The sequence below is a fragment of the Camarhynchus parvulus genome, chromosome 4, assembly GCF_901933205.1.
Source record: "Camarhynchus parvulus chromosome 4, STF_HiC, whole genome shotgun sequence".
Lineage (NCBI taxonomy): Eukaryota > Metazoa > Chordata > Aves > Passeriformes > Thraupidae > Camarhynchus > Camarhynchus parvulus.
In genome coordinates this window covers 55904561-55962898 of record NC_044574.1, presented here as the reverse complement: position 1 = coordinate 55962898, position 58338 = coordinate 55904561, and the positions used below count along the sequence as shown (strand labels likewise).

At 47.4% G+C, this 58338-nt stretch overlaps 3 protein-coding genes across 9 annotated transcripts in view; 2 read left to right on the top strand and 1 right to left on the bottom strand.

Annotated features, from left to right (window-relative positions):
* Positions 1-857: 857 nt before the first annotated feature.
* Positions 858-6997, bottom strand: THAP9 (THAP domain containing 9). The gene is given in 6 exon segments (XM_030947336.1): positions 858-4861; positions 4863-5516; positions 5839-5989; positions 6249-6534; positions 6620-6815; positions 6904-6997. Coding segments are annotated over 6 exon segments (2625 nt in total). The 5' UTR covers positions 6984-6997; the 3' UTR covers positions 858-3603.
* Positions 6998-7800: 803 nt separating this feature from the next.
* Positions 7801-48279, top strand: SEC31A (SEC31 homolog A, COPII coat complex component). 7 transcript variants are annotated; one of them, XM_030947258.1, is made up of 28 exons: positions 7801-7903; positions 8466-8548; positions 9088-9211; positions 11327-11525; positions 12580-12675; positions 14264-14404; positions 15892-16034; positions 17012-17111; positions 18303-18464; positions 18635-18787; positions 20517-20753; positions 21315-21389; positions 23432-23482; positions 24185-24262; positions 26446-26521; positions 27122-27300; positions 28809-28935; positions 29082-29227; positions 30848-31021; positions 32063-32233; positions 34770-34862; positions 35471-35600; positions 36605-36913; positions 41691-41749; positions 43714-43986; positions 44380-44499; positions 46565-46636; positions 47539-48279. In XM_030947258.1, exons 2-28 carry the CDS (start codon positions 8470-8472, stop codon positions 47716-47718), a joined length of 3747 nt encoding a protein of 1248 aa, XP_030803118.1. In that variant the 5' UTR covers positions 7801-7903; positions 8466-8469; the 3' UTR covers positions 47719-48279. The 7 variants fall into 7 exon arrangements, with proteins under 7 accessions (XP_030803118.1, XP_030803116.1, XP_030803119.1 ...); XM_030947256.1 differs by having other exon boundaries at positions 36605-36958; XM_030947257.1 differs by having other exon boundaries at positions 7851-7924; positions 36605-36958.
* A 7259-nt stretch (positions 48280-55538) lies between these two features.
* The window catches only part of SCD5 (stearoyl-CoA desaturase 5), a 26833-nt gene continuing 24033 nt past the window's right edge, over positions 55539-58338 (top strand). Inside the window, exon 1 of the mRNA XM_030947745.1 lies at positions 55539-55862. Coding sequence (XP_030803605.1) covers positions 55676-55862 — 187 coding nt within the window. The 5' untranslated portion in view covers positions 55539-55675. The remainder of the gene's footprint in view (positions 55863-58338) is intronic.

Genomic DNA, 58338 nt, shown 5'->3' with positions numbered 1-58338 from the left:
ACTGAGCAAGTGGTGGAGAATGTTTCTGGAGCAGGGCCCAAGGAGTATAGAGGTGAATGGCATTACAGGGAATTTTTGATAGGAATGAGGCAGAGTGCTCAGGTGTTTCTTAAGCTGGAACTTGAAGGCTAAGAGAGTGGCCTGTCCTCAGCAGTGAGGAAGAGCAGGCACGCCACAATGCCAGGCTGTCTGCCCAGCGTAGTGTTACCTAAGTGTGTAGCAGATTGATGCTGTTGTTTGGATGAAGCTTGGTTTTTCAGAGGTCTGCAGCAGCCTGATCCCTCACTGGAAGTAGGGCTGTGCAGTCCCCTGTGTTTTCTAGGATCAAGCTGTAACCTTGGGAAAGTGTTTAGGCCTGAGAAGCTGAAGTCACTGGAGATGACAATGTGCATCTGAATCGACTTGCAAATGTAGGTAGGGATCATGTTCAGCCTGCTGTGGGTATTCAGGATGCTGCTTCTCTCCATGTTGGCAATGAACTTAGCATAAGGGCTCTTTTAGTGTTGTTTAGAATAATTGTGAGAGCTGTGATCAGAGAAAAGTATTAGCACAGAATCAGGATTGCTACAAAAACAGACACAAATCCTTTTACACTAAATGGGGGGCAATCAGCTACAGCTGGGCACAGACTAAAGCAGGGGATTTTTTTCAGTATTTGTTACAGGCAATATCAGATCACATTTTTGATAGTGGAACACATTTGCAGAATTAACCTGGTGGGTTACCTACCTATCATGAACATCCATTAACCATGTTTAATCACAGGCATTTTTATTACCTGTCTCACTGCAGCCTGAACTAGCTGTTTTTTCCAAAAGGGATTTTGCATTCCTTCTATAAAACTGTAAATACAGAGAAATGCAGGGCCAGGCTGGGGAGAGGTAGGGGCTAGGCACACCAGCAGAAAGAGATTTGTGCCTCTGTGTGTGAAGGCAGTAGGGTGGGAGGATGCTTGACCTCCCAGCCCTGTGCACTGCACAGAAGGCCCTTGACCCTTCTCTGGTGCCTCCTTGAAATTCCTGGGAGGCATGAAGGGCTTGGGAGGCAGTCAGCAGCAGTGGTGGGCTCACAGACTAGGTCTGACCTGCCTGAAGGGCTCTGTCTGCTAAGGACATCTCCCTGAGCACAAATAGCAATGTTTGTGCAAATCTCTGAAAAGGGAATCCACCTCTGCTGTAAGTAAATGCCACATTTTTTCACTATTAGGACTTGGATTTACTAAAAAATCAGTGCAGTAACTTTACCTGTAGATAGTGCAGATATTCCGTTCCCTTCTAGTGACCTAATATAGTCTGTCCAGTAAGATTTGTATAAATGTAAATTAGTGTAAGTGAATAAAGTAATACCTACTTACGTTATTTTTCAAACAGATTACAATATGCCTTTTGTTTAGACTTCAATCTGTGTTAATTTTGTATATATTCAGTGTCTTACTCTAAATTGCACCTTTTGTGATGTGTATTTATATACAGTGTGCAAAAGCACTTGTGAAATTTAGATTACAGTTGTAATTATGTATGATGGCATTGCTGGAGAATATTTTGCTTGTAAAGACTTTGAAGGTGCAATCAAATGCTTAGTTCTTCTATTTTGTTTTGAACAAGCTTTCTCAAATATTAAGCTTGGACTCCTCTCTCCCTTCTCCCTGGTGTAGAGTGTATGAATTGGTTTTTGTACTTCCTTAGCCATTTGCATCAAACTGCTGGACAAGATTAACAGTCAAGTTCATCCAGTTACATTAAAAATAATTGGGAATGGGGCAAGGATTCATTTTATAGTTCTGTTTACATCCAAAAGTAGAAAAATTAAATTTATATTTACAAGACCTATTCAAAGAATACACTTTTCTATATTGTACAAATAAAACAGTCAGATAAATCACAAAAAATAAACATTTATACTATTCTGTAAATATGATTTTTTTTGCACTCCTTTGCTTCAGCACTGACAAATATACACAGAAGGTTTGCCACTGAAATATCAAAATAATTTGTTAACACTAGGTCCACTTCTGATGCAAGTATTGACTTGGATTTTCAGTGTGAGACCAAATGCTACCAGAGATAAATAAATATCCCTTGGTTATTGGTGTGCTGTCATGCACAGCAATCCATGGCGCAGTTCAAACCACTCGTCTTAGAGCTGGAGGTGGAGGCAGTGCAAGTGTTCCAACATTACATGATTGCAACCAATCTGTCACTGAGATTTCAGCAGCATTTTGCCAAATGTTGTCCCAAAAATCACATACAGAGGGAAGGGAATAGTTTCCTGCAAAGTCTCTTGTAGCTGGAATGGCTCTGTGACTCTGATGGCTTCAACATGGTTTTTTGCATAGATATTTGGATTGGAGAAAGAAAAGCCCAGAGGTTCTGGTTTGTTCCTTCCAGCAGTGATTGAATGAATTTCTGTGGTGCTGCTGCTTCTCTCAAAGCAGAGCTTGAGGGGCTGGGTGTAGCAGAACTAAGGGAAGGAGGAGAAACCCAAACCAACCAGGGACAGTTTTGTCAAGTCACTGGTAGGCAGAATGATACCTTTCATATTATTACTGCCCTAGGATGTGGCAGATCACCAGTTTTCATGCCAGCTCCATCATGGATCTTGAAAGTGACTGAACAGCAGGTTTTGTGGGAATTAGTTGCCTTCCATCTCTATGGGTGCAACTCCAATTCTGCATGGCAGAGGGAAACCCCTTAGCAGCAGTTCTGCCAAACTTTGCTATTCCAGGCAAAGCACTGGAGGCAGCTTCCTTGCCATGGAAATGAACTACCTGAAGAAGCATGTCCTACTTGGTGGCATCAAAGCTATGGTTCAAGTGATCAGTGGAAACATTGAAAGGAGGGTGCCATGTGCCCCGGGGTGCAGGACACAGGCCAGCCCTGGGAGGATGGGGCCATGAACTGGGAACTGAAATGCTTGCCCTGCTGCAGCACACCCATGTATTCCTGCCCCTGGAGGAGGGTGTTGGTGCTCCTGGATGTCACTGGACACAACAATCTGGTCACAGGCTCAGCACTGATCCAGAGGATCTAGACCAGACCAGCATCTTTAGCTATTTGATGAGACACTGGAAAGGAGATTAGAGCTTGTGTACAACTTGAGTGCCACTTGCTTCTCACATCTTTATTTTCCTATTTAAGTAGAAGCTCTGCAAGCTTTCCTGCCCCCAGCTTTTATAAAGCACATCTTTTGGTCAAATCAAAGTGCCAGTGCATGTGATTTCCTGCAACCCCATCAACTATCAGTTTTCTTCTGGCAAGAGCACTTGCAGCACTAAAACCACCCAGCACTTCCAGGGACACTGCAGTCTCCTACCCCTGCCCCAGGCACCTGAAGCAACCCTGGCTCATCCTGACCTGCCATGTGAGTTTCATGAAATACTGCAGGACTGCTAGAAAGGACAGGGTATCAGATAAACTTCTTTGCTTTGCTCAGTTAAACTCTGGTTAGGGGGTTTGCAGTGGCCCAGTACATCAGTGCTTATCAACACTAGTTTTGCCAGCATTGTTTGCTCATGTGTGTTGCCTTAATCTGTCCAGCACTGAGCCTCAGCAAGGAACAGCCATCCTTGGAACCACACAGTACTCAGTAAGACCATGTGTGGGTTTAGTGTGACTGACAGCTACCCAGTGATGGAAACAGATGTCTTCCCTTCAGTCTCTTCAATCTGTGCCTTCCACAAGGGTATTTCAAACTCAGGTGTTGGGCGGAGTGTGTTCTTACGTTTAAGTAACACCGTGTTATTTCCTTTACTAAGACTGTGTAGTGGTTGTTGATGCTCAGCTCCCCCTCAAATAAATGCTTTGTGAGGGTGGGAAAGAGGGGGCTTTCTCCCAGAAGCTCCTGGAAGACTTTCTGTTCTAGACACAAATGCCACAGCTTGGTATTGTTGTTGGCACCTCCTACTTTGCCATACCGGTTTAGGACTTGTTCTGAAATGCTTGTTATGTGGTGCACACTGGCCGAGGGCAGGCTCAGGCCACCTAACTTTTTTATGTAGAGCACTGACCTGCATCTTAGCCTGCTCTCATCTGCCTCAAACAGAGAGGCAAGACAAGGCTCACACTGCAAGTCCAAGGCCAGCTGCTCGGCCACCCAGCCGGCCGTGCAGGTGAGGCTGTGTGTGTACAGTGACAGATCTGTCAGTGCATTGCTTAGGGCACAGCTGGGCAAAAGCAGGCCTGCACTGTAGGGGTACTCTGGGGCCAGAATCCTCCCAGGAGCTGGGTGATACTGGGCACGAATGCTGCCCAGAGTCAGAGCTCTCCTCTGAGATGGGGATACATCCCAGGGGCTGGCATTGGCACTGCTGGATGGTGGGCCGGGGGCCAGGCTGCAGCTGGCCAGCAGTTTGTGGTAAGCAGCCTGGAACACAGCGCAGGTGGGGCTGCCACTGCTGCCATAGGCTTGCTGGAGAGCCCTGAGAAACTGCTCCAGAGGGTCCAGGCTGAAGGCATGTGTGTGGAGGTGTTGGGAAGGAGTGCCTTTTAGACATGCGTGGTTGGAGGAAAGCCACTTGAGGCTTTCAGCATTGAGCAACAAGCTCAGAAATCCCAGTTTGCGTTTGCTCTTAATAATGTATCTCCCCACAGAGTCTGTTAAGTTGACAAAGCAGCTCCTGGCCTCATCAAAGAGGTTGCTTATTTTGGTGTAATTCCCAGCTAGCAAAGGCTCCCTTCCATAGGGACCTCTGCCATAAAATACATCGCACAGAGAGGTCATCAGACGCACAAATTTGGCAGTCCCACAGCAGCTCTGAAACGAGGCGAGGCCCAGCTTCTGGAGGTGCTCCAGTGCCTCAGCAACACCCTCGCTGAACAGCAGGGTGCCAAGGTTGACCTTCAGGTGGTAACTCCCTTTACTCCCAGCCCTTGCACGGCTCCAACACCTTCTGCTCGCCCAAAGCTGCCAGCTCTACCACATGCTGCCACCACATGGTGTCACCGAGCCACTCGACCTTGTGGAAGCACTGCAGAGCATTCCTTATCAGCAGGAGGGCATGTGGAACATCAAAGAAGAATGCAATGCTGTGAGCCGAACCAGGTGGATGCTGGAAAGTGCACCGAGTCCTTTTGGGATCTATCCTGATGCCCAAAGCTCTGGCAGTCTCAGCACCGCGAGCAGAGGCCCCTGATGTCACAGCCAGCACCACGATCCCAATGCTGTTCAGTTTATGGATGGCCTGACGGAGGAGCTGAGCAAGGAAGGGGCCAGATGTGCTGTTCACCAAGAAATAGCCCAAGGGAGCCGTCCAAGGGCTGGAGATGCCAACTGCCATGAGGACTATCGCTTCTGATGCCAGCGGAGCTTCATCAGCATCAAGGATGCCTGCTCCCAAATCAACAAAGCCCAAGAGCTGCTTGGTCCGTGGGTCCCACTCCTGCTGCTTCTGCAGGGACACGTCCTGTACCAGCACGGTGCAGCAGCGGCAGGCCTGGTCCCCTCTCTCCACCTTTTCCTGGAGCCGGAGAAAAATGTCACTGCTGAAGCCTGCAGCAGCCTCGTTACTAGACAGCCAGCTGGAAAAAAAAAGGCAGGATGTGATTAGGAGATGTGATTCTGGAAAAGTTGAAGCAACAGGCAGTACTTTTTACCACTGAGGACATGGTGAGCCATGCCCAGAGCTGCAGAGCAGGCTGACACATGCAGGGCAAAGAAGGCAGCCCTGCTTTCCTTCATGCATAGTCCGAGTTTCTTTCCTCTCACCCCAGTGGTGGGAAGCCAAGGAAAGCACTGACCACGCAGGGAAGTAACAAAGCAGCTTCAGGACAGATCTGTTACACCTATTTCTGCATAAGTACTGGAAATATATTCTGAATGAATGAATAACTAAAAACTTGCTTTGTCAGGCTGTAAGGATGAGGGAGGGCAAGAATCTTCCGGAGGTAATCATAGGCCTTAATGTGGTAGAGATGGAGAAGACAAGCAAATTGCCTCATTTCTGGTGAGTAGTCTGCCATCTGCCTCCAGCTGTGCAACTCTCGAGGCAAATCTGCTTAAGAAATCACAAAAGGGCAACTTTAGTGAAAGAAATAAATGGCTGTAAACAGAGGGATGCATGACACAAATGCACTGCAGAATACAAGGCAACAGCACGGCCTCTGGAACAACTCGGTCCTGAAGTCCGGCGTGAAGTGCAGGGCTCAGGCACAGTACGACTATGCCTCGCCTTTTCCTTGGCACGGGATAAGCAAAGACGCCAACCCGGGGCGAGGGAGTGCACTCTGCCTCAGCGAGCGTGCCGGCAGTACCTGAAAACTGCGCCTGCAGCAAACTCACGATTTCCTCAGACAGCTGCCGCTTTTCCGCCAGCTCCCTGAGGATGCTCGGCACGCTCCTGCGCCGGGGCGCGGGGCCGCATCTCCCGGCGGCCGCCGGCGGCTGCTGCTGGTGCGGCGGGGCGTCCGGCGGCGGCGGCTCGGCGGCCGGCTGTCCCTGCAGGCTGTAGTTGTGGTCCCCGGCGGGCGGGCTGGGCAGCGGCTGCTTCAGCGCTCGCCCGGGGGTCCCGCTCCTCCTGCGGCCGGCGCCCGGCGGCTCCTGGCGGGGGAAGGAGAGGGGAAGTCACGGCACACGGCGGAAGCCCCGGGGGGGAGCGGGGAGCGCGCCCGGTACCCGCCCGCACCGAGGCGAGGAAGCGGGAGGGCACGGCCCCGCGCCGCAGCTTCCGCCGCAGCCCGTAGCGCTCGAAGTCCCCTTCGACGAAGTGTCGGGAGCAGAGGATGGCGCCGGGGCCGGGCCGCCACGCCCGGCGGCTCCGCGGGTCCACGCGGTTCACGGCGCGGATCCACTCGCGGCGCTGCGCGGCGTCCACCGGGAACCTGCGGCAGAGGGATGCGGCCGGATGAAGGCACGGAGGGCCGGCAGGCGGGATGCGGGGCGGGCGCGATGCGGGGCGGGCGCACTCACTGGTGGAAGGAGATGCCGCGCTCGCGGCTCCGCCCGGTGTCGCGCGCGGTGCAGCCCAGTGCGGAGCAGCTCCGCGTCATGGCCGCCGCCGCCGCGCCCGACGCCGCGCGCGCGCCACGGCCCGCCCGCCCATTGGCCGCCGCCACCGCCCGCGCGCCCGGCCGCCGTCTCGCCATTGGCCGGCGGGCCCGACGGACCGCGGCCCCATTGGGCGCGGCGGCGCAGCCGCGTCACCGCGGCGGCGGCGGCGGGAGCGGCGCGGCCCGAGCCAACCGGGAGCAGCGGTGGCGGCGGGCGCAGCCAGTGGCGAGGGGCGATCCTCAGCGCCAATGGGAGCCGCGCCTCCCGCCCCTATTTATAGAGGGGCCGGCAGCGCCCGCCGCGTCTCCCGCTGAGCCGCGCCGTGCGGTCCCGGCAGCGCCCGCCCTGCGCGCGGCGTCTGCCTGCCGAGCGGCCGCGGAGCCCGGCGGGAGGCGGCAGCGGAGCTGTGCCCCAGCTGCCGTGAGGAGGTGGGTCTGGGGCTGTTGCCCCCGGCTGTGGAAGCCGGCCGAGCTCCCTTGGGCCGTTCCCCCGTCCTGCGGCGGCCCCTGTCCCGTGATGAGCCTCACTGCTGTTCACATCATGAGCACGCCATGATTACTGCCCTTGAGCTGAGGACAGGCGGCACCGCGGCCCCCGCGCTGCCGGCGCTGCGCCCCGGCTCCCCCCGCTCCCGCCGCCCCTAACCCGTCTCCCTCTTCCCCAGGGCCGATGGCTGCTCCCGCCCCGAGGGACACGGAGGACACTCGTGGAAGGAGGCGGCTGCATATCCCCACACACACCCTTCCGCCACCACCACCACCACCACCATCCCCAGTGCCCGCGGCTGCCCGCCGCTCCCTGCCCGTGCCGGGAAGGCGCGGCCCCGCCGCCGCCGCCCGGAAGCCGCGGGGCGCGCCCGGAAGGCGGTGGCGGCCGGGAGGCGGTGCCGGGGCTGCCACGTTGGAGCAGTCCGGGGACGGTGAGCGCCGGGGACGCCGAGGTGGGGGCAGGCACGGCGAAATCCTCTGGTCTGCAGCTGTTCTCCTCGGGTTCCTGTTGGAAACGAGGCGAAGGTGGCGGTCCCGCCGGCCGGGCGGGGCGCACCCGGGGCCGGGGAGCCATCGCGGCTGGAACGGGACCCAGAAGGAGTCGCTGAGGGTGTTGGGCTGCACGGTCCGGGCAGGGTCCTCCCGAGGCTGGGTCTCTTTCGTGGGTTAGGGCAGAGAGCTGCTGTAGGGTGCCCGATGGCTCAGTGCTGTGGGAACAGGGTTTGCACAGCTGCTGAAGCTTTGCCCACGTTTTCCTGTGTTATGTTCCGCAGCCGTCAGTTTCCTCTACGTGTCAGTGTTATTCTGCTAGTGGAGAGTTGTTCCTCCCCTCCCCCCGGGTGTCCTCTGGAGAGGGTGGCCTGGGTGTCTGTCTGAGGGATATCTTTGGGAATATGGTCCCTCTGCCGAGCCCTAATGCGGCTCCTGAACCCGTGGCAGTGCAGCCTCACCATGCACCATGTAAGCATCACCTCTCTTGGTCTTACTTTCCAGCACAATGAAGCTGAAGGAAGTAGACCGTACTGCCATGCAGGCATGGAGCCCTGCCCAGCAGCACCCTATTTACCTGGCCACAGGTGAGTTTTTGGGAAGCACGTGCTGGCAGACCTGGGGCTGTGTGCGGTGGCTGTACACCATGAATAAAGGGGTACACCACTATTGAAAGCTGTAGGAGTTACTCTGTGTCCTGGGGGCTGGAGTGGGGTATATGTTGTGGGGTTTTTGGTGGAGTTCTTGCATTGTGCTGATAAAAGCATGCTTTGCATTCTGCAAGTGACAGTGAGCATCCTCCTCTTTCTGCCAGGGAAAGGTGACACCAATCCTAAGCACTAGTCACTTGTGGCTCCTTTGTAACTTTAATCATGTTCTGTACATCATCAGGGAGAGGTACTTGCCTAAAGCTTTTCCTGCTGGTAGTCATTAAGAAACACCCAAACAAAGAGCCATGGAGAGGAGAGTTGTGTGGAACAACATCTAAGTAACAGAAACAGAAGCCTGACCCCATCTCAGGATCCTTTTTGAAAGGATGATGTTTTTGTTCCACTTCTTCTGCTGCATTTGCAGTTACTGCTGTGTGTATCATGGCTTTCTCACTGTCAGGCTTGCTTCCTCACAGGTACCTCAGCTCAGCAGCTGGATGCAACCTTCAGTACAAGTGCTTCTCTAGAAATATTTGAGTTGGACTTAGCAGACCCTTCCCTGGATATGAAGAGCTGTGCCACATTCTCCTCCTCGCACAGGTAGGCAGTGTTGTAAGAGAAAAGTACAGTGTGTGGAACTGTTATGTGTGATATGCATAGAAATGTCACTTCATGTGGTTTGGCTGCTCTTGTTGAGGAAAGATGTGCAGCACTGAAAGATGAGGGGAAGTGTGTGCCATTGATATTGTGGGGCAGCAAGCTTGGACTCTAAGAGGGCAGCTCATGCTGTGACATAAACAGAAAATTTCTGAATATATGTGTGAACCCTTTATCTCAGGAATCCTCTGGGATTCACAAGAAAATGTAAGAAAATGTGAAATTGTGAAAATATGGTGGCAACTTTTCATATTGCACCATCCTATTTGTGTTTAAGCATTTCAGGGGGACTCCTGTAACATGACTAACTTGGGTTGTGTTGTGTGTGTTCCTACAGCTGGGAAACCAAATTCCTGTCTGCACAGCTCCACTTAGCCATTAGTGCCTTACTGTGTGCTTATCCAGACAAGTATTGTTAGCATCAGAGTGTCCAGTTTCCATCTCAGCAGCACTCATAGCAGCTCTCTGGCAGAGCTGATGTCAGTATGTTCTACTGACCTGCTCAGAGCAGGAGGCACTGTTGGATGCCTGCTCTTGAGTTTTGTTGTTCTACCTTGTTTTAACTGTGACTGAGATTCTTCAAGGCTTGCCATTTGCTTTCTGAATTTCTAGAAGCACTCCTTATAGCCAGGATGCAGTGCTCCTCGCAAAGTACCTCCCTTGACCAGCAACACAAGAATTTGACTTTGCCCCAGAGAATGCCTTTATAATGAGGTTGAGGGTTGCTTGTTTGTTTCTAATTAAAGATTAGATAGCAATGTATACGTCAGGCTGTATTTTGGTTTTCAGCAAATCATGTCCAGGTGATTAGACCCACAAAAGATAGATCCTTAATTGCCCTCCAAGCAAAGTTTTGCACTGCTTTTATAGAACCATGCTTTATCTTGGAAAGAGTAAAGGGCAAAAGGGAAGTAATTGCATTGTTAATTTTTGGGTTTTGTTCCTCATTGTTTCCTGCCTTCATTTTGGGCTGTTTTAAGTCCTGTTCAGTCTTGCTGGTGATGCCTGGACAGCCCTGTCAGTTACTTCATTTCTTGTAAACTTGCATAGTTAGGTGCAGAAGCTTAAAAGTCATAGCAGGAATAGGTCTGTGTGATATCACAGATCAGTTTCCATTTGTAGCATCGTTCTTTGGTGAACCCCTGCTGTAATCAGCACTGGGAGCCTGAACACTTGGCTGTTAGGCTATTTCTCACCCAGCATATGCTCTTTGGGTAGCTTTCTGCAGTCTCTATTTTACCATGCTGAAGTTGCTGTGATTTAAAGAAGTTACTTGAAGATTGCCTGGAGGTAACAAGTAGATGAGCAATATTACAGTGAATGCTGAGGTATTTTGTTGCCACCTTCCAGTCAATGTGGGTTTGCTTTCTGCTTGCATTTGAGCTGATAAGTGGCTGTGTCATTTTATGTAGAACATACTGATTCTTTGCATGGTTAAACAGCAGGAATGCTCTTTTGCTTATGCAGGAAGTTAATTGAGTTGAGGGGAATTTGGGTATGGACAGATGGACACAATAGCGTTCTTAATTTCTGGAAGTATGTTTGATTCCTCTTCAGTTAGCCTGAAAATAGGCTGTGGTCCAAGAGATGTGTCTGTGATGTTGGCTAAACTTGCTGAGTCCCTGGCATGGCAGACAAAACACTTGCACATCCAAAAGCACAGATATGGAAAAGCATATGGAATTTTTCTAGTTTCACCTGTTTCTTCTGTATGAAGCTGCTTGCAGATAGCAGAGGCTTTTCTCAGGCTGTGGCTGGATGGGCTGACAGGTCTTACTTTGATGCCTGCTGTTGTGGTTGAGAGCACTTACCTGATTTTGCAGCCAGGAGATTGGAGATGTTGTCAGTTTGTGGGTCATTGGTTGTGCCTCTTGTTAATGAGCAGAATTGGGGCATGCCTTCCTGATGGAAAGGGTTGTGCTGAGATTCATCCTTAGGGAGAAAAGCAGGCAGTCCTTTTCTCTCACTTTAGCTGGGGTGAGCAAAAATGGGATGTATCAACCTATGGGGAGCTGGTGGTGGATGGTTCTGAGACTGTGGGCCCTCTGTGTCTTGCAGGTACCACAAGCTGATCTGGGGCCCTCACAGCATGACCTCAGGGGACAGAGTGTCTGGAGTCCTGATTGCTGGGGGTGAAAATGGCAACGTCATCTTGTATGACTCAGCCAAAATCATAGATGGAGAGGCTGAGGTAATAATAGCCCAGAAGGACAAGCACACGGGACCAGTGAGAGCACTTGATGTCAACATGTTCCAGGTTGGTTTTTGTGCCGTTTCTCTTAACATACCATCAATAGAGGAGTGGCCTATCTTAACTCATAACCTCAGATGTTTCTGCTGCTTCCCCTCCCCTGAAAAGCATGAACGATATTTGGTGTTTGAGTGCCTGCTTGTATTTAGTAGGAAAAACCTGTTCCATTACTGGCATTTCATATGGGGAATGAAAGTTCTTTCGTTTGTTCTTTCCCCTCATCAGTTTACCATGTCGATTTAGTTGATCTGTTTAGCTCTGCTTATATGTGAAGCAGAGGTGCTCTTCAGGGTGTTCTTAGTCAGTCTCTTGTCTTATCTTCTGTGCATTGTGCCAGTCACACAGGAAGGAATTATGTGCTCTCGTTCATGTTTCTGGTGAGATCAGTTTTCAGGTCTCTCCTGTGGGGATTGGGTAGGATCCACCTTCAAGGCCCCCTTCCTAAGAGGAGACAGCAAGGAAACACAACCATGGGGCCTCTTGAGCAGAAGGGCTCTCAAAACCAACAATCCTTCCCACACCACCAATGAGCATTTACTTCCTTCTAGACGCAGTGTGTTGGTTTTTCCTTGTTGCCACCTTATGTGTGGGAATTCAGTTGGATTGGTTTCCTAAATAACACTTCTGTCCCTGCACACTTGCCTCCAGCAAGGGTGCACTGTGTTCATTGTGTCCTCTCTGAATTGCTTCCTGTCCCTTTCTGCCTGTTGTGATCTCAGGACTTGCATGTTATCAGCCACAAAATGTGACCAAAGGGCACTTAGTGACCTTGGCTTATGTTGCCCTGCCTGGACTTTTGCATCCCAGGTGCAGGAGTGCTTTGGATGGCTGCACTCACTGGGCAGGGCAGGAATGCCACTGTCCAGAGCAAAGCTCTGTGGTGGCCATAACTGCAGCACTGCTCCCTCCTCTGCCCTGTCACTCTTTTCCCTTATCTTTTCCTGTATCCTGAGCAGATAGGGGAAATTTGCATAGTCCTGCAGGTCTGATGCCTCCCAGCAGCTAAGACCGGGAAAGCTGATGCTGAAATACTCTTAATGTCTATTAATATTTCCTACAGACTAATCTGGTGGCCTCTGGTGCTAATGAGTCTGAAATCTATATCTGGGACTTGAACAACTTTGCTACACCAATGACACCAGGAGTGAAGACACAGGTACCAGATTTGTGTTTATTAAATTCTCCAGAGCAGACTCGTCAGAAAGATGCATGGCAGTTAGGTGACAGCTGATTGAAATTTGCAGTTTTAAAGCAGTTTCAGGAGCATGGTGAAGGGGAAGCCTCTTGAAGTCAGTCTTGGGGAGTAGCTGCATACAAAGGTGACTGGATGCTGCTGCTTTTGTAGCCCCTGGGGAGCAGTGTCCTGGCTGTGCCTGTAAGTGCAAGTGTGCACGGATCCATGCAGTGAGTGGTGTGCTCAGCTTCCCCTGCAGCAACCCTGGATGTGCTGTGTTCTTTATCCACAACAGACCTGCATTTTTGGCTTGCTGCACAAGCCAGCTGTGTCTTCCTGTGGCAATTTTTTGTTAAGAAATTTTATTTGGCCAGGGAAAACTGTAGTGTCCCCTTAATCTTTGGGAAATGTTGCATTTTATCAAGCAGCAAGCAGAGTCTCTCAGGCTGCACTCCTTTTCAAATACCATAACCATTACTTGTCTTTTAGTCTTCCTCTGCATGTTTCACTGCATGCACAAATCTGAAGATGGTGAAGGTACACTGCATGCACAAATCTGAAGATGGTGAAGGTACACAGAGAAAAATAGGAGAAAGATAAAACGCAGCTACTGAGAAGGCAGATGATGAGGCAGTAGGTTTTGCAGTTACCTTGGTGGGTTTCAGGGAGTGGTTTAATTGCTATGCTCAAGGTCCAGTATTTAGCCTGTGTCTCTTAAAGATGATCTGTGGGGAAAAACAATAGTCTTTTGTACTTTTTGCCTTGTGAAGGAAATGGAAGAATAGGAGGAAGTTGTTGCGATGCAAGTACACTTCTGTTGCTGTTACAAAATTCCACAGAAGTTCGTGGTTACTGGAAAATGGGTTTATTACTGCATGATAATTTGGATACCAAAAAGTGTGCAAATGGGATGAGAAGTAATCTTCAATTTAAAGATTTTTAGTTTAAGCTCTGTGGGATTTGATTACTTGGTTTAGTTCAAGTAATTTATTAACATGTAGACATTTGAGAGGATGTTCACTTTAGAGATTCCTGTGAAAGACTTTTTATGTCCAATAGTGATTTTTTTAGGCTGGGATATCTTTTAGTCCATATGCATAATGACAAATAGAAATAATAGGCCAACAAGAGCTGGGTTAATACTGCTTTCAATTTTTGGTCTAAAAGTAAGAATTGGAGGGAATGAAAAGAAAACCATGGAATTTCTCCAAGCAAATGTTTTTTGGTTTTTTTTTTTTTTTGCTAAATAAAAACCTAATAGTCCAAGACAAAAGAGCAGTTCCTATGTCTGGATATACTTTCATGGAGTAATTTTCTGTTCTTGAAGATAGTTTTGCTTAGTCTTGTTTTGATAACTAATGTGTAGTACTGTAAGGCAGAAAATAACTAAACAGAGAAATTCTAAACATCAGTGTTTTCAGGTGTTGTACACTACAGCACGTGTAGAAAGGAACCAGAGCACACGCAGTACATGGGGCACTCTCCTTGCAGATTTCCCACTTAGCAAGTGCTGAAAAGAGCAGGGTTTGAGCCTGCGGGGTTGTGACAGGCTGTTGTGTGTGTGCCGCAGCCTCTGGAGGACATCAGCTGCATTGCATGGAACAGGCAAGTGCAGCACATCCTGGCATCCGCCAGCCCCAGCGGCAGGGCCACCGTCTGGGACCTCAGGAAGAACGAGCCCATCATCAAAGTCAGCGACCACAACAACAGGGTGAGTTCTCTCCTAGTTAGTTCTCTCTAGTTCTCTCCTGCAGCTGCTGGGTGCTTGCACAGAGCTGCAGGGATGGGTCATGGCACCTCTTTTTATGTGAGAGATGTGGCATTCACATTCTCTGTAAAAATCCCTTCACCCAGGATTTCTCTCCTGGGAAGCTGAGAAGCCTCTGAGAAAAGGAAAACAATTCTTATCTCATTTGCTTCTCCTGTGTTGTGCTCACATGTGGAATGTGTTTGGAGATTGTTTTCCCACAGGTGATTGTTTCATTGGATTCTGGTGTGAGTTGTTTGGACTCTTTGGCCAATTGGGGCCAAGCTGTGTTGGGACTCTGGAAAGAGTCATGAGTTTTCATTATTGGCTTTTTAGCATTCAGTAATGTAGTCAATATGTTTATTCAATATATTTATTCATTCAATAATTCATATATTTTCTGTATTCTTTAGTTTAGTGTAGTATTCTTTAATATAATATAGTATAATAAAGTAATAAATTAGCCTTCTGAGAACATGGAGTCAGATTCATCATTCCTGCCTTCATTGGGGGTGCCTGGCAAATACAGTAGACAGAGATACTGGTGCCTGGCCCAGTTTGCTCTTGGGAGTGTATTTATGCAAGAGGGGTTGTCAGCATTATCAATTAAAATAGCCAGATGCAGACTGAAGCAAGGCAAGGCACTCAGGTGTCCTATCAGAGTGATGATTGAATTTTGAGAAAGCACTTGCTGATCTGTTTGTTGCTACCACAGAAAGATTTTATTGATTTTGCCACAGGGAAGTGTGGCATTGAGCAGGTGACAGGGGCACTGCCTCCTATAGTTATAACCACCATGCCACCCCTTTAGGCACTGTAAGTGCAAAAAAGAGTTCAACTTGTGGAAAGTGACATATTTGTATAATTTTGTATTGTTTTAAATAGAATATCGATACAAGAAACTCCAAAGATACAGCAAGAGTTAAAAATGAACCTTAGAAGTGAGTGCTGGGAAGTAGCTCTTTCTTCACTGTATTATTATTTTGGTAAACTGTTTAACTTTTAGTGTTTTCTGTGTTTGTTGTCTGACATAACAGCAGCACAGTAGGCTGTCTTCATCATGTGATGGTAGTCCTGTGATACAATGTTCTCATGACAATAACCTCTGCCTAATGATGGCTTTTATTAAAATAGCAATAAAAATAATAGAGGAAAAGGTTTATATGGTGAGCTTCAGTGTTTTCTCACATTAAAACCTAGGACTGTGAAAAAGTCAGCGCAGTGTAATCTCTCTGAAAGGACCTTGGGAAAACTAAGTGCAAATCTCCTCATTCCCAGGAATAAGGAGAATTTCCCAGTCTGAATGCAGCCACAAATAATGCCTGGAAACACAGCTGCAAATTCCCTTGCAGTGGTGTTTTACCATACACATAGACATATTTGGGTTAGTTTTCTTCCTTCCTTTAGTGCTGCTCAGCTATGTGATGCTCTGGCCCCATGTCTCCCCTCAGATGCACTGCTCAGGCTTGGCATGGCACCCTGAAGTTGCCACTCAGATGGTTTTGGCCTCGGAGGATGACAGGCTGCCTGTTATTCAGATGTGGGACCTGAGATTTGCCTCCTCACCACTTCGTGTTCTAGAAAGTCACACGAGGTATGAGTCTTACATAGCAGGGTGTGCTCCATGGTATTTGCACTGTTGGTGACTGTCCTGGTTTATACACCTTACTTCCTGCTGTTCCCGAGGGAGGAAGGCTCCCTTGGTGCTGGCAATTTCAGCAGCAGCCAGTGCTGTATGCTGGCTTGCTGACCAGCCAGCCCTGTGCCATGAAAGTCTTGTGGTTTTGGAGCTTTGTACTCTGAAGGAAACTGGCCCTAAAATGAAATAAATAAAATGAATTAAATATTGATTAAATAAATAAACTCACCAGGCTGCTGAAACAGCGAAGCTATTTCTTTAAGTATTTCTAAGTATTTTAAGAAGAGGGAGCTAAGGGAAAAAGAGTTAGTAGTAGTTGATTTTGGCTGAATAACATACTAAAGGTGCATCCAGGCACATCCTTGTGTGGGTTTGCACAGTTTCTGTGCCCCTCAGTCCCCTAAATGCGTTAATTTGGTGTATAGTGGATGATTTTGTTAAATTCTTGTCCCTCCTCCATTGCTGGTGAAACTTTCCTTATTGCTCAAATCCAGTGCTTGATTTAAAAAGGGAGAACAGTGTTGTGGCTTCTACCAAAACTGCTGCCAGTGGATTCTGCTGTCTTGAATGTCTTGCTAATAAAAAGCTGCAAATCTTCCTAGTCACTGACCTTACCTGTGTATTTGCACACTGGGTATTGGTGACACCGCAGGCAAACAAACCGTACTGTTACCAATGCCCAGGTTCTCCCATGTGACTGTTGCATTTAATTTTCAGATACAATGGCTGTATCTTTATACCTTTTCATGCAGAAAACAGAAAACATCTATTTCAGCAAAACAAGGGCTGATAACATTGAAAAATTCCTCCTCCTGTAAGAGGAAGGGGTGGAGAGGGCATTTTGATGTGGGCTGCTGAACTTCTAAATATGCTTTGTTTATCACCATTTGCATTAACATTAATCTTTCTTTTTGTTGTGGCTTTTCATGCAGGGGTATATTGGCCATTGCTTGGAGTATGGCAGATCCAGAGCTGCTACTTAGCTGTGGGAAGGATGCTAAAATTCTCTGCTCCAACCCTAACACAGGAGAGGTATTGTATGCATACCACTTTAAAGAACCCAAAAATGTCTGTTCAGAGGTGGCACATGCAAAGCACATGTTCCTGTGCTTGCATTCCTAGGAATGATGCTTCTGTGGGATGTTGCCTCCTATCCTATTTGCTGTATGTGTTTTCTGAGCTTGTTGTGGTGGTGCAGGATTCCTTCCTGGTATTGTCAATATTACACATTTGTCCTTACAGCTTCTCTCTTACTGAGTAGTGATGTCCCTGTTCATTATACAAGATGGAAATGGCTCCACTTAAACTAAGTATATGCTTCCTACTCTTTTGTTTTGGGTCCAGTGTGACTGGATCATTGTTGCAACTGCCTTTTTCCTTCTCTAAGAATTTTATCCAGCCAGGAGGGTATTTGTAGGTTGCCATAGTTGTAGCAGATCAGTGAGAACCACTCAAATGTGTTCCCACCCCTCCCTTTTGGGCCTGGGAATACCTTTCAAAGAGAATGCAGATCTGTTTTTCAGACAGTGTTTGTCCCTAGACCAGGAAAAAAGGCTTCAGACATGCTGGAGGGCTCCTTGCCTCCAGTGGGCAATAATTGTGGAATGGGAAGTGTTTCTAAAATTCAGACATTGGCCCAAAAGTGCAAAAGCTGTGCAGTGTTAGATGAGTTATCTGAGCTGGATCCTGTGCTGTTACTAAGTTTTTAAAACTAAAAATTAGTTCTATGGGAGACAGCATTTTGCTGACAGGTAGCATTTTGTTCTTTGAGTTTCTCCTGGTTTATGGTTAAATGTCTACTGTAAAGGGAGCTTGTCTGTTCCAGGGCACAAAAGGCTGTCTGCCCAGGGTTTTACCCTTTTCAGTTTTCCTGTGAAAACATTCCTCCACTCAGTGTGTGAGGATACCTAAATTGGCTCTGAACAAGCTGGTGTGAATGTCAGCAGCTCACAGTGGGACAGCACAGACACACCCCACCTGCATCATTTGACCTGTGAGGATTCAACAGAAGATGTAATGGGAGGAGAAGGAGATGAAGCAGTGGTGTGTGATGTTCTGCTGTCTGGGGATCAGCAGGGTTTGCCCACTGTCAGTGTATGGTGATGGGGAGGCCTCTGGGGAGCAGGGAGAGCAGAGCGGCCTTGGGGCACACGGGAAGGTTGTTGCTGTCAGGCAGGGTGCTCCATGGAAGCTCTGATTTGTGGGCTTGGTTTTGCTCCCCAGGTGCTGTACGAGCTGCCCACGAACACGCAGTGGTGCTTTGATATCCAGTGGTGCCCAAGGAACCCTGCTGTGCTGTCTGCAGCCTCCTTTGACGGCCGCATCAGCGTCTACTCCATCATGGGCGGCAGCGCCGATGGCCTCAGGCAGAAACAAGTTGACCAGGTGCTGAAAATTGTTCAGAATAGGGACAGAAAGTGGGGAAGGGGGGAACAAAATATAGGAAGTCTTCAGTGGCTACCTGCAGCCCTGCTTGCAGGAGTGCTTCAGCACAACTAGATATTTAGTTTATTAGAGTTATGTCACTTTGGTTTTTCCCCCTTGTGTTATCAAAGCTCTCCTCGTCTTTTGGGAACCTTGATCCCTTTGGCACGGGCCAGCCCCTGCCTCCCCTGCAGCTCCCCCAGCAGACTGCCCCACAGAGTGTGGTGATGCCTCTGAAGAAACCACCCAAGTGGATCCGGCGACCCATGGGAGCGTCCTTCTCGGTAAGGACTGTGGGATTCACATTCTCTGAACCTGAGAGAAGCAGAGAAAAGAACGATCAAAACACTTCTTATCTGATTTGCTGCTCCTGTGTTGTGCCAAAGTGGAATGCCATATGGAGATTGTTTACCCAGGGTGACGGTGTTTTGTTTCCTTGACCTGTCAGGGCCAAGCACGTGTGTCAGGACTGTCAGCTGGCAGTCACGAGATGCTGTGCAGTTGTGAGCCGTTGGGTGCTTGGCAGATTCAGTTTAGATGTAGTGTAATACAGTATAAAATGATATAGTATAATAAAGTAGTTAATTAGTCTTCTGATATCAGTGGAGTCCTCATCATTTCTCCCTGCCACAGGGGTCATGATGAATACTATAGGAGACAGGGATGGGCAGGGCTGGCCTGGCAGGTAGGGTCATAGTGCTGGCACCTGCTAAACTCCTTAGAAGGGGCGAGTTCAGTGTGGTGCTCCACCCTAGGAGATCTTCCTCTTTGTTATTATAATGGGAGATGCTCAGGGTGGCTTCCAGACAGGGCACTGGGGACAGCAAAAGCCTGACCAAAATGCTTGGAACAAGAAACATTGCTGAGAGACATTTGTTTGTGTCTTGGCATTAGGGCTTTGCTTTTGTTCCTGTGCAGTGCTTGCTTTAGAGTAAATAAATATGCATTGGGGAGAATGAGACCAAACTGGGCGAGTATCTGAGACTTCATAGCTTCAAACTGCACTCATGTGAGTCAGTATGGTGGAGAACACTCATGTTTGCTCTGATCAAGGTAACAGGAGTTGCTGTAGCAGCACAAGGGTACATTCCTCCATGGCTGGTTGGTTTGCAGAGGAGCCAGCTGAGGGCATGGCAAGCTCAGCTTTTTTGCTCCTTGGCTCCACTTTTGGCTTATTTTCAAAACCCACAGGCCATTTATTTGGGAACTTCTGGAGATTTTAGCCTGTCCATTTGAATTTGATTTCTCTGCTGCAGTACTACTCAATTTTCAGCATCATTTGTCTGTTTATTCATGATCTGATGCGCAATTTTCTCCTGTCAAAGAGAAGTGATGTTGCCTAGCCACTGACTGATGTGTCATTTTATGTTTAGTCCCTTATTTGTCCTGGTCTCCTTGGAGCCAGGTGTCAGTCTTTCCCTGGCTAGGCTTTTGCTTTTTTCTAATGCAGGTTTTACTGGATTGGCCTGTGTAAATTAACTTTGAGCTATAGAATGAAATAATATCATAAGCCCCTCCTAATTATTTTCTTGTGTTAATTTTACCTCTTCAAATGTTGTCACAACTTATTGCCTATCTCTCAGTAGAGTTTCCACTGCTAAACAGCCTGGCAAGAACAGGGCAGACATCATGCTTGAGCATTTACTTAATGATGTTAAGTAAAGGTTTCTTTGGCAACTGCATTGCAATATCATTAGATACTCCACTGTTGCTGGGCACTGCATAGACCCACAGCTCTAGCTCTCAGTTTCTGGTCTGTCTTTTGTCTGAGAAAAAAACAGGCACAGGAATGGCTGTGCTTATAAATCTTATTAAATGTGAACCTGCTTATCCAACAAGCTCCTTACAGGCATAGAAGTTTGGAATGGGGGGGAGAACAAATAAATGAATAGATGTCAGGAGTCTTCAGTTATTGGACAATAATCATATATATGTTATATAAAACACATTTTGATACAGGCTCCCCTGCTGTATACTTTATTTTCACATACTGTATGTGTGCTTCAATTCCAGTTTGGAGGCAAGCTGGTGACGTTTGAGAATTCCAAGCCTCCTCAGCAGCCAGGCATGGAGCAGCAGCAGCAGCATCCCCACGTCTACGTGAGCCAGGTTGTCACAGAGAAGGAGTTCCTGGCCCGCTCAAACCAGCTGCAGGAGGCTGTGCAGTCCCAGGGCTTTGTCAGCTACTGCCAGAAGAAAATGGACATGGCCCTGGCTGACTTTGAAAGGAACGTGTGGGCCTTCTTAAAGGTAACAGACTGACAGCCCTGCAGGAGCTCCCCAGGGAGTGGGACAGCCAAGAGGTGGTTCCTTCTGCACATTTGGCTGGGAAGAAGAGGTGCTGGAAACCAAAAGCTGCAGGCTGTGGGAATAGTGCCCATAAGCCATGGCACTGCAGGAGACCCACCAGAGGAGGGAGGGTCCTCAGGACCAGGGGGGTTTGTGGGGAGTCATGGCAAAGCAAAGGTGTGGGTGAGGGTATATCCCATGGTTTTGGACATTCCCCATCAGCACATATTTGTACAGGGTTTGTGAGAAGGATTAAAGCTTTGGGATAGCTTTAGATGGGCTTTCACTGCTCACTCTAAGCATTTAGAGGTTTCCAAGTGAAACAGATAAACACATTGTTCACCTGCAGTAACCAGATGGAAGCCGTGCCCACCTGCTCAGGTGCCCAAGTTGCTGAAGGTTTTTGCATTTCTCTTTATTACATTCAGTCTACTCAGTCACTAAATCTCCCTGGGTCATTTGTGTCATTGAGGGAGAAAATGGAAAATTGTGAATTGCAATATAGTTTTTAACTTTTTAAAGGTGAACTTCGAAGAAGATTCACGTGTTAGATACCTCGAGCTCTTAGGATACAGGAAGGATGATCTGAAGAAGAAGGTAAATGTGCAATATGTGAGATAACTTTTGAATTTCAGAATTGAATTTCAGAATTCTTACAGAAAACAGTTTGCTCTGTTGAGTTTTCTCATTAGTTGTGTCTTCTTGCAATATGGACGTTCAGTGGAAAGGCCAGAGTAGGCAGCAGACTTCAGAGGTGTGTCTGCATCTGGCTGTCCATTGTTGATGTGAAATTCTCACCCATCAAGAAGCTTTGATATTTATTGATTCAGGCTATTCATGTAACTTTGCTATGTGACACCCTTCTACTCGAGCATGGTGGAATGCTTTTAGGCTTTCTGGAAGAACATGTAAGCAGTTCTCATTAACTAGGAAAATCTGGGGTAGTCTTTTTTGTTTGTGGGAGACATCCTTCATTTTTGAAAGGAAAGGAAAAAAAAACAAGTCCAAAGGTCAAACGTGGTTACATTTGGAAAAGCAAAGTTTGGGTTACCAGGAAGCAATTTGCACATCATTATAGACCTTTCTTCCCAGCTGGAAGATTTTTACTCAGTGTTACAGGGAGTTACCTGCTGTGCCTTTTGGCTCTGTTGTTTTCAGTTGTCTGCCCAGGAACTATCTAGTATTCCTTCAGTTCTGTTTCAGTGGATTTTAACATTTGACTAATTTTTATTATATCAAACTAATGTTTTATTTTCAAAGATTGTCTCCATTAAAGTGTCATTGTGCTCACAAATTAAATGTCCTTCAGGGCAAAATTAATATGATTATGGAAAAAAAATCATGGTTTTGATAACAGTTTGTCCTCAGCTTTTAAATATTTGTGCAGAGGCAAGCGCAGCAAGGGTAATCCTGTTTTTGAAAAGCATCTCTCAATTAGAAAATCCAGTTGAAATTCAGTAGTGGTTCTGCAGAGTGGCCTCATGAGATTAAAGCCCACTGCTTGCTTTTGCTCTGGGTTTATATGCCCTGTGCATGAAGAGACGCTGGGAAAATGGACACAGCTGGGTAGCCTGGAATGCTGGGCCTATCCCATTATTTCAGTATTTAGGGAACAGATTGAAGGAGCTACAAGGTCTTGGTTTTATGTAGCTGTTTTCTGAAAACATTCCACATAGAAGTTGACTCCATGTTTTTTTCAGTGTGAAGAAGCAGCATAATACAGCTCATCTGAAACTTTGTGATACCGAGATGGAAACCTCACTAAATCCCAACTTGGTTTTCCTATTATTTGGTAGCATTAGGAAAGTAAAAACAGAGATCACAGATTTCAGCTTCTTGTAATAAGCTGTGAAGAACGTGGGAAGGGTGGGTTATATTCTTAAAACCTGTGATTCTCATGCAAGCCAAGTCCTGGATTTCTCATTTTTATTGTAAACTAGTGATTAAAAAAGAAAGAGAAAACTGTCTCCAGCAATTTGAGCTCAGCTCTCTACACAAACCAGCCCACAAGGGTAAAATAAAGCCTACAATACAAAAAATAGTAGATAATTTTAGGAGCAATGTGAAACCCAGGGTCCCTGATGCTGAAATAATATAGAAACTCTATACATAAAATTGCTGGTTTTGAGAGCTCTAATTGAATCTGGAGTTATGGTTTGCTTTGCAAAGCAGTAGAAGCTGGGCATTTTAACTCTTTTTTTTACCTTGGAGAATCCTAGTCCACAGCCAAGTGCCTGATGTCAGGAACCCACAGCTTCCTGACAGGCTCTCCATTCCACAAGGATTGTCACTGCTTTATTTTCCCTGACCAGAGCAAGACAGAGGATTTTGTCCTTCTTGTTCTGATACTGATTTTATTCCTGTGGTTTCCAGCACTCCAGTGAGGTTTGAGACCCTTGAGCTGACAAAGGTTTAAAGGTGTATGGCAGCTGTTGTTTCCATCAGAGCTTGGGATGCAGGTATCTTAGCAGTAAATCCATCTCCAGGCTGGAAGAGGAAATGGCTTCAGTTTTATGTTAAAGTGTTTAATTTCATGTTAACTGTTGTGCAAGCAACATAGTAGCTGCATGTGCCAGTTTTGCAATCTGAGAATTTGGTGCCTCTTTAAAAGGGTTCTTACTTAAATCTTTGTTTTCTAGATCACGTCTGCTCTGAATAAAGAAGGTCTTGCAGATGGTGCCTTGGGAGAGGTAAGCAAACACATGTATGTAACTCTGTGGTTACTTTTATAATGCCATAGTAATTTGTAAAGTAAGAATCATTTTTCTTTCCACTTGATAGCTGTTCCAAAGTAAGTCACAAATAATCCAGCATGTGGCAACTTCCTGTGTTCAATAGGATGAAGGTGTTATTTAAAAAAAAACAACCACATCTTCTCCACTCAGATGTTCCCCTCCTTTTCCAGTGAAGGGCTCTCAGTCACAAGTTTTAATATGGGGTCTCATTGGCACCTGATTTCAAGAGTAGCTTTAAAGAAAGCAGGACTGAGTGTGTGGTCCTATAGCTTTTCCTGCAAGAGTGGTGACTACAGTTCAGGCACTGCCCACTCTGTAATTGCAGTGGCCTGAGTCTGCAGCAGGACTCTGCTGTGCTTTTGTGCCGTAGACAGTTCAGAGTCATCTGTAGCTGCCTCAGGGGGAAGAAAGCTTTTGTTGCATGTTTTGAAGCAGCTGAGATGAAAACAGCACAAGGTACTGTGTAATGAATGACAGAGAGCAAGGAAACGGGGCCTCTACCCTGTTTGTGGGGCTCAAGCACATATTGCCAATACATTGCTGTGATTTTCAGTCTGGTTCTAACTTGGTTGGTGGAAAGGTGACTGTACTCTGCAATGCAAAGTATTTCTGTCTCTTTTGCTGGTGGATGTTTATGGCATCTTCTCTCTGCTGAAGGCTCCTGCAGAATCTGATGGATCTGTGCCAAATGAGGGGGATGAAGGCCAGACTACAGAGGAGCAGTTCTTGGGAGAGGTATCTGTTGCCCTCTAGACTAACCCTTCTGACCTCCCCTGTATTTACTTTGTTCCTTTTAACAGCATTTCCTTTTCTTGGCTTTTCCTGCTGCTGACGATATACAGAAATACAAAAAATTATTTATAATGGTAAAACTGGACTCTTGCTGGGATTTTGTTTCATCTGCTTCAGGCAGTATGTTCTGCCAGGTTTACTGCAGGCAGTTTGTGCTCAACCATGTCAGCATTTGGGATCTCACACCATTTAAACAGGATTGTTTTCCACCCTGTGTTTTACATGTGAGGACAGGTCTCTAATTAGCACTAAGGACCAAGCCTCTGCCTTGTGAGGTGTCACTAGCACTGAAAATAGTGTATTGCTGTGTGAACAGGCCAACTTCATTCTTCCCCATTCCCTCAGTCTCCCTTTTGGGTTAGAATTTGGGCTGGTAGCTGTGCTTCCTGTGCTTGGTGCCTTCTGCAGCTGTCTGTGGAGGTGGGGACAGTGGTTTAAGGCTCATGCACCTTGGGCTGGTGCACACATAACAAACAGCCTGTTAAAGACACCAAAATCAGGATGCTCTCCTTGGGTGACGTGCTTGATTGCTTGTTAGTTCTTTAGGCTCTGTAGTGGCAGATGTGTATGTCTGACAGTGTAAGGGCTTTGCTGTATGCAGCCATGAAGATATTGGATATCTCCTTACAAATGTCTCTTCTAGGAGAGAATTCACAGCCAAGCATGACCTTAGCCTACCTAAATATTTGTGAGCCTGGCCTGAAGCCACTGGTGATGCATCAGGACATGCTGTCGCATACATGCAGTAACTGGATGGGCACATTATTCCTGTGGTAGTCACAACATGCTCTCAACCAATACCAAACACACATCCAGTGTTATCTGACAACAAAAGCATTTTCCAGATGCTATGTCCTTTTCACAAGCCAAACATAAAGCTTTTTTCAGACTTGCTTCCCCCTCTAAATGAATGTCTTTGGTCTGCTGTGTCCTTCAGTTTAGCTGAACAAGCAGGATTTTCCTGAACTCCCTTAGTGTGCTGGAGCAATGGCTTGTGACAGAGGAGGTGGTTTGTGGGTCAGGTTCTGCACTCTGCTTAGCCTGTGCTGTGAAAGTGGATGGTGAAGAGAGACTTCTCTTTTGATGCTATTTTTTATTATTAAAATGTTTGAAATCCCAAAATCCAGGTACTAACACAAAGTGGTCTCTGTCTTAATTCTGGGGGAGTTTTATAGAAAAAGCAGCTTCTGTCTACTGAGCATTCCTGTCCTGGGTGCTGCACTGGACTTCTGTGTGAAAATTAAGGTTGTGTTCATGTGTAATTTGCTTAATTAAACTGGGGTGTATGTCTAATGCAGAAGGTTTCAAGGATGAGAAATTGAAAGTGGTATTTATTAATGGTAGACTGTTCTTGGTAGGGGTTAAGGCTGAAAGAGAAGGAAAGAAAAGGATTCTGAGTTTCTCATTGTAGCTGTAGCTTTGCTTGGAGGGGGCTGTGTGTATATGGCTACAGATGTAACTTGGTACTCAGGATCCAGGTGTCTGGCTGCTGGTGCTTGTGAGATAAAGGAACTTGAATTGGTAAAGCAAAGAAAAACAAGGAATTAATTAACTGCTTCCCATGAGCATCCATTTTCATCCCTAAGAAAGCTGAGCTTCATCACCACGTAACAGTGACTTGGGAAGAGGAATGCCATCCCTACAAACATCCCCCTCTTTCTTCTTCCTCCAGCTTTATGTTGTGCTGAGCATGATGTTACATGTTATTGTCCTGGCCATGATGTTAAATGGCCTGGGAATATTCCTTGGGTCAGTTTGGGGTCAGCTGTCCTGGTTGTGTTTCATTCCAACTTTCCATGCACTCTGCACCTTCTCACCAGAGGTGCAGTAGAAGTAGACAAGGCCTTGGTGCTGTGCAAGTGCTGCACAGATAATACATCTCTATATTATCAACACTGTTTCCAGGACAAATCACACAGCCCCATCCCGGCTACTGTGAAGAAAAGTAGCTTTACCTCTGCCCAAGCTGGCGCACAAGGATAACCTTCCCTTTTAAGTTAATGGTCTCTGAGCTGACTGGTAGTCTGAAATTCTAAATTACAGTGCAAGAGCCATGTGGTTTTAAAATGTTTGAATTTTCTAAGTGTTTACATAATCTCAGAAATTATGCTTTTCCTTTCTCTTAGACGCTGAAGGACCGTAAAAAAGAAACCGAAGATTTGGGACCTGCAAAGACAACATTTAACATTTCTGTTAGTGGAGGTACAACAAAACCTTGATATTGATTTTATTATATGTACTGCTGTTGAGTTTGTAAGTACTGCTATTGATACTGGTGTTCCAGTGAGAAGGCAAATTCTGCACAGATTGTGAAGGATTGTGATTACTTGCCTCTAACTGCATTCTCATGCAGTCTCAAAGCACTTGAAAATACAGCTTTTTTAAGGAAGGAAGGAAGTTGTACAGCACTTGTGTACCCCATTGCTGACATGCAGCTGCTCTGAGTGATAAAAGAAGATACGCTTGGTCAGGCATGAAGTGCTGTTTCTACAGAGCCTCCCAGGGGATCTTGAGTAACACAGAAGCCACTGACCCCTGTCTTGGTTTGGCTTTTTATGGCACTATTCAGGTAGTTGTTTCAGGGGCCATTTAGACCTCTAGGAGCTTGGTCTGTCACGAGGTAAGTAATCTTTGACTGTGCGTGCCCCTGTGGCGTGGCTGTGCCCATGTGTGTTTGGGGCTGTGAGTACCTAGCTGGGAGTGGGCTGTGCCAGTGTTGTACAGTTGGACAGCTCACCTGCTGCTGCACATCACTCTGGCTTTTGTGGCAGCATTTGGAAGTGCCCCCCTGTGTTGTTGCAGATGTGGATGGGCTGATCACACAGGCTCTGCTGACAGGGAACTTTGAAAGTGCAGTGGATCTGTGCCTGCACGACAACCGCATGGCCGACGCCATCATCCTGGCCATCGCCGGTGGGCAGGAGCTGCTCTCTCGGACTCAGGAGAAGTACTTTGCCAAGATGCGCAGCAAAATTACCAGGGTATGTGTTTCAGGTCAGAAGTAACGTGCTCACACGCCTTTGGCAACTCCCTTTTTCACCTTATAAAGTTTTCTTGCCATTTTATAGGTTTATTTCTGGCAGATGTTAATAAGTGTTCAAGTGGGTAACATCTCGGAGCAGAAGGATTTTTGTTACTCTTTTTTAATTGATAAGGGGACAGCAGGCACACCACATGAATATCAGTACACAAGAGTATTCTTTATCCCATCTCCAGTGTCTCTGAGTTGCATATAGACTAATAGACTGTCAATAATAAAGACAAATACTTTAAGGAGGGCACATTTCAGTTTGCTGTTCTGTCACTTTTTTCACACGTGACCCATGCTCAGGGCCAGCAGCATTATGTTGATTTCTGCCTGTGATCAGCCTTCACAGATTTTGCTGATGCTTTGTTTTACTGCATGCACAGAAGAGAGAGCAAAGTATGCCCAGGGTAAATTAATCACCCTTTGTCTAGGAGACAGCATGTTATGGCCAGCTGGTTACTGTTATTTTCAGCTTTTCTGCAGTGCTAGGGGTTGCTGATGCTGCTTATGCAAATCTTTCTTTTTTACTACCAATATGAGAAAGTAGTGACAGGAGGTTGAAACAGAAGTGGCTTTAAAAAAACAGTTGGTTTAGCAAGGGTGGCAGCTTTCAGTGGAATTTCTTCACTGTAGTTCCTCCTTTGGGAAAAGGTGTTTTTATGAAGAGCTGACCAGTTATCTGTGCCTATGCTGACAGGCAAACATTGACCTTGTAGTTAGGACCTTGTAGTTAGGAACAGCAATTGCATTTGTTGTTCAGGTGTGTTTTTTCTCTTCTGGTCCCAAACTGCACACATACTGCTTGCTCAGCTGTTTCTGAGCTTGAAGTCTTGGCATGAGAAGGACTTTGTTCACTCTAGAGCAACACCGCTGCCAAGTCTGTCTTTTGTCCAAAGCAAAATAACTGGAGGCCGAGTTTTAGAAGGAAGAAACTGGAATTCCATTCTGAGGGCTCTGCAGAGGTGGCCTATGTAGAGTTACTACAGCCAGTTCAGGTTTATATTGCTGCCAGCTCTTTATGCAGCCTTTTCAACTGCCCCTCACTGGTCAGCTTGAGACCAAGAGCTTAAAGCTGAATGAAACAGTTTAAAAAACAAAATTCTTACCTCTCCCTGGGCATTGTGTAGAAGGCTTTATAGCTAAATACTTGTTAGTTTATCTTTGTCTGCACCAATAGTGCTGAAAACCATTTGCAACAGCTTGTGGAGATTTGTCTATTCTTTTCTTGTTCATTTTGTAGCAAGAATAATCTGCTTCTGCATGTTCTCTGAACTTGTTTTGTGATTTTTTTCCCTTTTTAAGTAAGATATGCTCTTATGCAGCTGTTAAACTACAATGCAGTACCTGTCATGACCCTGGATATAGTGGAGATGAGTACACTGGAGCTGATCCAAATTATCCTGTGTATTAAACAGAGGAAGTCTTAACAAGATGCTAACTGTGGTGTCTCTCCTGCTCTAGCTCATCACTGCAGTTGTAACAAAGAACTGGAAAGAGATTGTGCAGTCTTGTGACCTGCAGAATTGGAGAGAGGCCTTGGCTGCTGTGCTCACTTATGCCAGGCCAGATGAGTTTACAGCCCTCTGTGGTAAGGACTCTTCACAGACTGGATAATTCCAGAGCAGTGTCATGGCTTTGCTCACAGTTCCTTGGCAAGTTGCTTCCCCAGCTTCAGCAGTGGCGGGGAGGGATACCTAGAGTGATTTACCAGCATTTTGTTCTTATTTTATCTAGATCTCCTGGGTAGCAGGCTGGAGAATGAGGGGGACAGCATTCTGCAGACACAAGCTTGCCTCTGTTACATTTGTGCTGGCAACGTGGATAAACTTGTTGCTTGTTGGACCAAAGTTCAGGATGGAAACAGCCCCTTGTCCCTTCAGGTTAGTAATTCTTTTAAGAAAGGTGTTGGAAACAACAAACTGCAATCATTTGGCTCTTAAATCAAATTATCTAGTGTAGAACTTTGCTGTGTGATGTACATCAGGATGCAAGCCTTTCCTTTCTGGAAAAATAACCCAAATATGATACTGGAAAACATGCTGGGAAGTACAGTGGCCCCTGTGCTTGCCTTGCTCTTTGGGCAGTGGTACTAATACACTTCTTGTGTAAAATAATAGTAGTACTTAATGTTTTGGTAAAGAAGGGTCTTCCAGTGCTTGCATCTTTCACAGTTAGAAAATATTTGTACTTTTGGAAGTTCAGGAGAAGAAATCAGTAGAATTAGATTTAAACCTGAGTTGTAGGAAGGTTCTCATGAGAGTTTTCCCTAGGGGTTTGCACATACAAAGCTTGGTTTCCAACAGTGAAATACATTGGTTATAGCAGATATTTTGAGGGAATAGGGTTGATGGGTGGAATGAAGCAGTAATGGAATAATTTGTTTTATAATACAATGTTAGTTTCTTCCAATTGTTTAAGGCCTTTGAAGAACCAGTTTTAGGAAGTACTTACTTGATGATACTGTGAGTCTCTTTAGTTAATTGAAGGAACCGATGTGTATCTGAGTTTTGCTTCATGTCATTAACTCTCTGAATTATCAAAATAATTTGATTTTGAGGGCTTTATTTACAGAGTTACCTTCAGTTTGAATTTGCATTTTGATTGCATGGCTTTGGTCTCTCAGGCTGTAAAATTGGAAAATGTTGTTGCAGTCCTAATTAGGTGACTTGTTTACTATGATAGTGGCAATAGAAGCTGTTGTTTTGGGGTTTTTTTTCACTCGCCTTTTTTGAAGTGCTGATTTGTAGGGAAAAACAAATGGTTAGAAAACAGTCTTTATTATTAATGTATCTTTGAAATCTTTTGTGTGGTACACTCTCATTAAATCTCTTGTAAGATTTTAAAAAGGGCTTTAATTTTGGGAAATGAATATTTGTAGTATCCTTTAGTATAAATACAGTAAGAGAAACATAAAACAGAACAGAAGATGTTCCTATAATTTAACACTAGAAGGAAAACCAACCTGGACCAGCTCTGGTATTGGGGGATGTGCAAGGAAGGCAGGATATAGAGTGTTTCTGGTGAATATCAGGAAAACCATTTTGCTGTAACAACCAAAAAATTATGGACAACTCTTCCAGGGGAGTTTTTAGATCCTTTGAAGATGGACGAGAGCTGACTTGCTGAAGCCCTGTAAATGAGCATGCAGTGCAGTAGTGGTGGCAGGTGTGATGTTGTCTGTTTGCTCAGATAATTTTATGAAAGTATCCACTTGGTGGAGAAGCTCAGTGCTGACAGAGCCCTGAAATCCTGTTTGATAAAAGCAGTTCTTTGGAACTCTTCTGGCTCTGCTGTTAGAAGGTGCTTGGTGGGTCGCTGCTGTTCCATCCTCCGGGAACAGCCATGCCTTTGGTGCAGCTGTGGCTGTTTGGGAAAACCTGTGCTTGGCTTGGGCTCCCCACTGGGTGAGAGGGGTTCTGCCAGGGACAGTCTTAAGCCAGGGCCTGCTTTACTTTGTTGTTCTCACTTGTGGGTGGGTTTTGCCCCTCCTGATCTTTCAGGATTTGATAGAGAAGGTGGTGATCCTGCGCAAAACCGTGCAGCTCACGCAGGCTGTGGACCCGAACACCATGGGTGCCCTTTTGGCCGAGAAGATGAGCCAGTATGCCAACCTGCTGGCTGCTCAGGGAAGCCTGGCTGCAGCACTCTCCTTCCTCCCTGCCAACACCAACCAGGTATGGGGCTCTTTGTTCCCCCTCTGTCTGTCAACAGGGGTGCTTCATCAGAGGTCTCTGCGTGGTGCAGCTCTGTGGCATTTTCTTAGTTGCCCAGACAGAGGAGGAATGAGTGAATCTGACTCCATGTTCTTAGAAGGCTAATTTATCATTTTATGATATTATGTTGTGTTATGTGTTTTGTGGTGTGTTATGTTTTATTTTTTATGTTATTTTATATTTTTTGTTTTAATTTATTTTAATTTTTAATATTACTTTAATATTATTTTTAGTATTTTTTAATATTATATTATGCTATATTAAACTATACTAAAGAATAGAGAAAGGATACGGCCAGAAGGCTAAAAGATAATAATGAAAAACTTGTGACTCCTTCCAGAGTCCTGACACAGCCTGACTGTGATTGGTCACTAAGTTAAAACAATTCACATGAAACCAATCGAACAACCACCTGTTGGATAAACAATCTCCAAACCACATTCCAAAGCAGCAAAGCACAGGAGAAGCAAATGAGATAAGAATTGTTTTCCTTTTCTCTGAGGCTTCTCAGCTTCCCAGGAGAAGAATCCTGGATGAAGGGATTTTTCCAGAAAATATGACAGTGACATGGTTCAGCTGCTTGACATGCACCTTGGAATGTGGCAGTCGGACTGTTCCACTCACCCTGCACTGGCCTTGCTGAGCTGGCCGGCCGGCACAGACTTCTGCTCCCTCTTGGTTTCACACCCTTGTGCCTGCAGCCAGTGACTGCCAAAGGGTGTCCCTCCTGCAAGCCAGGCATGGCAAGTGCCATAAACATTGGGTTGTTCTCTTCTGACTTCCTATCTTCCGTCAGCTGATATTTGTAGACAGCTGGTTGGGGAACGAGGCAGGCCGTTGTAAGGCAGTTCCAATGGCCTCATGCAGAAAGGATTTATTCCAGTGAGATAAAGCAGGCTCAGAGGGAGCTCAGCAGTGAGTGGCCGCTCAGCCTCTTGGTGTGCTGCCCTGGGTGCCAGGCAGTGCACCTCAGCTCCCTTCCCTGTCCTTTTCTGCTTGCAGCCCAACATCGTGCAGCTGCGGGACAGGCTCTGCAGAGCCCAGGGGCAGCTCCCAGCGGGACAGGAGCTCAAGGCGCCCCATGAGAGAGAGCCCATGGCCAAAGGGAGAGCTGGCCCTGGGGCTGGACGGATGCAGGCACCCCAGGCTCCAGCCCAGCAGTATTACCAGCAGGTAAATGGCCTTTGCCATAAGGGAGGGACATGGTGCTTGAGTTCTGCACAGTGATGGATGTAATAATTTTTTTTCCTTTCTCTTGATCTGAGGCTGTGTGACAAACCTCTACTGAGAGCCTTGTGGTGAAGGTCACTGGTGCTTCCTTTCAGTCAGTACAGATGCCTCCTTTACTCCTCATCTGGAAACATCCTTTAAACACCTGCTTCTGAAGATTAGGTGTTTCCCCCTTTGTTTGAAAATGTGCCAAGAGCAGCTGTGTGGGAGAACAGCACTGCAGGGGTTCTGTGTGCTTACTCTCACAGTCCCTGACGTTGTCCCATCCGTGCAGGCCTTGGGGCTTGCTCATGCTGCTCTCCAGCCTCCTCTGGGCAGGTCATTCCCACCCCTAGCTCTGATTTTGGCTGCAGAAGTTGCTGAACAGTGGTTATAGCAAACTGAGGGTGCTTTTCTGCAGCTGTGGGTACAGCCTGCTGTGAAAATATCTTCCCAGTCAGGTGTAAGAGGGCAGGGGCTGCTGGGGAGGCTGAGACTGAGCTGTGCTGCAAGAAAGACCAGGTGAGTATGAGACTGAAAAAGGAGCTGTGCAGGGAGGAAGAGAAGAAATGGGGTAGGAAAATTCTCTGGTTTTACCTCTAAGCTGAAGATGAACCTGCAGCAGAACACACTGGCCATCAGGGCAGCGTAGTGTGTTGGGCAGCCCTGGCTGTGTGTGTGCTTAGAGCACTGCCAGGTGTCTAATCCCCCAGCACAGCACTGCAGCTCATCTGGCCCCCTCTGAAGGTGCTCTGGGCTGGGCTTTTCTGAGAGCAGAGCTGGGTTAGGGCTGTGGGCGTTGTCCTTGGGCAGAGATTGGCACAAGCAGAGGTATCTCTTGTCTTTGCTGTCCCCAGGCACTGCCTGCCAGAAAAACCAGGGCAGGAAGAAAGAAGGGATGAAAGGTTGGGGGAGAGTTGGGCATTCTCAATGTCAGCAGTAGTGTGTGCCTCTGCCTTCTCTCCAGGGTGTTAGCAAGGTAGATTTCAGAAGGTACAAAGCCTTCATCCAGGATTTACCTTGCTAACTCCATTGCATATGGTATTAAATGCATCATCATTAATAATCAAGTCTACTCTGCTGTCGGTGTCTTTAGCCTTCTTCCTTGTAACCGATCAGTTGCCTTGAGAAGTGAAGCTCTGTGTGTCCTGTTTGGCTCTGGAAAATAGCAGCTCTCCTCTAGATGTTGAGATATGAGCAATGCTTTTTTAAACCAGAGTTCCCTCTTTCTCCCACTGTTTCTGAAATGCCTCAAGCAATTATTTCAGCAAGCCCTGCTCATTAATTAAAGGCTGGATGTATCAGAACCCCACAAGTTCACTGGGAGTCACAACCCCCTGTGTTGCTGGCTTTTCAGGGAGTTCATCCTCAGCAGGAAGGGCTTGAAAGGACAGGTGTCAATCAGAAAGGTTCCCAGCTCATTAACTAGAATGGAGAGAAATTACATGTTTGAGTGTTAGGATACTTGCTTTGTTTGACTTCCTTTTAAGAAGGTGTGTATGCAGGACTTGTTCAGGCTTGAGGCAGCCTTTGTTTAACTGCTGTCCCAAATAGGAACATGTTCTTAACACTTGGATTCCTTTCAGCATAGTTTTGTTGAACCCTCTTTTTCATCTGAATAAACCAGGCATGAAAGGGGTAAAAAGTCTTTCAGATTCTGTGGCGATGCAGGCATTAGCAGTGGCTGTTGTGCAGCTGACTGCACCATCAGCTTAGCACTGCGTGGGGTTAGAGACACATAGCCTGAAGCCAGCTGAGCCAGCCAGGGCTGCAGGGTCACAGCTTTCCCTCTGCTTATATCCTTGAAGCCCAGCCATGTGTTCTGTGTTGCCCACTCCTTGCTCAGGAATGTGCCAGGCCCAGGAAGTTCTTGATTTCTGTCCCGTCAGAAAGGTAGGAGTGGTTGTATGGACTTGAAGCCGTTTGGAGTGGCAAAGAAGGAAGATGGAGGAAAGGAGCTATGGGAGACTGGCTGGGAAGCAATTACCATTAAGATGTGTATTTGTGCATGTGCAAGAGCTGAATATCAGTTTTTAACCTTTCAAAACTATATTTTAACCTTTTAAATTCATCTGAAGCTCAATTTGAACAGATTCCTTCTGTGTGAGGCATATGTTTGAATTTAACATGGAACCTGGGGCTTGCAGCTGTGGTTAGTGATGCTCACTGTCATGGACCAGTGCGGGGGGGAGCTTCTGCAGTAGGAAAATGTGATGAGAGATGGAGACCTGGCTGACTGGCACACATAACACTGCACTTGCTCCACAGCCTACTGCAGCTGCAACACTGTGCTTCGTCCTCACTCTGCAATTCACTTTGGCTCCAGTGATTTTTGTCTGCCTTGAATGCAATTCCCTTCTTCCTCTGAGATTTTATGGCTGTTACAAGTGCCAGCATGCAAACCTTCTTGCACTCACTTCTTTGCATCTTGATTTGTGAAACCCTTTAGACTTTTTTATTGTTTTGTTTTCCATGATTGGTATTTCTTTGTTCGATTCAGGTTAGAATTGCCCCTACTGTCACTACCTGGAGTAACAAAACTCCTACTGCCCTTCCCAGCCATCCTCCTGCAGGCTGTCCCTCTGACACACAGGTATAACCTTCATTATTCCTCCCTGAGCCTCTGCTCCACCCCAGTGTGTCCCCTGGTGTAATCTGTATTCTTGGCACAGTCTGTACAGATAGATGGATGGGGCAGCTCCCATGTGTGCTCTGGTTTTACTCCTCTGCATCTCCTTACTTTTCTTTCACCAATGCCCAGAGGAGTGGCACTGGAAAGTCTTGAGTGGGAGCTCAGTGTGACCTGAGTCTCCCCAGCTGTTGCCCCACAGTGGAATATCTGAAGTATGATTTTTCCTTTCCCCCTTTTCCTTGAAGATCAGAAGCTGCAGAGTTACCATTTAAGTTGAGTTGAAAGATGGCAGGGAGCTCTTCCTTGTGCAGGCAGGTGTGTGCTGCTCTGCTTGCTGCTGAAGTCACTGCACATCCAGCTGTGCTTTCAGTGCTGTGCTGGGCACCCTGAGACACTGGGGTGGTTGGAGGCATTTGCCCCTGTGCTGTTGATTCCCTTCTTCCAGGGAATATGGTTTCAGGCCTTGAAACGTGAACTCATCCTTTTGCTGCAGTTCTGCTTCAGTGCTGCATTACCATTACTAATGAAATCCCATCTCTCCCATTTTTCCTGTAATTTTTTTTTGACAGGGGGACAACCCACCTCCTCCAGGGTTTATTATGCCAGGTGTTGTTGGCCCCAGCATGCCACCCCAGCAAGCCACATCTTCCAACTACAGCATGTACTCGCAAGCAGGAACGCGGCCAGCGTACCCACAGAGTGAGTAACAGCAGCCTCCCCTCCCCCTGTCCATCCCACCCAACTGGGCCAGCCCTAACTCAGGGATAACCCTGAGTCCCCTCCTTGTTGGTGGCAGTGTTCAGACCAAGCCAGTCCCACAGTTCTTGCAGGGTGGGGAGAAAGGTGAGGTGACATCTGAGGGTTGTCATTTGTTGGTGGGGTGCGGGCATCAGACACCCTCTGTCAAACATTCCTCCTTGCTGAGGTGCCTACTCACAGCTCTCAGACTCACTGCTCAGCTGGCCTGGCCCAAGGTTGTGCTGGGGTCAGAGACTCCAAAGTCTGAGTCCTGGGAAAGCAGCACAGGCCTGGCAAAGAGAGACGCAGCTCATCTGTGTGCAGCTGGGCACACATTCCCCATTGGGGCTCCATGGCAATGGGAGAGGGGATGAGGAAATGGGGGCAGTAGTAGAGATGAGTGAAGAAGGGGGCAGAGCCCTGGCTCACCCAAAGCCAGGGACTGAAAGTGCTGGCATGAAGGAGGAAAAATGGCAATAGATGGGCAGAGGCAGTGAAATCAGGCTGCAGGACCCACAGTGAAAGACTGTGAGCTTACATTCCCTTCCAGAGTCTGTATTCATTTCCTTGGGCTAAATTTTCCCTTTGTGAAAACCTGGGACAGGGCTTTCCTTTCTCTGAGAGCCCCTGTGAGGACTGCAGTGGTCCAGAAGACAGCAGTGTCCATGTGTCCAGCCCCACCCCAGTCCATCCATGTGGTGTCCAGCCATCATGGTGGCTCTGGGCTGGAGGGTGTTTGTGGGAGAGCAGCAGTCCTTTGAGCCAAGGCCATCCTCTCTGTGCCTCCCAGTGGCAGGATGGGGATTTAAGCAGAGTTGTGGGAGCCAGGATTTGGCTGGGCAGGTAAGTGGTTTTGGGGGGTAGGGGCATGAAGAGAGGAGAGTCAAGTGAAGAAGGAAACAGAGGCAGATGAAACCCGCTGCTCTGTTGTGAACTCACTGACTGTTTTTTCTCCCTGTTTGTAGCATATCAGGCCACACAGCAGTACTCTGGAACTGGGGGACCAGCTCTCTATCAGCCTCAGCAGCCCGTTGCTGCCCCTGCTTCAGCCTCTTACCCCAGCCCTGCCCCTAACACCACCCCCTCCTACCTGCCCTCTGCCCCTGCCCACTCCATGCCCTCCCCGCTGTACCCTGGGCAGCCTCAGCCCTCCCCAACCAGCCTGAATCCCATCTCTTCCTTCCCTGTTCCTCCCTCTGGCACATCCTTTCAGCATGGCAGGCCAGGACTTCCAGCAACTCCTGTGGCTTATGCATTACCTACTGGACCAACAGGTACTCTGCCTGCAACCAGTGACCTTCCTGCATCCCAGAGAACAGGTCTGCGCTTGGACAGGGGGCAGGCAGGGAGGAGGGAGGGGTTTGCTCTTCACCCACTCAGATCAATATGCACTTCTTGCCTTGTGAATGCTCTGTAAAAAGTTTGCTTTTGCTTAGAGATGAGTTCAAAGCATTTCTAAACCACATCAGCAGCCCTGTGCATCTGTGGAAGGGCTGTGTTGGTGCACTAAGCAGCATGAGCAGTCACCTTTCTCTGGGGAGCCAGACCTTGCCACTGTCACAGAGCTTTTGTCTTGCCCAAGACAGGATGCTACCACAGGCTTCTTATGAGGCTGTTGTATGCCATGGATGGATCATGGCTCAGTTTTAATGTTGGTGTCAGAGCCTGCACTGTGACTGGAGAGCAAAGTACAAAAATTAGCAAGTTTTCCTAATCACTGCAGACAGGATGATCCCAATTCTCCTCACTGAATGATTTTGCAGATGTGATTTGCCCATGTCCCTGGTTCTTGAGCAGCCTTTAAAGCCTGGATTGGCAGCATATTTAATTCAAACAGCATTTCCCAAAGCATCAGCTCTCTTTCATTATTTTGTCCTTAACCTGTTACTGCAGTGGGATTTACTGAGGTTATGATTGCCTTAAACGAGAATCAGAAGTGATTTAGAAATGCTTTTACGTGTCTCTTCCCTGAATGTCAATTAAAAGCATGTGTGTGTGGCTGACACTTGGAGCATGTTGGAGCACGCTTGGTGAGAGAGCACTGCCTGAGGTGGGGCTCCCTGTCTGCTTGTGACTGCCTGGGTGTCACTGCTGGGGGACAGTGACCTCGCCTGCCATGACAAACCTTCCCTTGGCATCCTGTGAAACAGCAGCTTTGCATGTCAGACAGTGCAGGAAGAATCAGCAGTCCTTTTCTAAACCTGCTCATGAGCACCCTTCACATCCAGGTGGTCCAGCTGTGAAGAGTCAAGGAGCAGATCTGGGCAGCAGAGGGTACAGGGAATACTGGGCAAGATTTGAGGGATGTTTTGGGCATGTCTGTTTTGCTGATACTAACGTGCCCACTGTCATTCCCTCTCTTATTTTAAAAGTCTGTTAGGGGTGATGCAGTGCAAAAAAACATTTTGCCTTTGGCAGCATGAATCCTATGAGTAGGTGCTCCTGGTGATGTCCTTGAGGCTGGCAGCTCACAATACTCCCTTGTGTTTGGGGGAAAAGTGGTCTTTTGCTATGTCAAAAAGTAGGACTGGTGTAGGACTGCTAGAGTTGCGAAGGGAGAACAGGCCTTTTCCATCCACCATGCAGCCAGATTTGGAGTACTTTCTGCTTTTGGAGGTGCTGTAGTGTGATCTCTCCTGACTCCACGTTACAGGGCATGCCAAACTTGAATTTCTAAACCAGAGGAGTTATTAAATTGGAATGAGGGAGAGATGTTGGATAGGGTTCTAGGCCTGGCATGTCAAGCAGCACATTATAAGACAGACACCATAGCTTCTGCACCTCCAAATAAATGCAAGGAACAAGAAAATTGTTCTTTCTCATCCATTTTACTGTTCAACTTGCATCACTGGCAGGCACCTTGGATCTGCCACTCGCTGAGTTTCTTGCAGTGACGTGACATAGTCCACGTGGCATGCTCAGAGTGAGTGAAGCTCTTTTCAGAGTTAAAAGTGGTTCTACATTAGGCTTTTTATCAAACTTTCTGAGAACTATCAATGCTGCTTCTGTTTGTCAGCAGCTGTGGTGAGCAGGGTAGCCAGTACAAAGTGTCAGACCTTCAGGAACCCAAACTTGGGCATCCTCTCTGATTTCTGCAGCCCTAGGCTGAAATGCAGGGGACTGCAGGGCATATTGAGGTGCTGAGCCCAGGATGGCTCATGCATACACACAAGTGATGATTGCAGCTGGAGAACTATGGAAAAAAAGATGAAGTGTGTCTGAGGAGCACACTCTGTTCTCTTCCAGGGTTTAGATTGCACCTTTCAGAAAGCACACCAACAAGAATGAAAAAACCCTTGTTTTCTAAGTGCAGCAATGACAGTGTACATGCTTAATATGCTTAACCACCAACACACTTTGTGAGCAGCTGCACTGCCTAGTGGGGGATGCCTTGGCATGAGATCCTGTAGAAGCACTGAGATCTGCAGCCAGAAGTAGATCTCACCTGTAGCTCTGAGTGTTCTGGTGCAGTGATGCTGGTCCTGCTTTTGTGTGTGGTGCTCATCTTACCTGGGAACATCATGCTTCACTTTGCAGTTGTGACTCATTTAAAGGCAAGAATAAGGGAGGAAGGAAAAAAATATCTCCAATCTGAACTCTTTTCAAGAGTTCAGACCTGACCTTTGAACTGCCTTGGATTTAAAGATGCATGTAAAAAGGAAGAGTTCTGTAAATATTCTGGTTTTTTTTTCAAAAGCACATAACATCAGTATGTTAAGCTGTACTTGAAGCTTCTGTAAGCGAGAAAAGCCCACATTTAATTTTATATTCAACCCCTTTCACTTAGTTTTGTGTTAGATCTTAGATCTGATCTAACTCAAGGGAGTTCTAATTTTCAGCATCTTGAATCTTGTTTGAAAATGCAATAGACCAATCCTGAGCTAAGGCAAGGGTTTCACCAGAAGTATGAGCAGGCCAACCCCAGGGACAGGAGTTATCTCATTCCCAAAGCTCCTTTCCTCTTTGGAATGCTGAGGGCTTTATTGGCTTTATTTGCCATTTGGGTTTGTTGCTCAGTGTGAGCAGGCAGTGTGTCATTGTGTGAGTAAAGCTGATGTGTGAGCATCCTCCTGTTGCTGGGCTGCATGCAGTTGAGAGCGTGCCTTGGTTTGAGAGAATACTTGGGAGATCCACCCTAAAGTCAGGTACTTCAAGCATCTCTAGAAAAGCTTTCTGGAATGCTAAAATGGTGTTCAGAAGATTGTGGCTAAGAGTAATGGGCTGTCAGCTGCACTGGAATAGAAAATGAGAGCATCAAAAGAGAGAAGAAAAAGGGCCAGAATGCTGCAACATTTGTTACAAACTAGAAACGCTGATTTACTGCGTGGAAAGAACAACAGGCTTGTTTTGGGGGAAGGTGGGCAAAAGTAATTTAATGGGGGGTTTGAACAAATGACTTGTCTCCAAGCTGGCATTTTAATTTGGTTAGGTGTTTTTTTCTGCTGATGCATGTTGTGAAACTAAATTGATGGTCAAAAATGAAAGGCCAACTGCTTTATTATTTTTGAAAAAAAGTATTTTTTTAGTTATCTTTGCATTTTGTCTGCAGAAAGTCTACCAGCTCAAGACCAGGCCTCTCCCTTCACAGGTGAACTAGGTACCACCAAACCTGAAAATAATTACAACCACTACATGAAATTAATTGAATGGACATCAATTATGCAAATGTTCTTTACAGAACATTAAGTGTGATGCTGTTTGCCAATTAGACTTTAATCAAACTGATTTTTAATTCCTTAATTGAAACCAATAACAATATATCGGAGTTTTTAACCACAGAAACAAATTCTTTTAAAATATTTTCCTTTTTTAATGCAAATTATTCCTGGAAATTAACAGCAGTGACAGTCTGGGAGGTTTTCTTAAGGTCCTATTCCTATCAGTTAGACTCCCTATATCTGAAATACTCTGGGATTTTCTGGATAGGGAGGAATAGAGGAGGCTGCCAGGAGATGGCACTGCCTTTGGTTAAAGAGAAAGCAGCTGTGAAAGGGGTTTTGAATAGTTGTTCATTTACCCCTTTAAAATGCTCTGGATGTGGAACTTGCTTGACAAAAGCCTGGGAGCAAATGACATTTCGGATAAATTGAGCAAATTCTGCAGTAATGGTAACCTGTGCTGTCTAAGGTAAATTCATCATCTGCTGAGTGAAAAACACTGTGGTGAAAAAGTCCATTGAGCAGGGCTTTGGTTTTGTTGGCTTTTTGTGGCTTTGTGCAATAAATCCTGATTACTGGGGGGCTGCAGTTAATAATGCCTGGGTGTAATGCCATGGGCATAATTCCATGTGCTCCATGAGGAGCTGGGCATGCACTGATGGGAGCTTTGGGTGCAAATCTCACAGCTGCAGGGGGCTTGCTTCCTTGGGACAGCACAAGGGCTGGTGCAGAGCAGCACCCCAGCCTGGGAGTGAATCTGCTCACACATCCTCTGTGCTTCCAGTTGCAAACAAATCACCCCTGGTACAGAAAGCCAGGTTTTCCCACCTTGCTCAAGCAGCTCTGCTCTGATTTGGGGATGCAAAGCACCCAAAACCATGCTGTAGCTGGCAGGGCAAAGCTGGGTTTTTGGCTCTTTAGTGTTTCCAAGGTGACTGGGTGAACCTGGCCTGAGATGCTTAAGGCCTCTGATGCCTCTTCTTTTTGTGTGGTGTTTGTGTGGTGTGGCTGGGGAACTTCATGTACAAATATTGTGGATAAGCTCTCTTCACATACACAGTCTGTGTAGCAGAGGTTTTTGGGGCATGGCAGGCCCTCTTCAAAGGCATGTCTGCTCAAAGATCTTTTTTCCTGCAAGAGAAGAAAAAGCTAATTAGGTTATTAGCTTGGGAACAGTTGGTCAAGATCCCAAACCTTGCCCAGTGGGCACAGAGCCCAAAGGGGCAGGGATGTTGGGAGGCTCTGGCTGGCACAGGAGATGCTCTGGCTCTCAGGGAAGCGCAGAGGAACAGGCAGGTCAGGGCCATGGCATGGATCTGGCCCAGCAGAGCTTAAGAAGGCATCACTGCCCCCTTCCCAGGTACTTACAGTCTCTGTTCTCTTTCTGTCCCAGGGCCCCAGAACGGCTGGAATGACCCTCCCACCCTCAACAGAGCTGCCAAGAAGAAGAAGGTACTCTAGGAAGCCCTACCTCAACACAACTGAGTGCTGATCCCTTGAAAAACAATAGTTTAAGCTGCTGCTGGGAAACCTGTTGGCAGGAGAAGGGAAGAGAAGGCTTAGCAGCAAACAAAAGCTGCATCTCATGAGCAGAAATGGCCTTTCTGTCTCTCTAATATGCATTATCCCTCTCCAAATGTCTAAACCTCTAAAGAGATGGTGGGTTTTTGCTGAAGTTGTGGTTGTTAATAACAACGTTGTTCGTGGTTTGGAGCAAATACTTCCAACTGTTTTCATCTGCAGTAAAGCAGCAGAGTTTTGCAGGAGATGATACTTAGGCAAAATGAGGAGGCTGTGCAAATTGTTATAGATTATTGACATTGCTGGAGCTGAAAGCAATTTATCCTGATTAAGGGTCTGACCCTGAGAGATCTGTTGAGAGTAAGACAATTTCCATGATGGAGGTAATGTAGTTTTGCAAAATGGATTTAAATTGCAGCAGGGCAGGATGACTGGGAGCACTTGGCACGGAGCAGAGCGAGCCTTTTCATCCCCTGGTGCTGCTGTAGTCTGGAGTATCTCCACAGCCATCGGTGTTATCCACCACTCTCTGACCCCAGGAGGCAAGAGTTAGTCTGGAGCATGTAAAGTGTGGGGAGAACAAAACATCAGAGCAGCCAAGATAAGGTCTGGGTGAAGGCAAAGGCAGGAGCCTTCTTCACCCTTTGGGTTTTGGTCTCTGCAGTTCAAAGTGAAGCTTTTGGAGGCTGGATAGAGAACTCTTAGTGTCAGAATAACTGCTGGATAGAGAACTTAGTGTCAGAATAACTGCTGGATAGAGAACTTAGTGTCAGAATAACTGCTGGAGCAGAGAGCTCAAGAAGCAGCCTTGTGCACACAAGATTTTTGCTACTTCTGTTGTGTATGTGTCACAGCCAGAATTTCTGCCACAGCCAAGGCTTGCAGGTTGGCTCCGTCTAAATGAGGAATGTGTTTGTTGCATTCCCTCTTGGGTTTTTAACAAATCTGTCAGTCATGTTTCTATGTTTGTTTCCCTTCTGTCCACTGTCTAAGGGGTGGTTTAGGATATTCTAAAATGACTCACCACATGGACTGTTATAAAATAGAAGAAATATCTGGCATTTCAAGCCATAATTTTCAGCTGTTTTCCTCCTAGCTAACTTATTCACCACTCAAAAGTTTATGGCTGTGATTCATTTCTTTTATAATCGATTTGTTCCTGGATTGGGCTTTTTTTTTTTCTGTCCCAAAACACTAGCTCAATTTAGCATCATTCCATCATTCATTCAGGGTTCTGTAATCTTCCCTTTTTGTTTCTATGCACACCTGAAGAAATGTGCACATTCCCATGGAAGGCCTTTCTGTTGTTTTGATTCCTGCATGATGTGTAACAGAAGCCAGTAGCTCCTTTTGTTGTTTCTTCTCTGTACCAAATGTTTGTGAAAACCCCCTGTGTAAAGACTGGCAGATGCTCAAGGATGAATCTGAAATGCCCTGGTAATAATCTGCCTTAGTGCAGACCTGTGTGCCAGAAGCTTGAAAGGCTTTACTGGGGCATGTTGCTGGCTGTGACCTACGTACTGTACTGCATGGACAAAAATACACCCTTGAAAGTGAGACACAAAAGTCTAAATATAATGACCCAATAGTAAGAATAGATGTAGGTGTGGGTTAGTTTTCTCTTCTAATAGTGCTGTGGTTTGGAGGGAGAGTGGCTCTGGTTGGAGGTGGCTGCACTCAGCTCTTGTGGCCGGGGCAGGCTGGGCAGCACCAAGGCACTCACTGTGCAGCAGAGGGATGGCTTTGGTCAGCCAGAGTGACATTCTGTGCTGTCTGCCCCTGTTATTTCTGTATCCAGTGCTCCCAATTACTGTGGTTTGGGAAGTCTGTGGGAGCTGGGTGTTGTGCAGTGCCTGCAGCAGCCCCCCCAGCATGAATGCCCTGTTTTCCCCCAGGTCCCTGAGAACTTCCTGCCCCCGGTGCCCATCACCGCCCCCATCATGAACCCGCTGGCGGACCCGCAGGCCCAGATGCAGCAGCCCCAGGCTCCAGCACCTCCCAGCAGTGCGCCCAGCTTCCAGCCTGCACACCTCCCTGCAGGGCAGATGGTGCTGCAGGGGGGCTTCCAGCCTGCTGCCCAGCCCCTGGGGCCATCCACCATGGCACCCACTGCTTCCAAACCCAGCACGGAGGGGGCCCCGGGGGCCCCCATTGGCAATGCCATCCAGGTAAGGTGGCCCCAGCACTGCCTGGGTTTGGTTGTCCAGCAGTAGAGCCTGCCAGGCAGGATCCTGTTGTCCAGGCTTTTCCTGTAGCTGCAAAGTGTGCTGTGGAGTTTCTAGGCACTGGCTTTACACCCAGGTGCTGGCATTTTGCTGCTGTAATCTCCACCTAGATGGCACTAATCCTATAGTCAGTGTGGGCCAACAAGCTGCTTCCTTCTGCAACTTTCACAGCTTCCCAGAGGGAGCAACAGCAGGTGCTGGTAAAGTCACCTCCACACACCCCCAGGGAAGAAATAGGAGTAGTGCCAAGCTGGGCAATAATGCCACTCGTTTTAGCTGAGAACAACATGTGGGCACAGTGACCTGGAAAAGCCTCACCTGTTCTCTGTTGCTCAGCATGTGCAGGCACTGCCAACAGAGAAGATCACCAAGAAGCCCATCCCTGAGGAGCACCTTATCCTGAAGACTACATTTGAAGCTCTCATCCAGAGGTGCCTGCTGTCTGCCTCCGATCCGGTAGGGGATTTCTGCTAACAAACTCATTTCAAAGGGAAACAAGTTACCTGGGAAAGGGAAGGCTAACAGCTTTAACACAGCCACTGGAGCTGGATAGGAAAAACATTTCCCATGGCAGCCAGTACCTTGTAAATGAGCTATCCCTCCCAAAGCTTCTCATTTTTTGCTGATGGCCAGTAAATAACATGGCACCACAAAGCCCAGCTGCTGAATGGTCAGCTTGTGCCTGCCACGTGCTAAAAGGTGGTGCTGGTGGCATGCAGAGAGCTTTGTGCACTGAATTTGTTGTGTCAGCAGCACAGACTCGTGCTGTTGTCGGTTCAGTATCACTCAGTTGCACAAAATCCTTTATTTAAAGGCTGCAGAGTGCATATATATGTGTGTGTATGTGTTTGTATGTGTATACAGGGTATTCTGTATTCCCTTTGACCTTTTCTTCCTCCAAGTGCCCCTTCCCCCAGACAGACAGAGAAGGCAAAAGCATTCCACTCATATCTGCACCTGGGGATTGCTTTTCTGCTCTGCCAACACATTTTGCTTGCTTCTTGTTGAGTCTCTGACATTTTTAGGCAGTGAAAGTGTTTCAGTCCACAGAGACAGGAGACACCACCCTGACTGTACACATCAGTTGTTGTCAGAGCAAATACAGGCACTGCTCAGCTATTGCATTCTGAAGGGGAAAGTGAGAACAGGAACTAAAGAGTGAGGAGAACAGCAGTTTGCACTTCCACCAAATTTGGCTGGAGAGATGTCTTGCTGTTTCCTAGACACAATTTATTCCTCTCTGTCCTAGCTGACCATCTGTAAAATGAAAATAGCATCTACACCTTTTCAAAGCATGGGCTTTGAAACTCATGTTGTGTGGTCATGCATCTGAGAGTTAGGCAGTCCAGAAGAACTGGGGGTTTCTTACCTGCTCCTCCTGGGGGACTTTTTCCTTAGATATCTCAGTTCCTTGATGACATAACTGCTGCTGAGGAGTTTCTGCATGTGGCCCAAGATCCATGTGCTGTGTTCTCCTTTATGCCATCTGAACAGCTTTCCCTAATTTCTAGCACAGCAAGCAGCCAGCAGTTGGTCTTCACCCTTGAGCTAGAGCATTCCCACAGACTTTATTTTCTCTAGGCAGTTATTTAATCCAGAGAAACATTTCCTCTTGCCAGGGAAAATGGCAGTTATCCTGAGTGCAGATGGATTGATGCACAGACTGATTTAGGAGGAAATTCCATTACTCTTGTGCACTGATGCCATTTCTGCTGCTGTTGACCAGCAGCTTTTTTGTGCTCCTGCAATTGTAACCTCGATGCTTTATTACTATTTTATTACTCTGGAGTAAAATCTACAATTTTAGATGTTGTTTTAAAAAAAGTGGATAAAAATTCATTTCTCCAGCTGCTGCAGCTCCAGGTGAAATGTACTGGGGTTATTTTAAAAGCCTTTGGTGGCAAAATAATTCCAGGAACATCAGTGGGTGATTTACTTTATAAAAGTCATGGAAGCACAAAGTGTCTGTACGGACAGACTGGGTTAGGCTATCGTTTTTTCTGTTGACACTAAAAACTTAGAGACAAACTGCTGGCTTTACTAATCACATGAAGAAAAATATAATTAGGTTTTGTCATAAATGATGACTGAGTTGTACACACTTAGAACTGGAGAATCTTCATGTGCCAATAAACTCACTAATGTTGCTGGATACTTCATTCAAAAGTAAGAATTTTGTCCAGTTATCACTATGCTTTTTCAGTGAACCATAGGAAAAAAAATCGTGCTGCAACTCAGAATTCTGTCACTTTTCTTATGCCAGTGGGGTTTGCAAATGCCCAGTGGCTTTTGGGGTGCACCTCTGCAGTTTTCTATTTTCTGTAGACAGCTGAAGAGTTTACATGTGGAGAACTACAGTCATGTGGTCTTTCCTAGCAAAATCAGGTAGAAGAGTACAGAACAAAGAATCCAAATGATGTGTTAGGAATTTGATGTGCTGCGTGGACCTATTTGCCATGGTATCAGATTGGTCTGGGATTCTAAAAATTGCTGTCCTTTGATGTGTTTGTTTGTCTTGCAGCAAACCAAGAGGAAACTGGATGATGCAAATAAACGCCTGGAGTTTCTGTATGACAAACTTAGGGAACAGACAGTAAGTTCTGTTTTACTTCCCCCCAGCCCTCAGTCACATATAGCCAATGACTTCATTGGTGCAATACTACTTCTGCAGTATGTAGCAGGTGCTCATTTTTTCTTTGGAAGTGTGCTCCACATCCATTTATTGGAAGTTTGCATGGATTTCTTAGAAAACAGCCAGTTACTGTGCCTGACCCCACATGCCTGTGCAGACTTTACAATGTTGTTTTGGGATTGTGTGATGAGTTTTATGGTGCTGTGCTGAGCCAAAGAGCAGAGCTCCTTGCAGCAGGCACCATTTCTTTGCTCCAGGCTGGAACTGAGACACACAGCCTGGGGTCAGAACAGAACCCAGGGGATTTTGATTCTGGAGGCTCAGTGACTTCACTGTAAGGCAGATGTGCAAGGACTTTTGAAGATCTGGTAATTTTTCCAAAGCCTTCCAGGAGGCTTTGGCAGAATAAAGGACTGTGCTTAAATGTCTTAGTACCTTAAGATTAGAGTGATGTAATCCTCTTGCTGTCAGGCTATGTTTGCTGAGCAATTAACTTTACCCAAAGGCATAAAAGCTCAGTAGGTTTTTCTGGTGCCAGGAGTGTGTCACAGCAGGTCTCCCACCCCAGGGAATTGCATCCAGGGGCTGGCAGGGAAGGCTTGCAGGGCATAGCAGTACTGCAGAGAAGGTCCATTCTGGTTGAAGTCTATTGTTAGACTTTTCAATGACTGCTCCCAGTGTGGTGCAGCTCTGAAGATGGCTATCCAAATAAAGGAGCGAAGTGCTGCACCTTCCTGAGAACCAAACGCCACACTCAGAGTTTCCTTTCCTAGTTAGTTTCCTTTCCTAGTTAGTTTCCTTTCCCCTTTCCCCATTCGTTTCCTTTCCTTTGTGCTGACCTGCCTTGCCTGCCTTCCTTGCAGCTCTCTCCAACCATCATTAGTGGCTTGCACAACATCGTGAAGAGCATCGAGACGCGCAACTACCAGGAGGGGCTGAACATCCACACACACATCGTCAGCACCAGCAACTTCAGCGAGACCTCTGCTTTCATGCCAGTCCTCAAGGTTGTCCTCACCCAGGCCAACAAGCTGGGGGTGTGAGGTGTATCCCACATTGCCAAGCCCTGGAGGTTGCTTTCCCAAAGAAGTGCATTTCTGCGGCAGACATGCGGGAAATGGACTGAGCGCTCGTCCTCGCAGCATGGCGCAGTAGAGCTGACAAATGGCATTACACCCTCCCTGCAAAGTACCTGGTTCTAGAAGGGCTGTGGAGCCCCTGGTGCTTTTCTTCTTATTTTAATCCTTTTCCCATCCCTAACCATTCTCATCTACAAATAGTATATTTAATGGGTGATGTCCCACGTTGTCAATTTTTAGGTGCATGTTACGCTGCTAAACAGTGGCTTTTAATAACAGATGTATGTGTTGAAACAACAAGATAGGTTGTGTATTGGACCCTAAAACAGATTCTTCCCTTCCACCCCACTGTTCCTTATCTACCAAATTAAAAACAGTCTGATCATGTTACAAGTGTATTTGGTCTTTCATTTTATGAAGCTGCTTGCAGTTCTGTTATTACCATTTACGTGTTAAATAGCTTAATTGTGCACTGGGGAAAATGAGCAAAATAAAAGCTAATGTGTTATTTTCAATAAATGTAAATTTATTAAAATTTGTCTCTGTGAAGTGCAGTGGAGGGATTTTGAACTGGAGTACAGTGGGGCTGCTTCCTGTTGTGTCCTGGGCATGAGAACACTTTGGTTTTTCCTCTTTTTATCACTAAAAGGCCTGTGTAGAACACAGAAAGATAAGCAGTTGGAAGAAATGTCTGGGTTTAGGAAACAAAAGCAGTTTTGCATTAACCTATAATATCAGTCCTTGTGGAATGTAGATTTGGCAGTGCATACTGCAAGAAATAATCTCAATGTCAATCACTGCTGACTTCTGTGACTTCAAAGAGATTTGTTAGGCAAAATAGTTTTATTTCCTTTCCAGCATTTTCTTACTTCATAAGCTTTTAAAATTGGTGAACACGAGGCTTCAACTTGGAGTTACCTTTTTTCAGGAGTTAAACAACACTTGGAGTAAATATTTTGATCTAGGTTATCGGTTTCTAAGCAGTGTTATAAGTGTTCTTGTGTAAGTGTACTTATAGCAGTGTATTCAGCACCTTTGTGTCTTGACTCAAGGTTGAAAAGAAGTTTTAAAAGAAAGAACACATGCAAAGGTAAACAGGAATGAAATAAATAACAAAAACCTCAACCCTCAGTAGGGTGCAAAGCAGCTGGGCTGGGCTGGCCTTGTGCTTTATGCGATGCACTGCTCAGCAAGGAAAAGAAAAAGCAATCTCAGTATTTCAGGGCCAAACCAGCAGCTAGGAGGTCATGCTAGAGGAATTCAGGAGCTGGCCTTGCATGTGCTCTCCCTGAATGTTTTTGGGAGTTCTTGACATGGAGCAGGAGTGGGGGCATGCACTGGCACTTGTGAAGGATAGACAGATGTTCCATATTTTGGGGAGCTGCTGTTTCTGGCAGTGACAACTGGGGAGACTGATGTTGGTGGCAGAGGGGCATGCCCTCCAGTAGTTGCAGGGTTCTGGGCAAAATCACTGCTCATAAGTTGGGAAGCTCATAAGTTGGGAACAAGAGCAGCAGGATGTGAGAGTAATTAGTTGGGAGTATCTCCTGTGAAAGCCAAAGAATGCTTAATTGACACAAACCTTCATCAGACTTGCATCCATGTCAAAGAGGATGCCAAATGAGAAGGGACTCAGCAAGGCACACATGCCAGGGACAGGACTGAAGAGTTTATTTAATGGGAAGAAATTAAATAAATTTTGCTTGTTCTCCTTGTGAAGAGCACAGGAGAATCAGGTTGATTGGAACTAGAGAGCAGTGTCACATGAGAACAAATGTGGTATGAGCTGGCCAGGTGTAGGTTTGGTCTGAAATTGAAGTGGTCAAAAATGAGACCACCAGATAAGAGGGAAATGAGGAGGGGTTTTGAGGTGATGTACCCTAAGAGTACCCTGATGATGCACCATGGCCTGGACACTGTCAGCAATGGAGTCATCTCCTCTCCTTGCTGGAACAAAAGCTGTCTTCCACTTCAGCCATTGTCAGGAGCTCAGGACAGGAAAACTGCACTGCCCAAGTGCATAATAGGAAGGGATGCAAAAATCTGCTGCTTCCGTCCTGAGAGCAGCCGAGATGAATTATCGGTTGTGCCGCCGTCTGTTCATATCTTCAAGGAATGCCAAGCAATTAGCCACCCATCTGATGGGATAAATGCAAATGGCCATCTTCATTTACAGAAGGCAATGAAGCCCTGCCAAGTTAGGCTGGTAAAATAATTCGGTCCCAAATAGCCTAATTTTGATCTCACTGAGTGGGAAGAGATTTATACCTTTGTAACACCACCCAAGGCTGCAGAGTTACAAGAAGGGATGGAAGGAAATTCAGGGATGTAGTCTGAGCAGCATAGGTGTTGTAGCACCTTGCTACTTCAGCAGCCACCATCCAAGCAAAAGGGCCAGCAGGACAGGGCAGAGTTCATGCAGTTGTGTCCTGTTTGCTGGAAGCAGGTGGGGATGTAAGAGCAGCAGTACTGCAGAGAGGCCTGGCTGCAGGCAGGACATCCAGCTTAAGCACTTGAGTGAAAGCTTTTTTGTGCCTGTAAAGCTCTGTAATGGATTTACTTTAGTTTTGCTGGCAGAGGTCTGAGGTCAGCATTAGGCATGAATGTTGGAGATTGTCTTTAGCTGCTGCTGCCTTTCTAGCCTGTGCACAGTGCACATCAGATCTTTCCTGTGTAGCACCTTCCAGATCACACACAGTTCCCAAACATGAAGATTGGGAATGTGGGTTATAGTAAAATGCAGGGAGCCCCCAGCACAGGGAATGATTGGCATCTGACTCCATTGATTCAGAATGCTGAACAATTGCTTTATTAAAATGATGCTATATTACATTATACTATATTAAAGAGATACTATACTATATTATACAAAGATACATACTAAAGAAAAACTTGTGACTCCTGACAGGACACAGCTTCAAGTGATTGGTTAATTAATATAAACAACCATCACCAGAATCCAATTACCAAACCCCTTCAGGTAAACAATCTTCCTAACACATTCCACATGCGCAAAAACAACAGGAGCAGCAAGTAGAGATAAACATTCTTTTCTCTTCTTCTCTCTGTGCTTCTCCAGGAAAAAACCTGGGAGAGAGAATTACCTCTCTCTCTCTGTTCAGAGAATGTGAGTGCCACTGTGGGTTTACTGCATAGTAACAGTGTGTCACTCAGCCTTGAACAAGGACCAAGGCCATCGCCACAGGATACTCAGGAATGCAATAAATACTGTACTGATAAAAGGAACAGTGTCACTACGTCCAGCCTTAAATGGGTAATCCCCCAGCCTTGACTTGCTGTGCACTGGGTTGATCATTCCCATGTTTCCTCTGGAGATCCTGCAGATCAAACATCCTGCAGATACAGCACCAAATGGCCAGTCAGCGTGGATATATGGATACATCTAATGCAATCCTCACCCAAAAGAGGCTGAACTGATTAAAATTCCTCTGAGCTTTAGAGCTGCAAGTTATCCAGAAGAGCATCTAATTATGAGGGGATTTATTAAGAAGCACTAAAAAGCTGCAGCTGACCTTACCCAAGAAGTTCATGCCTGCCTGGACAACACACAGAAGGCTTCTTGAAAAATTGTTGCACAAATTCTTTGCCAGGTACAGAAGAAACACTTCAATCCACAAACATTGATCACATATTCCTTGTCCCTCTGATGTTTAAGGCTTTGTTTCCTTCTCCACTTAAAGTGTTCATTTGAACAATGCTTTGGGATCATTATTTTTCATGGCAAGAGAAAAGAAAAAGAAAAGAAAGGCCACTGTTGACAACATATTAAATAGCTCTGCACTGAAATGTGATGGTAGCAGGCAAGACTGAGTACCATTAAAATAAACTCAATGTTCACATGAACCATTCACCACCTTTCATCACCACTGCCCTCTTTCTTTCTTCCAGGCAGAGAATTCTAGAAGGATGCTTAAAATATATCAAAAACAATCTTGGGTTGAATTATATGCTCTCTGCTGACTCAGTTGCCTCAGGAGGTGTAGTTAGCAATTAATAACTACAGACTAATGTGTTAGTCTCAGCAGACTAATGTGCTTTGTAGCAATATCATTCTTTAAGCCACGCTCTGCTGGGCCCAGGCCCATCAGGAGTCGAGGCCAGTGCTGCACAGAGACCCACTTGGGATGGAGGTAAGCTGGTGTGTGCCCGCCTCCCCTGCCACACCACTCTCAAACCCTGGCTAAAGCCTCCCTCTGACCTCCCTTGGGTGGCTTTCTAAGGCAGGAAATAGTCAGGTCAAATAACTACTGGACAAGGACAAATAAATTCTGGAGCTATGCAACATTAGGGGTCAGGTTTTGCTGTTTCTGAAACCTTTGTGATAACAAAGTCATGAAGACACAAAGACTTTCAGGCCCTTGTCAGTCTCAGCTCCAGAGGAGCATCCAGCCTGGCTCACCCCAGCGAGGCAGAGAGCCCCTAGGCCTGGTGTTACCTGGCAGTAAGGATTTTTGGTGGCACAGGTATCCACCTGAGGAGCTGCTGCTGCTGCCCCCACGGGCACTGACACACAGAGCACAGCAGGGGCCATGCACAGCTGTAAGTGGATTCCCTGCAAAGTGAGGAAAGAAAACAGGCTTTGGCTAAGGGGCAGTACCTAACCCCGAACCCCTGCAAGTCCATGAAGTTTTCTGCTGGAACAGGAAGCTCCACAAGATGTAGGTCTTTATCCTTTGTTCTCACATTGGTTGTGGGACACTTAGCTGTGCTGGCAGAGTAACCTGTAACCTCCTTGCTCCCAGCAGCACAGAAGTATCTTTGTGCCCAGAGACAGCTGTCCCCATCAGCAGAGGGAATGCGCCAGCGAGGTGTTCCCAGGCTGGTGTCCAGGGCAGCATTTCACACCTCAGTGCAGATGATGGATGAGCCCTCTGTCAGTGGTGAGGCTGAGAGGATGGGTGCTCACTTGTGGGCGCACTGAAGCACTACTCAGAGCCTGCGCCAGTGTGTTCAGCAACCTGGTGCAGCATTTCAGGCAGGCTCAGTCTCGGGGGGAATCACACTCCTGCCTGCTTCCTGAGAGTGGATTTGAGTCTGTAGTCCAGCCCTCTCACCCAGCAGTGAGATTTAAGCAAGACCTGTGTGAGGCAGACCACACAGTGAGATCATTTGAAGCCGGTGCACAAGACAGGAACAAGAAATACAGACAGGTCCCCTGGCCCACAGCTCAGTGCCAGGTGCCCCTTTTACCTGCACAGAAAAGGCATTGTTGCAGCAGGGGAGGCCAAACTCAGGCATGACAACAGAAAGTCCAGCTGGAACTGCCAGCAAGGGCAAGATGGAAGCTTGCAGACAAGAGGGAGGCTGTCACCTTCCTCTCAAAACACTGCCTTGAGTTCTCCTTTTCAGCATGTCTACATTCACCATTGGATACAGCAGACAAAACCAAGTTGTTTCCAGATCTCTGAACTACACTCAAGCTTTTTTCCCTTTTTTTTCTTCCAGACTTGCACATCCTTTGCTTTTAAAAATATGAACTCAGGAATGTTTACTGAGAAAATCTCCTTTTAACTCAGTTGCTGTTTTGGTTGCAACTCCCCAGGTTTTTTGTCTCTAGGCAATTCTGGCTCACTGAATGTTTTCCAATATTATTTTTTTACCAAGGGAAGTAGGATTCAGATTTGCAAAATATTTTCTTTGCATTTCTGGGTACTAGCAAGGCCTTAATCAGAAAGTCCAGACCTGTCTCTACAACATGTAGTCCTGACATTATGATTTGTGGTAGCCAGGTACCTTTATTTAAGAGTAGATGTTTCCACAGCATCATGTCCTAAATTTGCTGCTTCCCACAGCACTGCAGTGATCCTGGGACAAATGCTGATGCTGTCACTGAGTTGCCACTGCCCAAGCAGTGATTTCTGGGGGCAGGGGAACAGTGATGGGCTCCATGCATGAGGAATGACACTGTGCAATGACATTCTCAAAGGGGATACTTAGGTCTGCCTTGGGCTTCCTCTGCTCCTCCATCAGGACCAGCAACTCACAAGCATTAGGGACTGCTCTGGAGCCATCTGGGCTGGGTACCACATAATATCCCCCTTACAGTTTTGCTGCTGCACTTGCCAAGCTTTCTCTGCATGTAGCCAGCTTCACTTGGAGAGGGATTAGAGGAATTCTCCTTCACAGAAGTTACCCAACAGTCTCACCCTAAGCATCAGCACTCCCTACAACCAGAGGACCCATGGCCACAGCAGAGTATTTTTCATGTCATCTTTGTTCACCTGCCTTCCCTGCTGCAGTGGCTACTCTGTAAGCAAACTGCTGGGAACTAGAGACAAATGTGGGGTATGAAACTTACAGTATTGTGTTCAAAGGCTCTCAGAGGGAACCTTCACAGATGTGTTCCTCAGTGACCTGAATTAGCTGGAAATCTGGCAGAGCAATTTGTATGTGTCTGCTTCTTGCCAGGGTGGCAGGAGTGTCTGTGGAAGGAAGCTGGGATGCTTCAGTGCCACCTACACCTGCACGAGCATACAAGACTGACATCTATCCTGTGCCATCCTTGAACAGTCTGCAAAACCAGGTCAGGATGAACAGTTACATCCTCCCTTTTCAGAGAGATCTGCTCCCTGGGTCACTGTGCTTCCCTGCTGCCTGGTAGCACTCCCATTTCATCCACCTTGAACCCTGACATTCCTGCATTAAACACTCAGGGCATTCTGTCCGTGGTGTGCAGAGGTGAGCTTAGGCTGTGCAGGTTCCTTCTCTGTGGTGTGGGGGATTCTTCCCCCACAGTGATGGAAAAATCATTAAAGGATGGAGTCTTCTCTCCTGCCTGCCCCAACATCAGATTGCAGAGTCCAGGCAGGAATATGAGTGTCACCTATTACATCAGTAGAGGGTACACTCGAAATAAACCTGAGAGTTGACCTTGGGCACCTGGAGGAGGTCAGGGCAGGAAAACACAGCACAAGTTCAATCACCTTCTTAGGCTGTCTTGGTGCAGCAAGTGAAGGATGTAGAAGCTGTAAATCATGGAAAATCTGGTCCCAAACAGGGCAGATCACGCTCCTGGGCTGCTCCCTCCTTCCCTCCAGTCCTCCCAGGAGCATTCAGCATCAAAAAAATAAAAAGAAAGCATCACAGGCAAGCGTTTTATCTGGAATCAGTGTCTGGTGCCTAATGCCTTAAACCGTCCCTATGCTGTCTGTGCAGGCTGTTCTTGCCCCGCGGCAGGTGAAGCACCCCGCTAGTGAGAGGGAGCTGCTTTCGCCGCCCGCTCCTCCGGGCCACCCTTGTGCCGGCGGTGAACTTGCCATTGACAGCGCCCCGGCATCCCCGGTGCCCCGGGAGCCCTTCCCTCCGCACAGCTGGCAGCACGGGCGGGACACAGGGAGGTGGCGGCCCCCGAAGCCACCGCTGAGCGCTAAAGCAATGCCGGGACGGGGTAAGCACCAAGCGAGGCCGCCCTCGTTCGGGGGTGCACTGCCGACAGCTCGCTGCCAGCCATCGGCAGTGCCAGGCAGGAAACTTTACCCACCAGCTCTCCAACACCTGCTCCCGCTAGCGGCACCTTTTACTGTGACGGCCCGACCTTGCAGAAGGAATCGCCACGGACAGCTTTGTCGCGGGGAGCGGCGGGCACGCTGCGGGCCGGGCCGCGGGGCCGCGCTGCGCGGGGCCGCGCCGGGGGGCGGCGGCGGGCGGAGCCGGAGCCGGGCCCGGAGCGGCGGCCGGGGCGGAGCGGGCGGCCCGGGGCCACCATTGGCTGTCGCTATGCGGTCCCCGCGGCCGCCCCCTCCCGTCCCCGCCGCGGTGCGGGGCGCAGCCGGCGGCGCGGCGGCTCCATGGAGGCGGCGGCGGCGGCAGCAACAGATGCGGCGGTGGCAGCGGCGCGGCCCGGCCGCTCGTAGCCGCTGCTGGGAGCGCCGCCGGCCCTGCCCAGCGCCCGGCCGGAGCGATGGCCGCGCCCCGGAGGGCGGCCGGCGGCGAGGCGAGCGAGGCGAGCGAGGCGGGCTCGGCGGGCCCGGCGGGCGGCGGGCAGGCCATCGTCTGGCGCAACGTGGTGCTGATGGGGCTGCTGCACCTGGGCGCTGTCTACGCGCTCAGCCTGGTGCCGCGGGCGCACATCCTCACCCTGCTCTGGGGTGAGTGCCGGGCTGCGCCACAGGTGGGGCGGGGGGCGGCGGGCGCCTCTCGGTTTCCCCGGGTCCGTGCCCTGTTTGTGGCTTTTGTTCCCGAGCTCCCCCCGGCCGCTCCCGGGATGCCAGCGCCGCGCCGGGCCCTCGGTTGCTGTAGAAACAGGAGGCGCTCTGCCTCCGGTTACGTTTATCAGGTTTTTTTAGTTAAAAAAGCCCAGTCAAGCGCTGGTGTTTCGGTGTAAAGGTCTGAGGGAGGACGCGCTGGCCGTCCCTTTGCTGTTTCGCCGTATTACTTTCTGAACACCCGCGGGTTTCTGCTCCGGTTTGGAGTAGAAAATCAGCTCCTCATTTGTTTCTTGAGGAAGGTGATAACAAATTTTCATTAGGGAAGATGTGAAAGTCGAGTAAGTGCTGTAAGGTGCTGGCACAGACACGATAAGCCAGGCTGTGCTTTCTGAGGGGCGATGTCTTGCAGCAGCTGTCCTGCTCGCCGTGAGAAGCCAAGGATTCGGTTTGGGGAAGGGAATATGAAATACAGCTTCTTTTCTTCCATCCTACAGTGGTGAGGTCCTATTTTCTCCACAGAAGAATGGTGCCGGGAGAAAATGCTACATAGAAGCGCTGCAGTATTGTGCGAGGCTTGTCAGGGTTTGTGAGACCAAGTAGATGGTGAATGTCAGCATCACTGTTCAGCAGGCAGAACTGTGTATTGATTGATTCATATGAATCTCGGTGGCCAAGAGGGTAAAAACTTGAGTGCTGCTTATAGCTGATGCAATTTCTTGGATAAATACCCTGCTTTGAGGTAAGTGGAGGATAAAACAGCCTGGGATTCTTTTATACAGAGGAAAGAAGGGTCTGTGCTGCAGGAAGTCACAGACATGGAATTTGGGTTGTTAGGCTGCCATCATTACTGTCGAGGTGACTCTTCAGAAGCTCCAGCTAAATGCTTTAGAAGTCAGGCTTATTCCTTCTGTTTGGAGAAGTCCTAAGTCTCTTTTTCACAGGTTCAGCTTTTGATATTCAGTCTGTCTTAAACCCCCAGAAATTGCTACCATTGCTGCTTGCATTTGGGAAATGAATCTTTCCCTCAGTTACCATCCTCAGTTTCTGGGTCTCTGGAGGGTACCTGCATTTGACTGGCAGCCTGGTTTGCACAATCCCCCCCGGCTTGCTCATGACCAGAAGAGGTTTTTGGGGTGGTTGTGTTTTGCATAGTTTCCTTCTGCAAGCACTACTCGTCTCGCCTCCCTGTTCCTGGTTGTGTTCAGGCTGATTTCATAGTTTATCTTGGCCACAGCTGGGCGATCAGGAAGACCAGGAGAGCCTGCGGGAGCTGTGTGGCTGGAATGCACAGCCTGTGGTCTGCTTTCAACCCTTTTAGGTCGTGTTGTGTGCAGGCAGGTGGGCTTGCTTTTTCTGTTTCGCCTTTCCAAGAAGACAATTTGAAATGATCTCTGATTTCACTGTGCCTAATTACAAAAATCCCTCTGAGGCTGGAGGCAAAGGATGGAATTACCAGTTCAGCCCTCCATCCTCCGAGGTATTTTTTCCTGCTGGAGATTAAACAGACACTACATAATAAACAGTTCTCAGCGACTTTGCAGCTTAATGCCTTTCCTTCTGAAAGTGAGAGCCTCTCATTTCTTGACATAATTATTTTTAACAGCCACCCTAGAGCAGACCACAGGGTTTTTACAGGAGTTTGGTGGGTGGTTTTTACAGGGGCTCCACTGCAGGGAGTGAGAGCGCTGGCTCCAGCTACGTGCCACTCTCACATCTGGCTGCTGCCACCTCAGAGGTGCTGAGCAGTGTGAAAATACACACTCTCCTGCAGAATATGTCAGACAAATTAGCTTGCTGTCATAGTGGTGACCTGTTTCTGAGATCCCTCTGAGCCACTCAGGGTAGATCAAAAAGCGTGGCTGTTGCTGAAGTTGACAAACCCACCTCGCTCCGGTGTGGAAGGAGCCAACCAGTGAAGTTGTGTTGGGAGGAATAGGTGTCAATCAGAGGTGTCCCTCACCCTCCCCAGTTCTCCACATCTCCCTCCCTGTGCAGATCAGCTGTGAGACTGCCTTTCTGTGGGCGCTGGCTGCCGGCCAGCCTTCGGAGCAGGGCTGGCACGCTGGCAAACTTGGGTGGCGGTATGGGAGTAGTGTCAGGTAGTGCAGGGATGTGTGTACGCTGAAGGGTGCAGATGGAGGAGCTGCAGCCTTCCATGCATCCCTCTGTGGTTTTCTTTCTCTTCCCAAGCTTTCCTGGCGCTCAGAAAGCTTCCCAGTGATCCTGTGCAAGGCCTTGCATTGCTGTGCTCCGTGTTCCCCACCACTGCTCCCCCATGGACAAGCTGCAGGAACAAGTGTGCTGGGAGTGGGATGCCAGTGCTGGCTGTGACCTCCGTGGTGTCTGGCAGGAAGCCACAGCTTCCCATGACTCACCACTGCCTGCTTGGCTTCTTACCTTCTCCTCCCCCAAGATA

Coding starts and splice junctions, on each gene's coding strand:
- SEC31A (XM_030947256.1), top strand. CDS start 8,470: ATGAAGCTGAAGGAAGTAGACCGTACTGCCATGCAGGCATGGAGCCCT. Junction 23,483..24,184: donor CAGATGGTGCCTTGGGAGAG/GTAAGCAAACAC, acceptor TCTCTGCTGAAG/GCTCCTGCAGAATCTGATGG. Junction 28,936..29,081: donor TGAGTTTACAGCCCTCTGTG/GTAAGGACTCTT, acceptor TATTTTATCTAG/ATCTCCTGGGTAGCAGGCTG.